Here is a 72,089-nt window from a genome sequence, read left to right on the forward strand (position 1 = left end):
ACGGAGCACGTGAGAGATAATAATTTTACGAGGGACATTACGAGGGACAATACTTTTGCGAGAGCAGCTGCAGCAGTGAGCGACAATAATCAGAGATCTCGTTACACTAAAAGAAACTCAGCGCATTGAATCGCGAATTTTTAAAATCATTGGGATTCATCGTACGAAAAGATGATTGATATTTTGAATATTGGTGGTGAACCAGTCTTTGATGATCGTATCGTCAAGGTTGAGACACATACATACAATCCATATGCTAACACATCGCTTGGACATAGCGACGAGATACGGATACTTATACACCACCAGGATTTGTACACGTTGCCGTGCGAAAGCTTTTTGTATGTCGAGGGAAAGTTGATGACATCTAAAATAGATGCAAATGAAACGATGATATTAACAAATAATTGTGTTGCGTTCATGTTTGATGAAATTCGATATGAACTCAATGGTGTGGAGATTGATCGCAACAGAAACGTTGGAATAACTTCAACGATGAAAAATTATGTTTCTTTAACAACCGAGAGAAGTAAAATCTTGATGAATGCTGGATGGGATATGACACATAATGGGTCATGTAACGAAATTTGTATGTTCAACTTTTGCGTGCCGCTCAACATGCTATTGGGATTTTGCGAAGATTACAAGCGTGTTGTGATTAATGCTCGCCACGAATTAATTTTGATACGTTCGCGCAACGACAACAATTGTCTGTATGGACCTGCTGAAGCTGCTATTGAATTACTCAAGATACAATGGCGTATGCCTCATGTACTATTGAATGAGGTCAATAAACTGTCCTTGCTACGAGCATTGGAAAGCGGGCAATTCTTAAACATGAGTTTTCGCGCTTGGGATCTATACGAATTTCCTCTGCTACATAGTACAACCAAGCATTCATGGACTGTGAAAACTGCTTCTCAGCTGGAAAAGCCGCGATATGTGATCTTTGCACTGCAGACTGGTAGAAAAAATATTATGACAAAAGATGTTACTGTATTCGATCATTGTAAATTAGCCAATGTAAAGCTCTATCTAAACTCGGAATCTTATCCCTACGATGATTTAAATTTAGATTTTGAAAAAAATAGATTCGCCCTCTTGTTTGATATGTACTCTCGTTTTCGCAAATCTTATTACGGGTGTGATATTGAGAATGTACTAACTATCGCGAAATTTCTACATTGCGGCCCTCTCGCAATTATTGATTGTTCGCGACAAAATGATTCTGTCAAAAATTCTACCGTGGACGTGAGAATAGAGTTTGAATGTAAGGAAGATGTACCGGCAAATACTACAGCCTATTGTCTCATCTTGCATGATCGTGTTGTCGAATATTGTCCGTTGTCCAACGTAGTTCGTAAAATTACATAATCAGCAATTATCCCCTCCTCCGATGTAATATAAATGATTGAGATTTTTAACAATCGACATCAGTCGTCCAACATTCTTGCAACAAAATGGTTGTACCGACGTTTGTGGATCTGCAAGGATTTATTCTCAATAAACGATTTATCATGAAGGAAGCGGCGATTCTGAGAAGAGGATTCATTGTTTCACATTATTTTTTCGCATGCCCCGTACCATGGGGTGTGCTCATAAAATCGGAGAGACGTCAAGCCTCATGGTTGACTCGAAATCATCATGGATTGCAATGGGAAGATGGAAACGTTCCATACTGCATGGCTCAGCGTTTGATTACAACAGCTATCGCTGGTATGATACAAGAAGAAGAAGAGACATCCTCTCTTGTGTACGTAAAAGGTCATGAAAAGCGAGAATGGTTGACCGATATAATGGACGATGCGAGAAACGGTTTCATTATTGAGACCTTGGATGCAAACTATGAAGATATTCCTGCATTAAACAACTTAGATACTATCTATAGCCTACGTTGCGATAAACATGTAAAAAATTGTGCTTTAGAAAATGTATTTAAAATCTTTAATTGGTGGTCAAGTCATCGCAATGATTCGCCATACCCTTTTTTTGAATAAATTAATATTGAAATAATATTATCTTTGTTCGCTCATTTTCCTCATACGCATACAAGTATTATATGTCCACACGTGCTCGTATTAATTTCAGCATGTGACAGCATTCTTATGTTATAATTTTTTAAATGTAGTCGATTGAGGTTTGAATGTGGTTGATTGATGTTCGATCGAGGTACGAACATGGTTCGAAAGTGGTTCGAAGGTGGTTGATCGATATATGTACGTGATTCGATTGATGTTCGATCGAGGTTGATTGATGTTTGATCGAGGTTCGAAGGTGGTTCGAAGGTGGTTGATTGAGGTTCGATCGAGGTTTGATTGTGGTTCGAATGTGGTTCTATTGACGTTCGAAAGTGGTTTGAAGATGGTTTCAATTTTAAATATTATTCATATGCTTATTCTCATCATGGAATCTTTGTCTCGGACCATCTGTTTTCTTATCTCATGTACTGAGTAAGCGTTCGAGCTAATTCTTATGTCATACATCCCCTACTCTTTTTAACGTCAGCGGGTCTGTCTCCGCGATGTTCATCATAAAGTTTTTAGCGTTTGACGTGTTAGCATCTTAAACAGTTTAAAATGGAATTTATTGGAGAGAGAGTGCGCCATGACGATCGACCCAGGTGGGTCGATATGATATTCCGTGACGATCGACCCATGTATCATGACTTGTGGTACGAGTCGGAGCGTGAGGTGGTGGCTGCGAGGTGGGTGCGGATAGGTCGGGAGTATGACCGATACTATAATGACCTGCTGTGGGGCGACATAGAGGAAGAGGTCCCTGACGGCGAATGGGATGATGTGTGCTGCCTTCGCCAGTTGTTCGGGGAGGAACCTTATCCTCCCGAACATGTTCTGGAGCCATTATGGGCCTAGTAAGTATTTCTTTTCAATTATAAATTATTAAAATAATAAATTGATTAATAAAATAAATAATAATATATTTAATAAAAATTTCTGTCATGTAGGAGTTCCGCCCAGCCGCCTCGCAGCCACCGCCCCACCACCACCTCGCAGCCACCCCTCGCAGCCTCCGCCTCGTACCACAAGTGGTGATACATGGGTCGATCGTCACGGAATATCATATCGATCCATGTGGTTCGATCATCATGACGCAGCCATCAATATATTTTATATGTATATAATATTTTAAATTTTAAATTCACACACACACACATTTTGTAAATACACACACACATACTCATTTTATAAATAAACATTATTTTAAATATTAAAAAAAAATGTATTTATTTTAGAATAAGTCCTCTCCCCTTCCTCCTATTAAAAATATTAATTAAAAATTACTATAAATATTATTAAAAAAAAGTCTCTCTTACGAACGCCTCTCTCTTTGCGTTCTCGTTCGCTGCATCAGCTCTCGCGCTCTCCATCGCCTCATCATCTCGCGACCGCTATCTCTCTCGCTCTTGCGATATCTCTCTCGCGTGCGCCTCGTGCTCTCCTTCGCGTCATCTCGCTACCTAACCATCTCGCGACCGCTATCTCTCTCGCTCTTGCGATATCTCTCTCGCGTGCGCCTCGCGCTCTCCTTCGCGTCATCTCGCTACCTAACCATCTCGCACTATCTCTCTCGCTCTTGCATATACGTCTCGCTTGCGTCATCTCTCTCACGTGTGCCTCGCGCTCTCCTTCGCGTTCCTCTCTCCCCGCGGACCCCTCACCCATAAAGCTTCACGCGGTCTTTCGCGGTTCCTCTCTCCCCGCGGACCCCTCGCAGACCCTAAAATCGCGGACGCTCCCCCTCCCCGCGGACCCCTCGCGGACCCGGCTCCAAAATCGCGGACGCTCCCCCCTCCCCGCGGACCCCTCGCAGACCCGGCTCCAAAATTGCGGACGCTTCCCCCTCCCCGCGGACCCCTCGCGGATCCGGTACCAAAATCGCGGACGCTTCCCCCTCCCCGCGACCCCCTCGCGTTACATCGCGGTACATCGCGGACGCCTCCCGCGTGACGTCATTCCCCCTCCCCGCGTGACGTCATTCCCCTCCCGCGTGACGTCATTCCCCCGCGCCCTGGGTTCCCCTTGCCCCTCACCCCCCTCATTGCCCCGTAGTTAGAACTCTCCTAGTATCACTACTCTGCAGACTGCGTTGCAGATTAAGAGTGTGAGTGTCCTGTAATAATATATTGAGTGTTTATTTTATCGTTAATGGTATCTCTTTAGTTCGCAACTTTTATCAGGTGAGAAAGGTGTTAGTTTCATGTGTGACTCTTGAGTCCTGGGATGTTTCTGCATCTCCTCGTTTAGTCTTACGACAACTTTTGTGCCGGTTGGATATATATATATAAAAAAATTCTTTTCGATAAAAAAAAAATGTTCAGTAGCGGCATGTTTTCTTATTGTTTGGGGTGTGATGAGGTCACGCCCTGGTGGGAGCCTACGTGCTCCGTATGTGTACGTGCACGTGCCGTGCGTCGTTCGCCTGTGGTGGGGCCGGAACTACTGGCCACCCGTTTGGGGCGGGCCCATGCGGCTATCCGCCGGGCTGCGGGCACCCCGTTTTCTTTGCGGGTGTCCGTGGACATTTCCACGGGGGTACGTACTGTACAGGAGGTAGTGCCTGTGCCTCCGGAGGAGGCATTCCTGATTCCGGTATACCGGATCTTGGAGGCCCAACGACAAGGGCGGCCCTATCCGTACGGTCCTGACCGTCGTGATGCTTGCGAGGCGGATGATGATTGAGTAAGTATTAGTTTTCTATAAATAGCTTTAGTCTATTCGTATGCATGCTCACTGCTTTTCTTCCCTTTTTAATTGTGTGGTTTACGTCGGAATTCTTTTCGGTTATTACGTACGGTCCTGCCCATAGTGCATCTAATTTTTTCGATCGTCCCCGTCGGAGCGTTTCGTCGTATACTAGTACTTTGTCGCCTATCTTAAATTTTGTTTCTTTCGCGGATTTATCGTAGTACCCTTTGGCTTTTATTTTTTCTTCTTTAATATTTTCTTTCGCGAGTTGGTTTGACGCCCGTATTCTTTCTTTTAATTCTTGTGAGTAGTCGTCGTAACTATACGTTAGTTTAGGCGGTCTCGCTAGGGCTGTCGGTAGGTCCGCTTGATGTCCGTATACTAATTCGAAAGGTGTATGCCCCGTAGCCGTGTGTGGGGTCGTGTTATACGTAAACATTGCGTAGGGAATCCACTCGTCCCAGTCTGTTTGGTCGGCATTTATATAGTGTCTTAAATTCAGCTAACGTACGGTGTGAATGCTCTAATGCTCCGTTGCTTTCGGGGTGATAAGCTGTTGTCTGAATTTTATCGATTTTAAGTAATTTGCACGTATTCTTAAATATTTCACTTACAAAATTTGTTCCTTGGTCGGTTAGAATTTTTTCGGGAATCCCGTATTCGAAAATTATTTTCGTGGCGAATTCTTTCGCGATCGTGTTAGCTTCTTGGTTTGCGATCGGTATCGCTTTGCTAAATTTGGTTAAATTATCTTGGAAAGTTAGTAAATATTTATTTCCGTTATTAGTAATTGTTAACGGTCCGACTATATCTAGCGCGCATTTTTCGAATGGTTTACTCGGCGTGTCCGTAATAATGAGGGGTGCTTTTACTCGTCGCGATAATTTATTTTTCTGGCAGGATTCGGATTTCGAGATATATTTTTCGACGTCTCTTGTTAATCCTGGCCAGTTATGTTTTAATCGAATTCTTTTTATTGTACGTTCGATTCCCTGATGTCCTCCTGTGGGTGCATCATGATATTCGTAGAGTATTTGTTGTTTCTCCTCTTCGGTATATACTCTAGCGTCATCGGCGAGTTTTTCTTCTCTCTATTCTTCCCCTTCTTCTACTTTGAAGATTTCTCTCTTTCTTCTCTCGCTTGCATCTCGAGTTACGTGTCGACTTAGCGCGTCGGCGTTCGCGTTCGCTCGTCCGGCCTTGTGTATGATTTCATAATCATATTCTTCTAGTTTCAACCTCCAGCGGATTAATCTTGATCCGGGATCGTTTACGTTGAAAAGCCATACCAGGGGTTTGTGATCCGTAATAATTTTAAATTTTGTTCCATAGACATATGGTCTAAAATGTTTCACGGCCCATACGATCGCTAGTAATCCTTTTTCTGTTGTGTTGTAATTTTGCTCCGCGCAAGATAATACTCTGCTTGCGTAAGCGATGGGTCGGTCGTTGCCTATCGGTCCCTGTGACAGCACAGCTCCCATTGCATAGTCGGAAGCATCTGTGGTCACATTAAATTCTTTATTGAAATCTGGATATTGTAATACTGGTGCTGCCATTAGTTTTTCTTTTAATATATCGAATGCTATTTGTTTTTCGTTATTCCACGCGAATGTTTCACTTTTCTTTGTTAATTTTGTTAGAGGTTTCGCGGTTCTTGAAAAGTCTTGTATAAACTTGCGATAATATCCGGCTAGTCCAATAAATGACTGGATGTCCTTTACTTTTCTCGGTGTCGGAAAGTCTTTTATCGCTGTTAATTTTGATGGATCCGGTAATATTCCATTTTCGGAGATAATGTGTCCCAGATATATTACCTCCTTGCGCAGAAATTCACATTTATCCGGTTGTAGCTTCAGGTTGTGTCTTCGTAGTCTTTGCAGGACTTCTACGAGTCTTCGGTTATGATTCTCCAGGCTAGATCCGTAGATAACGATGTCATCTAAGTAGACTAGACATCTGAGCCCTTTTATTCCAGTAAGTACTGAATTCATCAAGCGTTGGAAAGTTGCTGGCGCATTCTTCAGTCCAAACGGCATTCGGTTAAATTCGTAATGTCCGTAGGGGGTTGAGAAGGCTGTCTTGCTTTTATCCTGTTCCGCCATTTGTATCTGGTGATATCCTGATGCCAGATCCAAGGTGGTAAAATATTTGGCGTTTCCCAGCTGATCTAATATATCTGTGATATTTGGCAGCGGGAATGAGTCGCCTATTGTTAAATTATTTAACCGCCTGAAGTCTACGACTATCCTTAATTTCGGTTTTCCGGATGTATCTGCTTTTTTCGGTACTACTAATAATGACGCGTTCCATTGATTAACGCTTGTCCGAATAATACCGGTCTCTAACATTTCTTGCACTTGTTTGTTTACTTCCGCCTTGTGTTTCTCCGGCAGACGATACGGTCGTACATTGACCGATGATGTGTCAGCGCGCGTGGCTATCTCGTGTTTCACTGTCGCGGTGCAGCTCAGTGACTCTCCGCTCAAAAGAAATAAATCGCTATATTCTTCGCATATCCCTTGTATTGCCTGTCGTTCTTCTGAGTTGAGGTGCTTTGTCCTTAGTAATTGTCATATTTTTTTGTTTCTTTCGGACGAATACTTCGGAGTTTCTGTTCCTATACCATTTATTTCGTGCGTTGATGTTATGTTTATGTCGTCTATTGTTACCAATGGTGTTCTGATTTCGACGATCTCGTCGGTGGTATTAATGACGCTAATCGGACATTCAAAATTTTTTGGTTCGACTAAGCATCGCCCTATATAGACTCTAGGTGTGATTTCCTCGGCTCTTACGATTCCTATGCTATTTAGGTTTGTAGCGGCCCGTACTATCGTTTCGCTGCGCGGTTGTAACCGGATCTTATCGTACGGTTGTAGGTTTAACACGGCGTTTCCTATGGTGAGTTCCCGTTTCTTAAAATCGTAGGTGGCTCCCTGTTTCCGCAAAAAATCCATCCCGAGAATTCCTTCATATTCCATGGGGAAGTCATCTTTGACGACATAAATTGTATGTTTTATTTTCCTCTTGTTTAGATTGATTGTTGCATGTATTTTTCCTATTGTCTGTGCTTTATGTCCTGTTATGCTAATGAGTGTAATTTTTTCTCTATATACTAGTGTATCGTCTTTTAAATGTTTAACTTTCATTAATGATATTGTGGCCCCTGAGTCGAACAGCATTTTAACTATGCCATTCCGGGCTTCGCGCATCGGCAGTGTAATTAGATCTAACCCCGCGCTCTCTTGTTGTGTTCGTCGTACGTGCGATACTCTAAATTCGATCGCGCGCGCCGGAGTCTCCTCTCCCGTGTCTTCCTCGTTGCTACTGCTCTCGGTGTCGGATGTATCTTGTCGCGGCCTACTTTTCTTTCGGTCGTCCTTCTCCGACTCTATCTGGGCTATCTTCGCGTTTGTTTTCTTTGCTTTTTCCGCGGTATTTCTTTTCGGTCGCCCGTTTAAAGACCAGCATTCTTCACGATTGTGTCCGGGTTTTTTGCAATGGTCACAGAATTTTTCAATGGCGGTTACGCGGGAAGATATCTCGGGTTTCGGTAGGGCGTATTTGCTGCTATGACAATCGCGCCCGTAATGACCTAATTTGCCGCATTTGTAGCATTGCGTGCTCGTTCGTTGACTTTGTCACGGTTGTTGCCCGTTTTTATTTTGCGAGACATTTGTTGTTCGCGACGTGTTAGGCCCCATTAGTTTTTCTTCCGCGGTTGCGCCTGTTATTGCTTCTTGGAGGATTGCATATCGTTGTGACCGCACGAGTATTTTCAATTCGTCGCGTAACCCGAATTGGAAATTCAGTAACGCTTGGCTTTGTATGGTCTCTAATATAGCACGCTTATACGTGCTCGAACGGTTTTCTCCCTCAGTCATCGAACCATATAGTTTCCTAGCGAGTTTATCGACGCGCTGTTCGAAACTTTGCGCTGATTCGTTAAATTTTTGTTTGAGTGAGTTGAACTCGATTTGCAAATGCGCTGTACTTCGCTTACTTTGATAAGAATTTTCTAGTTGGTCTTTCAATTCTTCGAACGTTTGAATGTCTCGCGTCTCGAAGTCTTGCATGGCTTTTCCCCGTAATTTCATAAATAAGATTCCCTGAATTAACGCTTCCTCGTCATCTGGATGAATATTTTTAATCGCGTAAGTACAGGAATTTAAAAATTCTTGTAATCGAGTTCGCGTTGTACCGTCGAATTCCGGTATCATTATTCGCTCTTCTTTTAATGACATGTAGCGTTGTGCGGCATTCCGCCGGTTTCGTATGTCACGTTCGGTTCGTCCGTAAGTCATACGAGGCTCGTGTTCTTCGGCCGAATCTCGATCACCATCGCGTTCGCGGGATCTTCTCTGCCTATTGCAGCGCCTATCTGCTCCTTGTTCGCGTGTGTGTCCGCGTAAATTCCGTCGATCTCCTGCGTCTCGATCGCGAGGGTGGTTGCGGTGATCCCGTTGATTATTTCTGTGTCTGTCCACGTCTCGCTCGGGAGTGAGTTCGCGTAAATCTTGCCGACTGTCATATCTCTCTTCCGCATCTTGATTACGGGTGTGTTCACGGAGATTTCGTCGATTATCGCGATGCCTATTTGTATCCCGATTTCGCGTGCGTTCGCGGGAGCTGCGACGACTGTCGTCTGATGTCTCCCCGCGTGACCTCGAATCGCATATTTTGTTTATTTCTGTCCGCATTTCAATTCGTAAGTCTCGTAGGCCTTGTAATACGTCGCGCATCAAAGGGTTTTCCTCTTTCGCGTTGTTTTCGACGGGTGTCCTATGTTCGGCGGGTGTCCTGTGTACGTCGACTTCTACGCGATGTACGTTTCCGCGCTCTAAAGTTTCGCGTAAGCGACCAATTTCGCGGTCTACAGCACCCACGGATACGTCCGCTGCACCATTTGGTGGAGTGTGCATTACCGACATGTCTTCGTTAGAGTCAAAATCGCTACTATCGTACGTAGTTGACCATCCGCTTTTCTGCGACGCGTTGCTAGGGGTTTTGCTTGCGCGTATTTTAATTTCTTTTATATTTTCGTTATTACCGTCTGTTCGCGTCTTTAATATACTTTCGTCAAAACTATCGAAGGGGAACTCGCGTTTAACAATGACGTTCGGGTAATTCGGCTTCGCTTTCGCTTGAATATTCGTTCTCTAATTTTCTACGAACTCGCTCGAGTCTTTCTACAGTTAATGGTAACGCTTGAATCGCTTGCTTGGCTGAGTCGCTATGTAGCCAAGATTTGTTCGCTATCGGTTTTGGGGGTGTTTTGTTCCCTTCCGACATTCACGCAGAAATATTATAAGAATCGGACTTACAGTATTACGGTTCGCATCGTTACGCTCTTTATCGCTCGGTACGGCTTGGCTGCTGCTACTGCAACTCGATCGCTCGTGGGCTGATAGCGGCTGGCGGCTCGGTGCTCGTGCTTGACACGGCAGGTCGTCGCTCCGTGATGACGCGTTGTCCGTGAGATGGTCGCAGGTCGGCGTTGTCCTGGGACGTTGGCGATCCTACTCGATTCTCAGCTGCTTGCTTATCGCTCTTCGTATTGCTTGCGTTGTCCGTCCTTCACTTTCATTGCACTGTGACTTCTGCTTATTTCCGTCAGCTGTTTTTCTAACTGACGTGCCTGCTTCCACACGTTGTGTATGTGTGTATTGCGGGTCTTAATTTTTAGTATGCTGCTTTCTGTGTTGTCAGTCGATTATTTCGACGTGCCTGATTTTTCTAATACTTTTGTATTGTTTTCAGGTCTTCAGGTTCCTGCTGGTCCTGGCGGTCCGTCGGCGCGATCCCACCGCTGCCACCAAATTGTTGTGTGCCTCCAGCAAGGCACTGGGATTGCGCCGAATTAAGGATGAGGATCCTCGGGTCATGCAGGACTTTGTAGGAAGTTAGGAGTGTTGTACTTTTTTCTTTCTCTTAAAATACACTTTTATTTCTGATTAAATTTGGTTTCACTTTATTTCTCGTCCTTTCTTTAAATATATATATATATATATTCGCGTAACATTCGATGTTTGGCTAACGAGCGTTTATTAGTAATTCTTCTTAATGATTCAGATTTTTATTAGTGAGTCTCGTCCTGATGTTCCGGATTCTTATTAGCGACCACGTCTTGATGTTTAGGAATTGTATTCGAGACTGCCTTCGCGGGCGGGCTCTCCGTCTTATATCTTCTTTTGTTCTTTGATTTTCAACGGGCGAGGCCCTTGGAAACAAGTCCCCGATTGGTTAGTAATATTCACGCGTTTTTGGTCTAAATGCAAGCGAAGCAGGTCGAAGTCCCTTGCCTTCGCTTGCAGCTCGCGATTTCCGTGCTTCGTGCGTGTTTCGCTGCGTTAGCGTTTTCGTTCGACGAGCGCTTGGCTAGAGCGCTCGTTTATAAGTAAAAATGTTTTATAATATTCTTATTCTTAATAATTACTGGTTATAGTTCGGGCTATAACAGTCTTGCAAATAATTTTGTTCGGTCCGTAATATTTGAGTATTTTCTTTCACTTGTTTCCGGCTCTCAATTTTGTTTACTCTACATATTCTACATACATTTTGTGCATTAAAGCTTGTTGTGAAGCCGCAAATATCATTCAAACCTAGGTTGTCATCAATGATCGTTAATAACGAAAAATAAATTGTTCGTTGCTGGCCACTCACATTTACAGTTAATCCATGTTTTTCAAGATCTATTATTTGATCGATAATATTACGAAATATTTTCATATTGCCAGCAATCTTGTGCTCTTTTGTGTAGTGGAGTTGAGCAAGAAATATATTTTCCAACATACTACTAAATTCATATGGGATACATCCTAATGAAAAATAAGTGGCACCGAGCTTTCGTATATTAGCGTGTGAACCAAGAGGGTTATTGATCTCAACATCGTCAAAGTACAATATCAACGGAAATACGGTTTTTCCTGCAAATTGAGATTCAATGCTTTGTCATAATTCACCTTGAACGTTTGAAATTATTGATTCACTAGATTTGCAGTTTTTAATATGTTCTAATATTGAAGACAAAACGTCTGGTAGTTCTAAAAATTTTTAAAACCATTTTTATCGATACTACTTGAATTTCTACGTTTGAGATAACGGCTTTGCGTTTTCCTCTGATAAAACAAGAACTTATCCATGCATGAATTTTGAGTGATTGTGGTTTTATCAAAGTATTTATATTTTCAAAATATTTTAAATTGAGATGATTGGATTTGAAATTATCAAAACCGCGTTGCAATATTTTTAACATCTTAGTGAGATCTGAAAGGGCCCGTTTATAATCTTCAGAATTACACTTTTGCTTTAAAATCGGTATAAGAGTCAAATCATACAAATTCTTCAATTTATCAATCAAAGTGAAAACAAACGATCGTGTAAGATTCAAATCCGAGTAAAGTTCTGAAACGAACAATAAGATTTCTTTTTGTACTATAGATTCGAAAGATTTGATATTGAAAACTGCAAGTTCGTGAGATAAACATTCCGATTGTAAGGATTGAGTAATTATATTTGAAGACATAATATTAGGACCACTCAAACTTTGTGATTCTGCAAGATCAGAAAAATAATTTTCAGGATTTCTATTCTGACTGATTCGTACTTTGCCAAACGAATCAAAATGTCTTGACAAATAGTGTCTTTTATATGCATAAAAACTGTTAAAAATTCGTCTACATTCTCCATGGCGACAGTAGCACGTTGACAATATTAAAGTCTTATGGCGCAATTTGACGTGTTTAGTAAAAGTTTCGGAATATAATTTTGTTTCACAAAATGGGCACGGAATCATTTCCATGGTACTCTTTTTTTGAACAAAAAAGTTGTAACAAAATAAAAAAAAACTTTTTGCACAAAGGTTTAATTTTATAGTATCTTTTCAAAAGATTAAAAATTGCATCAAAATCACAAAATCAAATTATTTTTTCAAAGAAGGATTATTTTATCAATCCTATTGAAATTTAAGCAGTAAAAAATAAAAACTTTTTCACAAATTTATCCAAGCATTATTATAAAATTAACTTAAAATTTAATATTATAAACTTAAACTTAATATTTAATTTACAAACGAAATGATGAAAAACTTAATTTAATATTTAACTCAATATTTAATAGTTTACTATGTAATATTATTTAACTTAATATTTAAGTTAAAAATAAAATATGAGAGAAACAATTTCTGTCCCACAGAAGGTTTTTAAATATTATTCTCTTCAAAAAATAAAACTTAAAATAAAACAATATACAAAAACTTATCTTGACTAAAAAATAAAATATGGAAAAAATTTTTATGGAAAGAATCTAACTGTCTCTAAGTATTTTTATCTTTAAATGCCATTATATCGCTTATTGCTTCCATTATATTCGGAGTCATTTTATCAAAACTACTTGTATAACCATACAAAAGTCTTTGAAATAACAACCATATATGAGCGCTTTCGATCGGATATTCAATATCAAAAACTTGAAAAATTTTGAAACATAAGTCTATAGCCTTTAAAGTTGACGGTACTTTGTACAAAGTGTCATCAACTGATATAAAAATATCAGAAATATCCGCATTGGATGAGCCGACAGCGATGATAAAAGGCTGCAATGTAATTCCTAGATTCGCAGCTGTTTTTCTCTTATCCTCTTGTACTTTTGTAATGTCTGCTATTAACTGTAAAAAATTATATAATTATACTATAGATTTATAGATATCAGTAACCTTACATCGACGAATATGAATTATAATAATACTTACAGTAGTTGAAATAATTATGCTATCTTTACATTCAGGTATTGATGGTTTCCAGTGACTTTTTTTTAGACGGACGCTTCTGCTTTTAGGTGGAAGTAAGTGTGGGAGAAGTTTCAATTGCAGAACAATTCTTGTATCTGTTTGATTAAATAATATAAATTATTCAAAGTGAAAACAATGTATATTTATTTAGAAGCAAATACACTTACTCTCGGACAATTCGTCGGATTGAATCAATTCTACATAAGCTTGTGCATTGTCATCGTCTTTCTTTGGTGGCCTAACAGCTAAAATTTTTACAAAAAAAGTTTTCCAACTTTCCAATGTTAATTCTCGCGTTGATAATTTTAGAAAAGAGTAATCTTCCTCGATTAATGTATACGCATTTGGATTTTTGAGAATGGGCCAGCTTTCAAAAATTGTACACAATTTCAAATCGCGGTTTGATTTTATACTTTTTTGACGATATTCAGTTGTCAACTTCCAATTTCTAACAACAATTTCCCAAGGCATTGAATGATTTTGCAGCCATACTTTAGCTTCTAAGATAGGTTCTACAAGAGAGTGAAGAAATTAGGATGTAAATATTCGATTAATATAATAAATAGAAAATAATTTTAAGTTAGTACATATGTGTATTTAAAAAAAAGAACTGCAGACTACCTTCATCAGAGGAGTCCGAATTTTCTGTTCTCTGATTGTCATCATCTGTTGATTTCCACTCATGAATAAGTTTCAAGGCGCGTATTTTGTTCCTATATTTATCCACTAATTTTCCACGTGAAATTATAGATTTTCCAATTCGTGATAATTTTTTTGAAATTGGTGGAATACGTAGTTGTAGCTTCAGTGGGAAAAAGTTTTACTATTTCCTCTGCTATATATAAGAAATCATCATTTTTCAAACTAAAAACATAAAATAAATGAAAATAAAAATACCGACATGTATACGTATATATAAAAATACTTCTAACAAATTATAAAAAATATATAAATATAATAAGACAAAAATATGTAAAAAACATAATAAATATACTATATATATAAAATAAAATTACACAGTGCTTTCATTCAGTAATTCTGTCAGAATGATGTCGACAATTTGCATTCGAGATTATCGTGTCAAACACTTGGATTTTTTATAGAATTTTATAATTGCCTCTCCTTGGACGTTCGATTGTAGAATTTCTTTGATATTAATTGTTTTTGTTCTTAAGGCATACGTCAATTCCCTTAAAAACATTCTGCCTTTTTAAAGAGTAACCCTCCTCAGATGAACTTTGTGATGAAACATTTTCTGACGTTTCATATCTCTATATTCGAATCCGTGACCTAGTCAGTATAGTAAAAAATAAATATTGCTCTTATAAGAATAAAAGTAATTCCTCAAAATCGGAAGAATTTGATTCTCAATACAAATGTATATTAGGATGTGCCAAAAAAATTTCTTTCTTTTTATATTGATCATGGAAAAAGTTAGTTTTAAGCATAAAAATATCTTCAAATTTCACCTCTCTATCTCGATTTTTCAATTAGTATATTCAGGGCATCTATTTTTCATTTAATTAACATGAGGAAAACAATTTTTATGCGTGAAGATTATGCACATTACTTGATATAATTGATAACATTTTATAAATAGATTTGTGTATGTGTGTGTACATATATACAAAAAAATTCACTTTAAACACCTGTAATTTTGTGATAATTTAATTAATTTAGCTCTATTAGAGAATTTTATTATATATTATATATAAAATATTTAATAAAACAATTTTACAGAAAATTCTCTCGAGCTATTTTAATTAAATTATTCCAAAATTACAGGTGTTTAAAGTAAATTTTTTAAAAAGAAAAACACAATGTTTTACAAACTCTTAAAAAATTTAACTCAATCTTTTGTTGTATTAAGTAAAGGATTTGTTTGCCCATATCCACACAAAAATTTAATTGATTCAATAAAATCACTCTCATAAGAAAATTTTAAAAAATCATTTTTTTCTTGGCACATTATGTACATATATGCGTATACTAACTTCAGATATTTTTTCTGTCTTAAATGCCGCTGTCCATTTCTTCATGAATTCTATTCTTAATCCAATTTTAGGCATCATTTCTTTAATGGGTAAGATCAGGTAAATTTTCGTCGGTAATTGCATTTTCTAAAAATTGAAAACATGTAATTCCGTTGTCTCAAAGAAAGAAAATAAATGTAATAAACGAAATAAAAATTTAGTAGATAGAATCGAATATTTAGTTGATTACACAATACTTTTGTTTAAGTAAGTAAATTTTTTGTTATTGAGATAAAATATTTTGATTTACAATTTTTCACTTCAACAAATTGTCTAAAAACGCGCAGAGAGAATTATGATATCGAAAATATTTTACTTAAATGCTCGATCTTTACTACAATAGGAGACAAAAATAATTCATCCGTATTTTTTGAATTAAATAGTAAAACACGGTGCGTTTCTTTCTGTACAGAATCCGTTTCTTTCTATATGGTTTAAAAACATAAGATCAGAATCGCTAATATAAACAACTATCGCGAGATTTATACATGTCCGTATACCGACTTCAGTTTTTTCTGCCGCTATAGAAATTTGATACTTCGATTGGACAAGAAAGTGATGCCTACGTATACGCATGTACGATATATTTACATTTTCTAATATACATATAAGTATTTTATGCAAAGGAAGAAATAGTAATTGAAATATTAGAATCACAATGTGAATTCTGGCGAAAGCACAAGTATTTTAATGTTTTGCGTTAACATTATTTCTTATATTGTTGTTTGCCTCATGGTTCACAGAAATCGTTGTGTTCCCACACAGCACGGGGAGCTCCCAGGGAGTTCCTGAGGAGCTCATAAAATTTTTCATAAGCTTTATTTGAACTTCAAAAGAACTCGCACGGAGCTCCTCGGGAGCTCCTATGTCCGCTTTTGAGAGCTCCCAGGGAGTTCAGAAATTATGTTTTAATAGCTCCCTGCGAGCTTCAAAGTAGTTCCCGGGAAGCTTCTATATAAGCTCCCCGAGAACTCGTACGTCCACTATTGCGAGCTCCCTGGGAGCTTCATTGAAGCTCGCAGAGAGTTCAGAAATCATATTTTAATAGCTCCCTGCGAGGTTCAAAGTAGTTCCCGGGAAGCTTTTATATAAGCTCCCCGGGAGCTCGTACGTCCACTATTGCGAGCTGTCTGGAAGCAGCGACATAAGCATAAAGTTTCATTTGCGCTCACAGGAGCTCAGAAATCGTATTTTGAGAGCTTCTTGCAAACAAAAATAGTTCATGCGAAGCTCGCCGAGAGCTTCTCAATCCGATTTCGCGAGATTCTCATTTGTACTAATCACTATATATTTTATAATAATTATTAGAAACATTTTAATTATTATTTTATATCTTGAAATAAAAAGTATGCATTTTACGCATACAAAAATACATTAATAATAATAATTTGCAATAATAATTAGATTCAAACATGAATAACTTTGTTTTAATTAAGAACTTTTTTAATCTATCTTATGTTATAATCTCGCTAATCGGTCGTGTTCACGTTGTCTCGATTAACAGGCGACGTAAAAAAAATTAATTGAGCACATTATGTGGATTCATCGTCGTTTTCCTCTTGAGACGTTACAGCCATGGATCCCACACGGATGGCATGCTTTCTTTTCCAAAGGCGATCGTCCAGTTTCGTTGCTTGCGAAGCTCGCGTAATAAATCAACAGTTATTTAGTGAATATCATAAGTGTATTTTTCTTTGTCAAAGGTCAAAATAAAAAGTGATTAACTGTGGAAAGGAAAAGATCTGTTTCACCCAACTATCTCGCCGTAAACGGAGTTCAAGCAACCGCGCTCTCGCTACCCTTCTGTCACTCCGCTCTAATATCCCTTTCTCGCGTTTACTTTGCTCTCGTACATAAAAGCTGGTTACGCGAGCTTCGCAAGCAACGAAACTGGACGATCTCCTTTGCATTAACGAGAAATCGCGCGAACACTTTATGCGAGCAGCGGCGGTGTCGCGTTGACAACCTTTTGATAAGTGAGAGAGACTTCCGGGCGCGCGTCGCCTTTATCTTAGAGTGCCCTTCTAGAAGGATCCGGATTTATCTCGATCCTGCAGAACTTCCTGTTTATTGTTTTATTATTTGTTGGTTTTGAGGGCTATTGTTCGGATCCTCCTAGAAGGGCATCGGTCGTCATTTTGCGATGACTTGTAAATACCGCGGTTTGGCAGCCCGCGATTGGGAGCCAGCATGAACAGCTAATTACTACTTACTGGAAGGAACTGACAAACCACGAATACATGAAGAAGGATAAGTTTGCCGCTACGGAAGAAATTTACCTCATCCAGAAAGGTCGCTTTCTCGACACTCTTCGAACTCTAGCGAGCGAAGTCGCCAAGGAAACTTCAACCATCCAGAAGGCTCCGCGCACGACGCTGCCTCGCATCCAGCTTCCTCAGTTTTCGGGCCTCTACGAGGATTGGCCGTCCTTCCGCGACTTGTTCACCTCGCTCATCGGCCAGGACACGTCCACAGCCTCCGTCGAGAAGCTTCATTACCTCAAGACCTGCCTGAAAGGTGAAGCAGAATTGTTAGTGCGCCACTTGCCAACCACAGGGGAGAACTTCCAACGCGCTTGGGTCACGCTGACGGATTATTATGAAAACAAGAGGCTGCTGGTGCGCTCGTATCTCTCTCGATTCACTGCTTTCCAAAAACTTAAGGGTGAGTCTGCAAGTGATTTACGCAAACTCTTGCATGGGGTTATAAGCACCGTCGGTTCGCTCGCGAGTGTCGGTCAACCAATAACGAACGGAGAAGACTTATTCGTCCACTTGATTGTCGAACTTCTCGACCCACGGTCGCGGCGCGAATGGGAGAACTCGATAAGCGACTCTGCGGAGCCGCCGTCGTACATTGAGTTGCAACAGTTCCTGGAACGTAGGATGCACACCCTCGAGTCTTTGCAGCCAGCCAAAGCGGAAGTCGCGAAGTCGAGCAACAGCTCAACTCGCCAAGCACGCGTCCTTCACACCCGCAAGTCCGAAACCAAACGCGGTCGATGTTCGGTCTGCCGCCAAGATCATTATGTCATGTTCTGTGACGGCTACAAGTCAAAGACGGCCGCTGAGAGAAAACAACACATCGAGTCGAACAGCTTGTGTAGTAACTGTCTTGGAAGGCACAAAGTGACTGAGTGCGCGTCGAAAAAGACATGCTCATCCTGCGGCGCCCGTCACCACACAACACTTCACGAAGCTTATCCGAGCAACGAAGTCGCTAAGTCCTCGCACGTCGCAAACCACTCGTTCAAGACGACCACCGCTGTTCTCCTCGCTACCGCGCGCGTTCGAGTCACTGATCGATTCGGTGTTCTTCACACCGCGCGCGCGTTGATTGATCAGGGCTCAGAGGCGTCGCTGATAGCGGAGTCGCTAGCTCAACGCCTGAGACTACCTCGGGTACCCACCTCCGTTTCCGTTTACGGCATTGGCGGCAAATTGACGAACATCGCAAAGGGCTCAGTAACGATCGTGGGCGCACTTAGACGGGCTGGAGCTTGCCGATCCAGAGTTCCTCGCCGCCGATCCGATAGATCTTCTTCTGGGTGCGGACGTCTTCGCGGATCTTCTGCAACCGGGCTTGTGGCGCGGCGGGCCTCAGGATCCTTTGGCGCAACAAACGAGATTAGGATGGATTCTATCCGGGACCATCGCATCAACGGACACGGCAAAAAGCGCGCGCACCCACCAATGTCACGGCGACATGTATCTTCAGGATCTCGTTCAGGGATTCTGGCGGCAGGAGGAAGTCAGTCCTCCGTCAGCCCCACTCTCTGCTGATGAACAGGAGGCCGAGGACCATTTCGTCCGGACCCATTCTCGCGGCAACGATGGCCGTTACGTAGTCCGACTACCTCTCATAACGCCTCTGCCGGATCTTGCAGAAACGAAGCGCTCCTTTGCTCGGCTGCTCAGACAGATGGAACACCGCTTCTCCCAAGATGCCTGCTTGCGTCAACTTTACGTCGACTTTATGAGAGACTACGAGGAACTAGGACACATGTCTCTCGCTAACCAGTCGCCCGACACGTCGAGCTCCGAGTGCTTTCTTCCTCACCATGGAGTAATGCGCGAAGCCAGCACGTCGACCAAACTCCGGGTCGTCTTTAACGGATCGTCGTCCGTCACATCCGGAGTCAGCTTGAACAAGCACTTCCGCATCGGCCCGAACTTGTTACCTGTTCTGGCTGACGTGCTGCTGCAATGGCGAGTTCACCGTTTCGTCCTTGCATCTGACATCGAGAAGATGTATCGCCAAATACTTGTCGACCCAGCGGATAGGTCCCTGCAAAAGATCCTGTAGCGTTACGACGATCGGACAACAGTGCAGGAGTACGAATTAAATACTGTCACTTACGGTATGGCATGTGCTCCCTTTCTAGCGATGCGCACTTTGAAGCAGCTTGCAGACGATGAGGAGAGCCGCTACCCAAAGGGATCCGCCATCTTGCGTAAGAACGTCTACATGGACGACATCCTCACCGGCGCGTCATCCTTGCGCGAAGCCAAGGAGATCCAAGCGCAGCTAGTCAAGCTCTGCTTGGCGGGCGGGTTCCCGCTCAGGAAATGGTCAGCTAACGATCCGGAACTTTTGGTCGACATCCCGCCGAAGCACAGAGCCCAGCGCAGCTCACTTCTGTGGCAGCCTCAAGAGAGTCACGCTACCCTAGGCCTTTGATGGCATCCGAGCTCAGACGACTTTTCGTTTTCCATCAAGAGCATCGTGGTTACGTCGTTCTCGAAACGATCCGTTCTGTCCTTGACGGCTCGTTTGTTCGACCCACTCGGATGGTTAGCCCCCGTCGTTATCCGAGCTAAAATCATGTTCCAATCAACCTGGTTGCAAGGAGTCGACTGGGACACTAAACTGGATGAAGTCAGCGAGCAACAATGGAGGAGCTTCCAAGCGGACTTACCTACACTTCAGGAGATTCGTGTTCCTCGACACGTGCGGATCGAGTCCACCGACGCCGACATCGAAGTGCACAGCTTTGCAGACGCATCCGAGCGTGCCTACGCTGCCGTGATTTACGTGCGAATAGCGACCTGCAACAACACCGAAGTAAAGTTAGTCGCAGCAAAAACCAAGGTGGCTCCCATAAAGCCAGTGACATTACCTCGACTAGAACTGTGCACGGCAGCATTACTAGTCCGGCTCGCATCTCATGTTCGCCTGATTCTTGGAGCCACGAAGCTCCCCGTGCATTTGTGGTCCGATTCCACCGTCGCGCTGGGCTGGATTCGAGGGCACCCGTCACGATGGAAGACGTACGCAAATCGAGTGGCCGAGATTCAGACGACCTTGCCGTACGCTCAATGGCACCATATCTCCGGATCGGAAAACCCAGCTGACTGCGCTTCGCGGGGAGTTTCTCCTCGCGAACTCGTCACTCACTCTCTTTGGTGTAGACGGTGGTTACTTCGAAGAACGGTGATCCAACCTCTGTCGGCAGCGACGACCGTGCCATCTCCCAGGCCCGCACTCTCGGCCGCGGAGTGGGAAGAAGCTCGCTTGATCTGGACTCGAGTCGTGCAAGCTGAAAATTTTAAGCGAGAATTAGAAATGCTCGCGCGAGGCATCTCCTTGCCGGCAAAAAATCCACTGACGAAACTTACTCCCTTCGTAGATTACCAAGGCATCCTCAGAGTCGGTGGGCGGATCAAGCACTCGTTGCTTGCCTTCGACGAGCGGCATCCTGCGATATTGCCCCGCACGTCGCATCTCACGCGACTCGTCATCGAGGCTTGTCACAAAAGGACACTTCACGGAGGGGTACAGCTCATGCTCGGGTCTCTCAGGCAACAATACTGGGTTCCTCAGGGACGTCGCCTGGTAAAGTCCACCATCCTGCGATGCGTGACCTGTGTGCGATGGCGGGCGGCGAATCAGCAGCAGATCATGGGCGATCTACCAAGGTCGCGAGTCATCCCAGCAAGGCCGTTCCTGAACACCGGGGTTGACTATGCCGGTCCCATCCAACTGAGGACAACAAAGGGGCGTGGGCATCGAGCCTACAAGGCATTCCTCGCGGTCTTCGTGTGTATGAGCACGAAGGCCGTCCACTTGGATGTAGTCTCGGATTATACGGCCGAGGCCTTTTTAGCAGCGTTACGGCGGTTCACATCGCGACGTGGTCTGTGCCGTAGTCTTCACAGCGACTGCGGCACTAATTTCGTCGGTGCCGACGCTCAGCTTCGAGCATTCTTCACGGCTAGCAGCCCGGAACAGCGCCTAATCGCCGACCAACTGGCCAGCGACAGGATCCACTGGCGCTTCAACCCGCCATCTGCACCGCATTTTGGAGGCTTATGGGAAGCAGCGGTGAAATCCCTAAAGCATCATCTCCGGCGAGTCATAGGAGAAGCGACGCTCACGTTCGAGGAAATGAGCACCCTCCTCGCTCAGATTGAGGCGGCATGAATTCGAGGCCACTGCAGGCCCTGTCTGACGACCCGGACGACCTGGCGGCCCTCACTCCGGGCCACTTTCTTGTTGGGTCAGAGCTCAATGCCGTTCCCGAGCCGAACTTTCTGGAGGCGCCCATCAACCGCCTTACGTGATGGCAACACCTCCAAAAGATGCGCGACCACTTTTGGGACCGGTGGTCACGGGAGTACCTTCACTCCCTTCAGCAGAGACCGAAGTGGTGGGCCGCTAAAGATCTAATCCGGGTCGGCCGTCTCTGCCTGATCCAGTGCGAGTCCACCCCACCTACGCGCTGGCCGCTCGCTCGGATTACAAAAGTGCATCCAGGAGAGGACGGCCGCATCAGAGCTGTCACCGTGCGCACCGCTGCCTCTCAATTCACGCGCCCGATCGTGAAGATAATTCTCTTGCCGACCTGCAGGAGGATTAGTCCGTCGTCCGCGAAGCGCTTCTGGAAAAAAAAAAAAAAACTTAGTCTGTTTAGTGTAAAGGACTCTTACATGTATTGCGGTAGCTCCCTAGAATTACATCATACTTTCATTATAGCTCTTATCGCGTTGCATCTAGGTTAATTATGTTCGTGCACGTTCAATACCGCATGCACTCCAGTTCGTTATCGATCAAGCAAAAAGGGGCAGAGAGTTCTTCAATCTAACGAGCAAGTTAAACATACGTTATTCTTGAGCGCATTATCTTAAACTTCGAGTCGTTCCCACGCTGACCATACGCATCCCGCCAAGTGCGCTTGCTCTCGGAATCCCTCGCGACGTCGTTGTAATTACCTCACAAAAAACACATTATCATGAACCAAGGACGAAAGCGGGTTATGTTTAGCGATTCCGAATCTTACCTGTCAAGCGATGTAATATGCATCACTAGTTATCTTCGAACTCTGTTCCGTCGCCGGTCATACTACCCTTCGCGCCAGACACTGGATCACTTCACTCACTCGCTCAACACCTGCACTAATTACGCGACTGTAATAACCCACGTGCTTGTCGCAGCACCGATCACCGTCAACCACGCACTAACCACGTGCGCCGATTTACTACGCGCGGGTAGTACATAGAGAGTCGACGCGCATTCTCAATCGAACCCAGTAGCGGACTAACAGGCGGGTCGATCGGCCCCACCGCAAAAAAAATAAAAATTTTCACCGAGTGCTCACGGCGAGGAGGGCAGGATGTTTGAGATCGCGATCGTAATTACCGCGCTATATTATCGCGCGGCGCGCCGACACAAGCGAATAGCAGGCCCGGGCCTACGAGCCTATCACATTCCACAATTATCCATGCTGGCGCCCAATCGCGGGCTGCTAAACCGCGGTATTTACAAGTCATCGCAAAATGACGACCGATGCCCTTCTAGGAGGATCCGAACAATAGCCCTCAAAACCAACAAATAATAAAACAATAAACAGGAAGTTCCGCAGGATCGAGATAAATCCGAATCCTTCTAGAAGGGCACTCTAAGATAAAGACGACGCGCGCCCGGAAGTCTCTCTCACTTATCAAAAGGTTGTCGACGCGACACCGCCGCTGCTCGCATAAAGTGTTCGCGCGATTTCTCGTTAATGCAAAGGAGATCGTCCAGTTTCGTTGCTTGCGAAGCTCGCGTAATAAATCAACAGTTATTTAGTGAATATCATAAGTGTATTTTTCTTTGTCAAAGGTCAAAATAAAAAGTGATTAACTGTGGAAAGGAAAAGATCTGTTTCACCCAACTATCTCGCCGTAAACGGAGTTCAAGCAACCGCGCTCTCGCTACCCTTCTGTCACTCCGCTCTAATATCCCTTTCTCGCGTTTACTTTGCTCTCGTACATAAAAGCTGCCTAGGATAGCGTGACTCTCTTGAGGCTGTCACAGAAGTGAGCTGCGCTGGGCTCTGTGCTTCGGCGGGATGTCGACCAAAAGTTCCGGATCGTTAGCTGACCATTTCCTGAGCGGGAACCCGCCCGCCAAGCAGAGCTTGACTAGCTGCGCTTGGATCTCCTTGGCTTCGCGCAAGGATGACGCGCCAGTGAGGATGTCGTCCATGTAGACGTCCTTACGCAAGATGGCGGACCCCTTTGGGTAGCGGCTCTCCTCATCGTCTGCAAGCTGCTTCAGAGTGCGCATCGCTAGAAAGGGAGCACATGCCATACCGTAAGTGACAGTATTTAATTCGTACTCCTGCGCTGTTGTCCGATCGTCGTAACGTCACAGGATCTTTTGCAGGGACCTATCCGCTGGGTCGACAAGTATTTGGCGATATATCTTCTCGATGTCAGATGCAAGGACGAAACGGTGAACTCGCCATTGCAGTAGCACGTCAGCCAGAACAGGTAACAAGTTCGGGCCGATGCGGACGTGCTTGTTCAACCTGACTCCGGATGTGACGGACGACGTTCCGTTAAAGACGACCCGGAGTTTGGTCGACGTGCTGGCTTCGCGCATTACTCCATGGTGAGGAAGAAAGCACTCGGAGCTCGACGTGTCGGGCGACTGGTTAGCGAGAGACATTACCTCGACTAGAGCTGTGCGCGGCAGCATTACTAATCCGGCTCGCATCTCATGTTCGCCTGATTCTTAGAGCCACGAAGCTCCCCGTGCAGTAACCACGATCATGATCCGATTGTGGTTACGACCGATATCGATCCACCGATCAATATCGGTTCCTCTCATCTGACCGCCGCGTTGCTCTATTCGAAATTAGAACGACGATTACAAAAAAGTCCGGTACTCGCGAAACAATACTCCGATTTTCTAAAGGAATATGAAGAAATGAATCATATGGAACTCGTCTCGGAGAACTCTCCGTCGCGATCTCTACCGGTCTATTTACCGCATCATCCGATTCTACGCGAGTCAAGCTCTACGACTAAGCTTCGGGTAGTTTTTAATGCGTCGTGCAAGACTAGCAACGGATCGACACTAAAGGATCATTTGATGACCGGTCCTAAATTACAGAAAGATTTACCTTCAGTTATACTTCGCTGGTGGCAGCATCGGTACGTGTACACAGCGGATCTCGAAAAAATGTTTCGTCAGATACGAATACATCCGGATGACGCAGATTACACGCGTATTTTATGGCGACCGCGTGAGGAACTTCCTGTTCAGTCTTATCGGCTCTCCACGGTCACTTATGGTACCGCCCCGGCTCCGTATCTAGCGATGCGAGTTCTACAACAATTAGCTTCGGACGACGGTTCCTCGTTTCCGCGCGCTCGAGAAGTCATCCGAGACTCTATTTATATCGACGACGTGGTTTGGTTCCGATCGCATACCATCCCTCCGCGAAATTCGAACTCAACTCACGCAGTTAATGTCGCGAGGCGGGTTCCATTTGAGAAAATGGGCCGCTAATTTGAGCGAACTATTAGACGACATCCCTTCGGGAGAGCACGAGCTAGCTCTCGACCATCCTTTTGATCGAGACGAGACCTTAATGTATTGGGTCTTACTTGGATACCGCGGGAGGATAATTTTCGATTTCAGACCGAAATTCCGATTACTATTCCGACAATGAAACATTCAATTCTGTCGCCCGGTTTTTTGACCCCTTAGGTTGGACTTCACCAGTTGTAATCACGGCAAAAATTTTAATCCAAGAACTGTGGATTCAGAAGTCAGACTGAGATACCCCTCTCGCCGCCGAGTTCCTGGAGCCGTGGGAAAAATATCACGCGGAATTTTCCGGACTGTCCCAAATTCGTATACCGCGATGGACTGGTATGCAGCCGGAAAACGCCGGAGTTGAATTGCACGGATTCGCCGACGCTTCCAATCGCGCATATGCCGCGGTGGTATATTTGAGAGTTCTTCGATCATTCGATGAGATTTCGGTGACTCTGTTAACTGCCAAATCAAAAGTGGCACCGATTAAAACGGTCAGCGTACCGCGACTTGAATTAAATGCTATCGTTTTACTAACCCGACTGCTTGAATCCGTACAATATTCACTCAATTTCAAACCGCCTCCGACGTACGGTTGGTCGGACTCTTCCGTCGCTTTAGCTTGGTTAAGCGGTCATCCGTCAAAATGGAATACTTATGTCGCTAACCGAGTTTCAGAGGTTCAAACGCGCCTTCCGTCAGTCAAATGGAATCACGGACCATCGCAAGAAAATCCCGCGGACTGCGCATCGCGTGGCCTCACCCCTGCAGAATTGCGTGATTTCAAGTTGTGGTGGTCGGGTCCCAGCTGGCTTAGTACCCCCTCCACCACCTGGCCGCTTCATAATCAAATACGAGATCGCCTCGAACCCGACCGAAATCGTATCAACTCCGAGTCTCGACGCGTAAACGTATGCCACGCGCAAACTGAGCCTGAATGGGAGTTACCGAACGAACTCTCGAGCTGGCCAAAATTAATAAGAATTACCGCGCTAGTTCAACGGTTTGCTTCGAAGCTCAAAGGTTTCTCAACCCCGTTCCCCCTGGGTAACCGCGGACGAAATTCAAGAAGCCACCCGGTTTTGGTTCAATTACGTACAGCAACGTCGATTCGCTTCCGAAATGCGAGCTTTAAACGCCAATCAGCCCATATCGAAATCTAGTGCGCTATTTTCTCTTCACCCCTTCCTCGGGAAAAACAAATTAATTCGCCTCGGCGGGCGGATTGAGAATTCGCATTTAAGCTATAATGAACGGCACCCTATAATTTTGCCGAAACACCGAATCGCGGACTTGTTAATCGACCAGGCGCATAAGATCGCCCTCCACGACGTTTTCCCACACGGGCGTCGATTACGCGGGACCGATGTCTATTATTCCAACAGTGGGGAGAGGTCAACGCTCTCGAAAATATTACGTAGCCGTCTTTATTTGTCTCTCGACGAAAGCTATTCATTTAGAATACGTCGAAGATTACTCCGCAGCTGAGTTCCTCGCCGCTTTTCAGAGATTCGTGAGTCGCCGCGGTCTTCCCTCCGATCTATACAGTGACAACGGCACCAATTTTCAAGGAGCCGACAAAGAACTGTCCTCCGCTTACAAGCGTTTTGTCGCCGATCCGCAATTTCAGAGTTTTATGGCCAAGGATCAAATCAAATGGCACTTTATTCCACCCTCCGCTCCGCATTTCGGCGGACTCTAGGAGGCTGGAGTAAAAGCCTTAAAATATCATCTTAAAAGAGTAATAGGTTCACGCAAGTTATCACAACTCGAATTCGCTACGCTACTGTGTCGGATTGAGGCGTGTCTGAACTCGCGCCCGATTTCCGCGCTGCACGACGATCCGAACGACTTCAGCGCGTTAACGCCAGGTCATTTTCTAGTCGGTCGTCCGCTCGTCAGTCCACTGGAAGAATCGGTTCTCGAAATAAATTCAAATCGACTTTCTCGTTGGCAACAGATGCATGCGTTGTTAGAACAGATTTGGCGAGCGTGGTCCTCCGATTATTTGCATACGTTGCAACAAAAGCGAAAGTGGCAAGAGAATCAACCAGAGCTGAAAACCAACGAATTGGTTCTCTTGAAAAACAATTTGTCACCGCCTTCCAAATGGGAACTCGCACGCGTCGTCGAAGTTCACCCGGGTACCGACAATCACGTACGCGTGATTACCGTTCGAACAGCAAAAACGATTTTAAAAAGACCGATTACACGAATCTGCCGATTACTGATCTCCAGTAACCCCGATTCTTAAGTGCAACCACCTCCATCACCTTCTCGAAATAACCAGTTTAAGCGATAAAGCGAGATAAGGAACATACCATTGTCTGCGTAGTCAAAATTATAACGTTACCTAAACAATGTAATCGAATAACTTTGGACCGTCCAATTTAAATGCGATTGCCGTATCCGTTCGACTTTCAGGTAAGCGATCGTTTCGTACACCGTTGGTATACGAAGCGGGCGGAATGTTCCGGAAAATTTTAAATGTATGCGGTAGTTTCGTTCATCGTATTTGTAATTATCAGAATCTTCTAAAGCCAACACGTTCGGTGTACGACAAAGGTCGATTCTCTCGATTTGTTTTTCTGACCTCTCGGTGTGCGAAAATAATACCTTCGAGTCAGACCACGGTGACCGAGCAAATAAAGCCATCGAACGATTTATGTTCTTATTTGGATATGAGACTCTCGCCCGATCATTCTCTCGTGTTTTTCGAGAGCTCTCTCTTCGAGTAGAAGTCACCGAGAACAGACGTATCGGATTTTGTCATTCCGAGACTTGTATTGCTAACCCTTATATCGCGAATAATAAACTAAGTCGAACGGCCCAATAGGCAGCCAATTCAATAAAGTTATACTGATTGTTTCTGAAGTGGATTTTCTATTCTTTAAAGTGTCTCGTATCAGCCTTGTGTTTTGTTTCGATTAATGTGACGTGACTCTCGAGGACGCGTCAACATTAAATGGAAAAGGAAACCATACCAACTTTTTTTTCTATCTCACTCCGGTTTGTGTTGGGGTGTTCTTTTAAAACCGTCTCTGTAAAATTATAATATATCATTCATTAATTAAATATATGCACAATAATGAGAATATACACATAACATATAAGTACGGATAAATTATATACCAATGAGAGTTTTAGCCATTTTCATCCCTTGAAAGGCAAATGTTTTTTTCCGCCCTGTCCATGAATAATCACGCGCCAACGCATCCGAAAATATAGTACTCAAAATGTTGCTCACGTGTTTGGTTGCAGTTTTGCCACCAATTCGAACCATAAAGTGTTTCTATCACATAATAAGATATAAATATATATTAATAAGATCATTAATATAATTTGTGAGGCATTTATTTTGTAGAATGACTCGATTAGAGTTGCAGTTTACACAGGCATACAAATGTAAGGGTCGGAAAAAGTATTAATTTCCATTTACATAAGCAACATTTTTACGTCTTATTATTAGAACTTTACTTTTTTAATACCAGTATGCGCGTAAAATTCCTTCTTCTTCTTCTTGGCTTCTTCTCGGAATCCTATATTTTGTGTGTGTGTGTGTGTGTATGTGTGTGTGTGTGTGTGTGGGCGCGCGCGCGCATGTGCGTGCTTCGGTTTTTAGCTGACTATGGTATATCGACTGAAATATTTAAGATATACTCACAAATTGTGTGCAAACAGCATTAGATGATAATTGGCTTTCGAATGCATCTACTGCATTTTTCGATTGAAGATGGAAGTCCGGCAATGCATCTATTTCAATCTGCCTATTTTGTGACAGGTTGCGATTTTCATCTCCCGACCGAGCCACTTGAATAAGGTAGTTAATTTTCTTTTCCAGCTTCAAGAAGCGTTCCTGATGCTCCTGTCGACAATGTTCTGTAACATCAAAATAGCGTGTATAATTATATGCGTATAATATGTATAAGAACGCTGTAAAAGATTGAAGGAAAAGCAGATATTCTTATTACCACAGCAGGAACATTTGGCTATTTTCTTGATATTTTGCAGAGACAAATTGTTGAAGGACACTGAAAGGGGAAAAATAGTAAGCTTTAAAAGTACTATATACAGGGTGTAACTAAACAAATGTATACGAAGCACACCATCAGGTGCAGGACAACAAACTAAATCGAAAAGTCCTGAGCCATTTTTTTATCTGAGCTTTATTTTTTACGCTATAAATTGTTAAAGTTTGCCAATCAGCGCGTGGCTACAACGGAAGGCACCGTAGGCGCCGCCTACTGGGTGGGGAGCGCGGGATCGGAGAGTAGCAAGACAAAGTGGGGCGAAGCGAATGTAGCATGTCTCTGCTCTTTTTTGTACGTTTTGCATAGATCTTAAAATTTGATTATTCTCGATACTCTCGGCAGTGTGGAATATTTAATTTTTCCATCTCGTTAGCTGTCTCCATATTTGTGTTTAGAAATACTTTTTCTTTGACGAGAGAGAAAGGTCACATGAGTTGTAGTCCGGAGATCGAGCAGGCCACGGACTACTGAATCCTACCCATCCTTGAGGAAAATTTTTATCGAAGTAATGTCGGATGATACTTTTGAATAAGATTCATTGAAATTAATATTAAAAGTGGTTCCGATAATTGGACTTAAATATTAAATTTATTTTAAGCGCAAAGTATGATTTTATTTTTAACATATTTAACAAAAAAAAACTTTCTTGATGTATGAAAACATTATAATACATATGTATGTAGTAATGACTACTTTTATTAAGATTTTTAGTCTTGATGTGTGAACATGATATAAAAATTAAGCCCTGAGAGTAAAATACAGTATTGAAACTGAGATAGCGATCTTCACAATTTCGATAGATTCTATTAAACTACGCAATAAAATAATAATTATAAACATTTTTATAATAATAAAATAAAAATAAATAATAATATAAATTATAATAAAATTAAACATATTTATAATAATAAAATAAAAAGTAAATAATAATATAAATATAATAATAAAATAAAAATAAAGATTTGAAAATAAATATTTAATTTATAATAAATATAAATTTATAATAAAAAATAAATTTATAATAAAAATAAATATTTTCATAATAAAAATAATTTTTATGTGTTAACAAAATAATTATTTAACTAAAATTAAAGAAATTGTTCGAAATGAGTTCCTCCCACTTCGATACATATTTCTGCTCTTTTTTGTACGTCTTGCGTAGCTTTTTGTATATGATGATTTTCAATTCTTTGAACAGTGTGGAACACCAATTCTTCCATTTCGTCTGCGGTTTCGATGTTGTTATTTAAAAACACTTTTTCTTTAATCGCTCCCCAAAGATAAAAATCACATGGGTTGAAGTCCGGAGATCGAGCAGGCCACGGAGTTATTGAACCTTTTCCAAACCATCCTTGTGGAAAATTTTCATTAAGATAACGGCGAATGATATCTTTGAATAAGATTCATTGATATTAATACTAAAAGTGATTATATCAATAGATAATTAGACTTAAATAACTTCTAAGTACAAAGTGTATGTTTTTACTTTTAACATATTTAATAAAATTTTCTTTATGAAAACAAATTATACACAATACACATGTATGTAATAAAACTGTTATTAAAATTTTTAGTGTTGATGAAGCACGATATAAAAATTAACCTTTAAGGATAGACTATAATATTGAATCTGAGATAGCAATCCTAACTAATTTTGATAGATTCTTCTAAACTGTATGCAATAAACATTTTTATAGTAAAAATGTCTTACGTGCAGAATGGGCAGGTGCGCCATCATGCATGAATATCATAGCTCGTCTATTTAATGCTACATCTTCCAAATTATTCTCTGCCGGCATTAATAAATCTGGCAGATCATTTCGCAAGAAATTGAGATATTCTTGAGCATTTAAACGTTCTGGTAGTATAAAAGGTCCAATCTAAGCTCAATTAATAAAGTTATATTAATAATAGGAACAATATTAGTAACAAAACAGTAGTATAATTAACGATTACAAATTAGAATTCTATAAAAAAAATGTTTATTGTATTGATTATAAATAAAAAAGATATGTCAAATCGAGAGAGACATTAAGGGCCAGTTTTTCAATAATAGTTTAAACTTATTGTTAGATCGAAGTTTAAACTTTGCGCAGAACACATGTGCACATAGTTTCAACTTCGATCTAATTTTGAACTATTATTGAATAACCGGCCTTAAGAGAGATATTAAAAAATAAGTTCCATTGAAAAAAAAAGATTAAAAAGGACTGAATAAAAATAATTTTAATTCGATTAATTTAAATTTTAATTAAATTATAATCTTAAAATACTTACGATTTGATCTCCCAGCAATCCACACCAAACATTTACGGAATATCGGTATTGAAAAGAACTTGACCTAGTGAGAAATGGATTTCCATGGCTCCAGTAATGATAATTGTGGGTATTAAACATTCCGTTTCTCGTAAATGTACATTCATCAGTATACAAAATCCGACTTCCGTAATTATGTCTCAAATTCATTTGATTTAAATAATATTCAGCAAAATTCACACAAAATGGATAATCTCGTGGAAGTAAATGTTGTACTTTTGTATAGTGATACGAGTGCTGCTCATTTTCTTTAAGCACTCTATAAACACTCATATGCGATACATCAAACTGACGAGCAACAGATCTTGTACTTAATGTGGGATCATTGCGAAAGACAGCCATAACAGCATCTTCCATCACAAGATTGCGTATTTGACGTGGACGACCTCCGTTTCTATTATTCGGTAAAACATTGCCAGTTTCTCGTAGTCGTCGAACAGCACCAGCTATTACATTTGGACTTGGATGATGTCGATTCGGGTATAAATTAGCATATTGCACTGCGGCAGGTGCAGCCTGTTCTCCGTTTATAAAATACAAACGAATCATTTCGTAATAATCTTGTGCGTAATAAACGGGCATGATGAGGATTATTAAATGGTCTGTCACTTATAAAAGATCGTTCACTTATAAAAGCATAACAATGAATAATTGAAATGATCAGAAGATTTTGTTTATAAGAACCTTCGCGCTTGTGCTGTTTTCATACATACAATACATAAAGATGAACATACACACATATGTATGAAAACAAAGCACTAGCGAAGATTCTTTATAAATAACAAATAAAAAATATTAAAGAAAGAAAAAATATAAATCTGATCTTTTTTTTTGAACATTTCAACTATTCGTTGTTACGCCTTTATAAGACTATTTAATAATCTCATGCTCGTTTATTATACATAAGATTATTGCGATATGATTCGTTTATATTTACAAGTAGAGAACAGGCTGCACCTGCGCTCTCTCTCTCTCTCTCTCTCTCTCTCTCTCTCTCTCTCTCTCTCTGCAGTAGAAAATGTTAATTTATATCCGAATTGACATCATCCAAATTTGAACATAATAGTTGATGCTGTTCGACGACTACGAGAAACTGGTAACGTTTTACCGAATAATAGAGATGGAGGTACACAATCTTGTGATGGAAGATGCTATTATAATTGTCTTCCGCAATAATCCCATATTAAATACAAGATCTATTGCTCGTCAGTTTGGTATATCGTATATGATTGTTTACTGAATGCTTAAAGAAAATGAGCTGCATTCGTATTATTATACAAAAGTACAACATTTAGTTCCACGATATTATCAGCCTCACGTGATTTTCGCTGAATATTATTTAAATCTAGTAAAAACCAAATTATAGAAGTCGGATTTTGTATGTCGATAAATGTACATTTACAAGAAACTTTTTAGGAATGTTTAATATCCACATTCTCTTATCATTATCATTACTGCAGCCATCTGGAAATCTATTTCTTACTCGAGAGAGATCTTTTCAACATCGAATTCCGTAAATATTTGGTATGGATTGCCGAGAAATCAAATCGTAAGTAGGTATTTTAAACTGAAATAAAATTAAAATTTAATTGTAATTTAAATTAATTAAATTGAAACTATTTTTATTGGTTCCTTTTTAATCATTTCTCTAATGTAACTTTTTTTATTATCTTTCGTCTGTCTATCGATTTGAATTATTTTTTTATTTAATCAATGCAATAAACATTTTCTTTCTAGAAAAATAATGTGTAATCGTTATATTACTGTTTACTTTTATTACTAGTATTGTTCCTATTGAATTATTTTTCCTATTGATATAAACTTATTGACAGGACTTAGATCGAACTTTTTATATTATCACGCTTGAACTCTCAAAAGTAGTCTCGATTTCTTACAAAATGATCTGCCAGATTTGTTAGTTCCGGCAGAGAATAATTTAGAAGAGGTAACATTAAATAGATGAGCTACGATATTCATACACGATGACGCACTTGCCCATATATCCTAATATATCTTTACTCTTATTTTATTATTATTATATTTATATTATTTTTTTTATTATTATAAAAATGTTTATAATTATTATTTTATTGCGTAGTTTAATAGAATCTATCGAAATTGTGAAGATCGCTATCTCAGTTTCAATACTGTATTTTACTCTCAGGGCTTAATTTTTATATCATGTTCACACATCAAGACTAAAAATCTTAATAAAAGTAGTCATTACTACATACATATGTATTATAATGTTTTCATACATCAAGAAAGTTTTTTTTTGTTAAATATGTTAAAAATAAAATCATACTTTGCGCTTAAAATAAATTTAATATTTAAGTCCAATTATCGGAACCACTTTTAATATTAATTTCAATGAATCTTATTCAAAAGTATTATCCGACATTACTTCGATAAAAATTTTCCTTAAGGATGGGTAGGATTCAGTAGTCCGTGGCCTGCTCGATCTCCGGACTACAACTCATGTGACCTTTCTCTCTCTTCAAAGAAAAAGTATTTCTAAACACAAATATGGAGACAGTTAACGAGATGGAAAAATTAAATATTCCACACTGCCGAGAGTATCGAGAATAATCAAATTTTAAGATCTATGCAAAACGTACAAAAAAGAGCAGAGACATGCTACATTCGCTTCGCCCCACTTTGTCTCGCTACTCTCCCGCGCTCCCCACCCAGTAGGCGGCGCCTACGCTGCCTTCCGTTGTAGCCACGCGCTGATTGGCAAACTTTAACAATTTATAGCGTAAAAAATAAAGCTCAGATAAAAAAATGGCTCAGGACTTTTCGATTTAGTTTGTTGTCCTGCACCTGATGGTGTGCTTCGTATACGTTTGTTTAGTTACACCCTGTATATTCAAAATGTTATTAATAACAGTTTATCCGGGGCTGAATTAAGGGGCCTGAGTCACCACACAGAGAGAAAAAAAAACCTTAACTATATGCTAATAGTGGAAAAAGGGAACTATATAGGTTATTATTAGATTAGTAATTATAGTTAAAATTACAATCTGGAATTACAGTTCTATTAATAATGGAATTACTGATGGTAATTTGAAATTATATTATAGCAATTATCAGGTACCTACTTACAGTAATCGTAAGTTTTTTTCATATTCAATTGTCAATGATACTATTATTAGTTTTAGATAGTACTTCTCTAACTATAATTTCATATATATGTAGTCCCCTAATGGTAAATTTAACTTTTTTTCTCTCTGTGTATCGATTTTTTATTTTCTCTCTGTAATTATATATAATATATATAATATATATATAATATATATAATATATATAATATATATATATAATATATATTATATGCATAAGTTCCGACAGTTCCGACAAAGTTTTAGCTGTTTCGACTGTTATAGCCCGAACTATAACCAGTAGTTATTAGAAATTAGAATTTACTGAATATCTTTATAGAATACTGTAAAACATTTTTGCTTATAAAAGAGCGTTCTCGACAAACGCTCGTCGCGTGAAAACGCTAACGCAGCGAGACACGCGCGAAGCACCGGAAACCGCGAGATGCAAGCGAAGACCTGCGACTTCAACCTGCTTCGCTTGCAGTTAGAACAAAAACGCGTGAATATTACTAACCAATCAGAGACCTGTTTCCAAGGACCTTTCCCGAAAGAAATCCAAGAAACAAAGAGGATATAGGACGGAGAGCCCGCCCGCGAAGGCAGTCTCGAATACAATTCCTAAACATCAAGATGTGGTCGCTAATAAGAATCCGGAACATCAGGACGAGACTCACTAATAAAAAATCTGAATCATTAAGAGAATTACTAATAAACGCTCGTTAGCCAAACATCGAATGTTACGCGACTATATATATATATATATTTAAAGAAAGGTCGAGAAATAAAGTGAAACCAAATTTAATCAGAAATAAGAGTCGATTTAATCAAAAGAAGAGAGTATAGTTTTCCCAACACCCTACGACGTCCCGGTCGACCCGAGGATCCTCATCCTTAATTCGGCGCAACCCCAGTGCCTTGTTCGAGGCACACAACACGACGATTGGCGCATCCTGCAGGTCCTACAGGTCTGACAGTTTTGATGTATGACAGCTCATTCTCTTCGTAAAAAGAGAAGTTGTATGGAACATCGAGCCGTTTTTTTGAAAAAAATTTTTCTTTAAAAGTTACAATTTATAATTAAAATTTTTCATTTTATTAAAAAATATTTACATAATTATAGTTATAACTTTTAAACAAAATTTAAAAAAAATGGCTGGATATTCCATAGATTTACAAAGAGAATAAACTATTACACATCACAATTGATCTTATGGTTAGACCCGTATATACGCCAACCGTCGAAACAGCTAAAATTGTATAACAGTTTATACTTACACATCACAAACGTTTACACAAGAAAAGTATATTCTTAAGAATATTTTTGATGTAGTACTGATAGCAAAAAAATGTATACATATTTCAGAGGAAATTAAAAAAAAATAAATTAAAATGATGGTGACCCAGCCCCCTTAAGCTGCAAAGTATCAAAACTATACATTTCTCAATTGACTGCAATTTCAACAATTTGCCAAACAGAACATAAATAGCTACACCAAATAGCCACATTATCGTAATATTTTATAGTAACACACCTTTGTTTTTGCTCAGGCTTGCCCGTACTTGAACCGGTCCGCGATCCTTGAATGATGTATTTTCATCTAAAATGAGAGTGAGAATTATGTATATATACTGGTTGCAAATAACGTTTTGAAATTATTGTCAATAATGTTATTTGCAATACGTTAACTAAATATAGAAAAAATACCGCATGTTTTCTCGAAGAGTTCATTTTTTTCCAGATCTTCATCTGTATCGGTTGCACATTCTTCAGTTGTCACTATTAAAACAATATTTTCATTATTTATATTGTTGCGCCCCCTCGGATCTGCATCCTCATCCTCGGGATCACTCCGTATACGTTTCCGGAGGATCGTCGTCAAGGGGGTTGTTGATAAACAACCTTCGACTTTCGTTTGTTTTTCCGGCTCCATCTTGAGTCTTGGTCTAGCTGTCAAACCGATTTGACGTGTTACGAGACCTCAGACTATTTTCCCGATTTATTGTATTTCTTCTTCTGCATCTCAAAGTCGTCACTTCATTAAATAACATTCTGTGCTTAACCGTGTCTTGATTTATTTCGCGCGCGAGTGAGAGTGCTTGTGCGAGTGAGATATCTCTTGAGATATCGCAAGAGGCGTCTGGGGAACGCAACATTTTGGGGGCTCGTCCGGGATCAACCGAAAGGATCGCCCGAAAGAAATTCCAACGATGGCACAGAATTCTCCGAAAGCGACGCGATCTCGAATGGCTGCGAAAGACGTCGAGACGGATCCTCTACAAGCTGCGCTTCAAGAGCTCAGAGAGATGCGCGAAGAGCGAGATCGACAGCAGGCTCGTTTCGAGACTCTCCTGAGAGAGAAGGACGACCAGCTACGTCGACTAGAGCAGAGGATTCAAAGAGTTTCTTCACATCAAACACCCAATCAGCTAAGTCCTTCCAATAATAGAGATAGGGCTTGCGGCGATACGCAAAATGATTTTGGGGCTTGCGCGAGTACTGCGAAATCCGCGACAAACGCGAGTGCCGCGATATATGCGATAAACGCGAGTGAAGTGACCGCCGACTTTCGCACGAAAACGGGTTTGAAATTAAAGCCCGACACGTACGACGGGAAAGTTCCGCTGCGGGAGTTCCTCTCCCAATTCCTCCTAATCGCGGTCGCGAATAAATGGGACGACCAAACAAAGACAATCTCTCTCGCCGCGAACCTTAGGGGAAAAGCGCGTACCGTTCTAGAAAACGTCGAGAATTTTGAGGAATTAACTTTTACAGAATTGAAATCAAAACTAGAATTACTTTTTGGAGACGGAAATTTGACTCAAAACTATTACTCACTCTTTACCAATAGGAAACAAAAATACGGGGAAGATTTCGCTTCATTCGGGACCGAATTGGAAAGACTTTCGCGGCTTGCTTACCCCGAATGTCCTTACGAAGTCCGTGATAAGATTGCATGCGCGCAATTCATTTCCGCGTTATCCGACAATTTTGTAAAAAGAACCCTCCAATTAGAAGGAGTGACTTCACTAAATTTGGCTATTGAGAGAGGAAAAGCTATTAAAATAATTCGGGACGAGAATTTTGACAAAAAGAGAGATTACGGAAATAACAGGAATAACGGGAATAAAAGAGATTTTTACGGAAATAAGAAAGAATTCGCGAATAACGGGAATAAGAAAGATTACGGGAATAATAATGGGAATAGTGAAAATAATGCGGGATTTCACAAAAACTATGAAAGACAAAATTATCAAAAAGGAGAGAGGAACCACGCGCGAACGAACCCCGATGAAAAGAAGGAATTTGACTCGAAAAGGAAAGCGCAAGCAAACAATTCTTCTTCAAAAGAATGTTGGTCTTGCGGAAAGACCGGACATTTACGATTCCAGTGCTCTGACGCGAAGGGAAACTGAAATTGGTTGAACTTTTCGGGGAAGGTTCGACTTTTTCGGATGATTCCCCGATTTCAGATTTTGTTGAATGTAGGGTTAGAAGGATCCAAAAGAAAGAATATTTTTCATATTTTGGAAAATTAAACAAAAAAAGTTGTCTCTTTAAAATAGATACAGGCTCTGACGTCTCTTTATTAAATAGTAAACTTGTGGGAGAAGATCTTGAAAAGATTCCAGTAAAAAATATTAATTTAAAGTGTCCAAATGGAGGAAAAATTTTAATTGATTTTTTAGTGAAAATAAAAATTGAAATTGGAAATTATTCAATTGAAATTCCCTTATTTATTGCTGACATCAATGATCAATGCATTCTTGGAGTTGACTTCCTTAAAATACTTAATTTGAATAATGTATTTAATAAAGTTTTTGATGAATTCACGAATAATGAAGAACTAAAGAATTATCAATGTTCAAGAATTAAAGATTTTTCTAAAAAAATTCCATCTATCTTAAATGATCTTTTTGAAAAGAGTTCAATTGAGTTACAAGAATCCCAAAAAGAAATTTTTATTAATTTTCTAAATAAGTTTCAAGATCTATTCTCCTGCGATATTGTTGCCGGGAATTGCGATGTTTTCGAACATTTTATAAATGTGAAAGACTCTCTCCCCATAAAACAGGCACCCCGTAGGATTCCTTTACAGATTTGCCCGACTCATACTCCAAGGAGAGGATCTGGAAGTATGGCAAAAGGATCAAGAGGAAGATCCTAATATTGCCATTATCATTCAAGGAAAAAGAGAAGGAAGACGTCCGCCTCGTTCTGAATTGGTGACTCACGATATTTCCGCTCAAATTTACTGGACATATTGGGACGCATTAGTTCTTCAAAATGAAATCCTTTACAAGAAGTGGGAAGCCCCGAATTTGAAGTCTAGTTTTCTTCAGTTAATTGTTCCTTGGAAACGAGTGAAAGAGATTCTCGAAGAAGTACATGACTCTCCATCCGGAGGTCATTTCGGAATGAACAAAACCTTAGAAAAGGTTCGAAAACGTTTTTATTGGGCAACTTATAAGCAAGACATAGAAAATTGGTGCAAGTCTTGCAAAGTTTGCGTTTCAAAAAAGACCCCACAGGAAAAGGAAAATCTCCCATGCAGATATATAATGTCGGAAATCCATTCGAGAGGATTCAGATGGATATTTTAGGCCCACTTCCTATCACTTCTTCAGGAAATAAATATGTGATTGTCATCATTGATTGCTTCACCAAATGGGTAGAAGCTTTTCCCCTGAAGAATATTAGAGCAAAAACGGTTGCAGAAATCTTCGTCAATGAATTTATTTCAAGACATGGAGTACCTTTAGAGGTACATACCGACCAAGGGAAGAATTTTGAATCCAAACTTTTTGCCGAATTAATGGAACTTCTTGGAATTAGGAAAACACGGACTACCCCGTTACATCCTCAGTCTGATGGTCAAGTCGAACGACAACATCAAACTATAATAAACTATTTAGCGAAGTATATTTCACAGAATCAAAAGGATTGGGATCGGTGGATCCCCATGTTTCTTCTGGCCTATAGATCTTCGAAGCACGAAACTACTAGAATGACTCCTGCGGAATTATATTTCGCTCGAGATTTAAGACTTCCAGTGGATTTGTTACGAGGGAACCTTCCTAGGACAGAGGAGGGAGAATCTTCTTCTTCAATTGAGAATTTCGCCAGTATTCTTAGAGAAAAATTAGATGAAATTCATTCCGAAGTTAAAGGAAAGATGGATACAAAATCTTCTCGAGTAAAGAGTTGGTATGATAGGGGAGTTAGGAAGATTCTATTTCAGGAGGGAGAGAGAGTCTGGTTTTACAACCCCCGAAAAATTAAAGGAAAAGCTCCCAAATTGCAGAGCAATTGGGAGGGACCTTTCTTTATAGTGAAGAAATTCAACGATGTGGTGTATTGTATTCAGAAGACACCCAGACATCGGAAAAAAGTGGTTCACGCGGATAGAATAGCTCCATTTATAGATAGAAATGTTGTTAATTGTTAGTTAGGTCAGAGCCTGAATAAAATTGTTAGGGAGTAGGGAGATGTGTGTGTATGAGTTTGTGTGTGTGTGTGTGTGAGTGTATGTATATTTTCATTTTAGAATTCTTACTGCGAAAAATGTTTTTCTTTTCTAGTTGAAGATCTTCAAGATCTTCAAGGTTTGTCTGAGTCTTCGGTACGGGAGGATTCTCCAAGGAAGTTCCTGTGGCTGAGACTCATCGGAAACAGCTGACATCTTTCAAAAGGAGACTTCCCATTCGTTTTGTTCTAAGGGTCGTTTGAATCTTCAATTAAGAAGACCGTCTCATCTTCAGCTGGATAGTCATTTGATTCTTCAATTAAGAAGACTGTCTTGCCCACGGTTTTTTTGATCCGTGGTTTCTCCCGTGGGACGTAGGGCAAATGCCGAGGCAGGGACTTGGGGAGTCCTCGAGGGACGATGGGTCCACGGATGTTACCTCCCCCCCCTTGTCTGAAGATTCAACGTTCTTCGATTTTCTCCGGAAGACGCTTAAGCGAGAACAACAGAACAACAGCGAAGAGGGCAGAAATTTTCACCTCAGCGGGTGTGAAGAAGAGTCTGGCCAACTTTTCTTCGAAGACATCGTTCGAGTATGGAGAGGAAGAGGGCGAAGCCCGGTAACCTGTAGCAGCAGCTCAGGGAGGGCAGGATTCGTCCGGACGAAGAAGACGCAAGATTGGGACCAGACGTTTCGCTCGACCACCCACAGCAGCAGCTTGGGAAGAGCAGGAGAATCGTCGGTGCCCTGGAATCAGCGTCAGTCCTGGGTCTTTAGTAGTCTCCATGTTGGATTGTCGTCCCGACATGAAGGAGGGGGGTAGTGTTGCGCCCCCTCGGATCTGCATCCTCATCCTCGGGATCACCCCGTATACGTTTCCGGAGGATCGTCGTCAAGGGGGTTGTTGATAAACAACCTCCGACTTTCGTTTGTTTTTCCGGCTCCATTTTGAGTCTTGGTCTAGCTGTCAAACCGATTTGACGTGTTACGAGACCTCAGACTATTTTCCCGATTTATTGTATTTCTTCTTCTGCATCTCAAAGTCGTCACTTCATTAAATAACATTCTGTGCTTAACCGTGTCTTGATTTATTTCGCGTGCGAGTGAGAGTGCTTGTGCGAGTGAGATATCTCTTGAGATATCGCAAGAGGCGTCTGGGGAACGCAACAATATACATATAACATATCTTACACAAATAAATATATCGCTCCTGATGGCCATAAAAAATTGATGAACTTGAAAAATAAATAACGTTCCCGTTAAAATAAAAAGTAAAATTACCAGATTCGTTGGCGGAGTAATCCTTGTCGCTGGACTCATTATTTGAATCTGTGAAAAAAGATTTTTCACTATACTACACCTATAATCACATTGAGACATTGACACGCATATGCAAGCATGCATGCATGTGTGTTAATAGTGGTCAAAAGATGTGCATTATTTACAAACGTCGGTACATAAATCAATTTGTTTCTGCAATTTTAATTAGTTATTTGTTTTTTTAAACCATGTTTATATTGAGAAAAATTTATATTTAATTTTTATTTTAAAACTTCAGCATGACTCTTAAAATTATTTTCATTTAAATTTTAAAATTATAGAATCGTGAATTATATAAAAATAATAAAAGTACAGATGATAAGTAGTTACAAAAATATAAGATTACAAAATAACAACAAAATAATACAAGGAGAGTGAAACGGTAATATGGATTTCAATTGGAATAAACAAAAGATTCAGAAAGCACATCAATTGAAATAATATGAATGTAATAATATGAATGTAAAATATAATGAAATAATATTAAAAGATTATCAGTACGAGAGTACTATTCAAAAGTTAATAAAAACAAATATAGGAATGTTGTTGAAATGTCAAAATTTAGATATAATGATGGAATTTAAATATATTATAATATGTAATAATTGTAATATTAAAATAGTGGTTGAAAACATTTTGTTGTATGATATATACTTATGCAATATGTATGCACGTGAAAACTTTTACATAAAGGCAAAGTGGAGAATAAATTAGTATTTTACCTAATTGTTTAGACGTTTTCTTCTTGTTTGTATCATTTATATAGCCTGACGAAGGCAGAGTCTTCAGTTTTTGCTTCTTGCGTTTATCTGAAAAAAATATAAATACTTCATAGTCAACCAATATTTGAACAAGAATATGTTCACTTTATTAACTAATTACGTAATTACCAATTACGATATTAATATTTTATATAAAAGAATTATAACAAGTATTTCTATATATAACAATTTGATCGATGTCGCGAACGCACAGGTATACATATGCACTAAAAAAAGAGTTTGATTTATATTAAAAAACGTGTATTTGAATAAGACAAAAGAAATATTACGACAATTATGGCTTATTTATAGTTCCAAATTGGGAATTGCATATTATTATATGCTATGAAATTATATAATAATTGCTAGAACAAAATATATTTATTTGTAGCTAATAAATATTTTTCTTGTCATATTTCAAGTACACATTTCTTAATTTTTAATTTTTTTCTGAGCGTTTCATAGTTCAGGAATATAAGGACTAAGAATTATGTATGTAAGGAACTGGATAAAAATAAGGATATATAGAAGGATACCTGAGCCACTACTTTCATTATCGCTACTTTCATTTGAAAGAACTTTGCGAGATTTCGTGATTACTCTTTTTCCTACGAGTTTTGGTGTCGTACTAATAATAACGTTCTCATCTGCCGTCGACCACTCTACGGAATCCTTCTCTGCTTGTTTCGCAATAGTATATGTCTCTACATAATTATATAACAAAGTATAAAATGTTTACAACAATATAAATGTACGAGAAGTGTATATATGTTCATTCCACATGGTTCATCAATTTTTTAATCTCTGTCTTACGAATAATGGTAATCGATTTATGTTATTAATTGTTGCCAATCGACAAATAAATCGATCGATAATACATAATAATGCAAACTTCTTGACCCTCATCGATGAAATAAAACATTGAAGTTAAATTTCTCGGCGGAGACGGTCTATAGTTACACTATTATTGCCCATATAGATATCATTGGCAATTAAAATTTATTGACCGTAATACACATAACGTAATATATTTTATTTGTACTCCTAATAATGCGCGATATGCATTAATTAATTTTAACCCAAATGGTTGTCGTAAAAATCCAATTTTCTTTCATATTTCTCTACTGCTGTAAAAACCCTAATAAATTATTGAAAAATGACAATCGAACAAATTTAAGAAAAAATAATGGCAAAAAGGCATGTTCATCTGGATCGGGATTGAAACTCGGATCTTTTCAATATCGCGTCGAATGCTTAACATTTCTCAATGTGTGTCATTTTTCAATGATCATATCAGACTTGATTCAATGAAAATCGTTCATCGATGTATCGGGTTGGACCAGATTAGATCTATCGTGATCTTTTCTATTTTTACTCGGGAGTAAATGCTGTTGAAGAAATAGTTTTTTGTAACAATATATAGAAATCGATTTACCATATAGTCCCCACAATTTGTGAAAGGGATGCATGATCCAGTGGTCTTCGTACGGTGTACATTTAGCAATCGCTTTTGGTAAATTGATGGTTTTTGGTGGCCACCAACACATACGTTCTTTTTCTCGTACCCATGAAGCCGGCACCGCAGCGCAAGAATTCTCAAAAAAAAGTACTACATACATCTGAAACGTTATATGATAATTAGAACATGATTAGAACAATATGATCGTGCAAGTTTATGTTTTTAATGTAATATTATAACTAAAACAATTCCTTTTACCTTCATAAATGAACTGTTTTATTAATAACTAGCGTTTCGGACCGCGCTTCGCGCGGTCCTCAAAGCCTGCATCTTGCATCTTTATAAAAAATATTTATAATTTTTTATTCAATTTATTTAATATTTTTTTATTTATTATGTAACAGAGAAAATTAGGTGTTCTATCTTTTTGACCGCGAATTATTTCTACATTTATGGATTGTTTTTCGTGAAACAGGTACCAAAATGTTTCTAATGTTACGGGGATGGATTTTATGTGATTTTGTTTACATAAATGTTTCCATAAAAAATATGTGTATGTTTGTGTTTGTTTGAGGAAGCTGTTTTCGTTAAAAAAATTGTTTTCAGATTTCTATGCCAATGTGCGTATGTGTGTGTGTGGGTCTCAAAGCCTTAATATAACCCTTTTTTTAAATTTTTATAATTTTAATACGTACAAATATTATATAGATATATTAAACATAGCCTCCTCTATGATATAAGAAAAAAAAAATAAAAACTTTAAACAAACCACATACCAGCCATCCACGAAAAATTTGCTTAATTTTACTACCAATTTCTTGAAAATCTATCAATAAATTTGTTAGAGCGTGAGTGGATGCGTAGGTGGATGCGTGAGTGGGATGAAAATAAAAAAAAAACCATCTAGTAGTCATCTCCGAAAAATTTGCGAAATTTTGGTACCAATTTCGCGAAAATCGGTCCACAAATGCGGAAGGAGTTCGCGGTCAGACAGACAGACATACAGACGGACGGTGCTTATATATATAGATGACCTATATATTTATTTCATCATATGACTGTATAAACATTACGTTAGCTATATATAAGAACAGTAATTGTAAATAATTTCTCTGAACTAAATTTTAAATTTATATTATTTATATAAATAATATAATTCAATTTATAATATATTAAAACATTATTGATTGTGATTGCAATGGAGTAGAGGCATCACGACGAATTCGTCGCCAACAGGAATGCGAAATGCCTTGTCTTTGATATATTTAATGGGCCATACGCGCACGTCTGAAAGGTCTTTGACAAGATAAATGTTTAAATTTACAGATTCGCATGGGTAGTGTGTGAGTAAAGCCTTATGATGAAAACATTGACCTATGGCAACAGGTTCGTTATTTTTGTATGCAAAATGTTGCATTATGATAATACTTCCGTCTTCTAAGAAACCACAATTATCGCTGTTACGAAGGTTGAAAGTGAAGTTCGAAAATAATAGTTTAGAATGTGGTCTCGTACAAGAGAATTGTAATTCTTGTTCAGGAAGTAGATTTGCCATATACGGAAAGTGAACATTATTCTCTCGGGATGGATCTATATTCTCTTTATACTCGGAAATTCTACGATGAATTTGTTGCAATGGAGATTGAGATTTTCTTATCATTTTCTTCAGTTTTTGCATATAATTTTCAAACGGGAATGCACTAAATGTGTCCAGAGAACCATATGTCAGAACATCATTAGAAAGGTGAATTAAATTGTGAACATTGTAGATCAAATTTTCTTCCCCGTACAGCGTTTTGAATTCCCGAACAAAGTATTTTAAGAGATTTCGCGCGTATTGATTATTGCGAAAACAGTCTACAGGATGGCACAGAATTCTCATAGCGCAATTGAATGCATTAAAATGAATATAATGATCCAATGGCAAAATTGTTCTTAATGCTGCTGGTCCTATATACAACAAAAAAAGCCGGAATTCTGTTGCTTTCCAGTGCTCAAACTCTTTCAAACTCCTGGATTTCCTTTGAAATTCTTCTGGTATCCATGTTGACAAAGTCACTAAAAAGTTTGATAATTGTTCGATCTTCACTGCTGTTAGTCTGCAATCTCGTCGTCCACGCAACCACAATACGAGCAATTTTTTCATTACCCCTAAACAACATAAATGCATATAGTCTAGGGGAAATTGCGTCACCATTTTCAAATCAATTAATTCAAATGGAGAGTTTCCAACATGATGTTCTTCGTAAGTTCTCCGGCGGAAATTATCATCAGTCCGTTTTAAACTGTCCATATCCGTGAAAAGAACTCGATTGTGTAAATATTCGCCTTCTTGGATGCATAACCCACAACCAAAATGTGCATTATGACTTTTCACGCATTTTACATACGATCGAGCTGGGGTATCGCAGATTAATGCGTTTATTACAACCTTATAATGTTTTCCTACATATTGAAATCCTTCTTCAATTAGTTTTTTGCTTTCAGTAATAAAATCCTTCAAATATTCGCTAACTGAAGAAGGTTTCGCATTCCCGTGATAAACACCTATAACAATAATTATGCATGCGTACCGCATTCATTTCAATAGCTATAGTACATTAGGGTAAAGCAGTGAAAACCGCTAAATATCTCCGATCGATTAACAAGAATGCAAAAAAGCTGCCTATCGCAAACTTTATGTTTATGTATTTTACATACATATAAAAAATTATTATGAAATATGTTATGAATTTTTTTGTTAGAGGATCTACATATGCTTTCAAACAGTTTTTCAGAATATTATAACATAAAAATAAAGTTAATTGTTAATAAAAATTGATATTAACGAATGAAATATTAACAAACCTTCGAGAATAAATAATTCTTATAATTCTCATTGTCAGAATAAATAAGAAAATAATTAATTCTGAATTCTTAGAATTAATAAAAAAATAAAGTAAAATTTTCCAAATGTGTGTTTTTTTTATCAAAAGTATAAGTTAATGAAAGGGCGAAAGTCTAAAGAATACGAATACTTTTGAGACAATATCGTAAAATTTTTCTCTCCTATTTATCATGAAAAATTTTAAAATATTTTTTACTGTTACATTTTTGTCGAAAAAGTTCTCGCATTCAGTAAGCTACAAATTAGCATTCAGTAGCTACAAATTGTCTTCTTGGGTTCTTGGAGCTCATTTGAAGCGCAAAACAAACCCGCAAATCATATTACTGAGAGGGATCATTTTAGTCTCTCGGAGCACTGGAAAATGTTATTTTACAGAAAAATGCTTTCCTTAAATTATTGGGGTTCTTAATAGGAAACAACAAAATAACTATCTGCACTCTTGCTAAACAATCGAAAAACTTTCGTGTTTTTCGCTCCATCCTCCAATGCATTAAAAAATAAATAAGAAAATAAAAGAAAAAACCTATGACAAATGGATTCCATTTAATAACTGTATTGCTGATTTTCCCAAGAATAGGCCATAACTGACTTCTTGAACTTTTTGCTATAGGTAATCCATCAATTCCAATGTCTATATAAATTTTATCGAGAATTCCCGAATGATCCATATGGCTTCTCAATTCATCCGTAATGCCTTTTAATAAACCGTAATGAAAATAATTTCCCGGCGTAACCTTCCGTATTATAGTCTTTCGAGGAGTGCACAATAAAGTGCATGCATCCTTCGGTAATTGTTCCACGGGTAAATAAATTTTTAATATTATCAGCTGTAGGGCGGTGGATGGAAATCCTCCGAATAATTATATTTGTCAGGAAAGGTCGGGATTGTCAACGTATTAATTAAATATCTTTACGATATTAATATATGTTTATTGCGTGTTCGGTATAGAATATATGTAGATGCCTCGTTAACGGCAAAAGATGTGTCGCTTCCTTTATATCGCTGATTTCTTATCGTTGTATCTCTGCTGTATTCTCGGAGCTTGGAAAAAGAGAGCGTTCCCCGAAAATCAACGCGTTTTATACGTAAGGTCCTTAAACCTTCCCCACCCCGAACCGACGGACCAATTAGACTTATTTAATAGAATCGGGGTAGAGGTGGATATCTCGTCACTTCTCCTGAGGAAGACAATATCCTCAAGGAGATACAGTTCTCAAAATAAACGGACGCAAAAATAAATAATACGAGGACATACAGAGATACAAAGTCGAATAACATAATACTGCCGGTTAAAGACTCGATCTATCTCTCGCGAGAATTATATAAAATGCCTACAGCTCGGCCATTCTGACTTTTGACCGACCCGGTCAAATAAGCGCTTTCTTTACAGAGTTCCATGCTAGTCAAAATATAAGATTATAAATACAAATAATTATTAGACACGTATATACGGACGCATCTGATCCGGCGCGAATATTCCTGTGTAGGGCCGCTGAGTCAGCTGAAACCCGTCAACGTCGGTGACAACAAAATGATCATAGTCTAAGACTTTTTTAACAACATACGGGCCCTTATACTTTGGTATCAATTTTTTATTTATGCCGGCCGCGGTTTCTACATTGCGTATTTCCACATAATCGCCGACGCTGTATCTTCGAGCAGCTTTTCTTCTTAAATTATATCGCTCGGCGCCTTTTCGCTGCGCTTCGTCTATTTTTTCGCACGCTTTTTCTCGGAGCAGATCAAAATTTCGCTCCGCGTCGCTATCCTTCTCTATCATTTCTCGAAGAGAATCGTTCATATCACCCCGCTGCTCTCGACCGAATAACAAGCGGGCTGGAGTTTCGCCGGTCGTTCGACAAACAGTATTGTTTAAGGAAAACTCCACCCGTTCTAACACACGGTCCCATTTAAATGGCGTTTCACTTAACTTTGCCAGCATTGGGGTGATTACTCTATTATATCGCTCGACCTGTCCGTTCGCTCGCGGTGTACTAACGGCCGTCAACACATGTTCGATAGTTTCGTTTTTTAAATATTCCTCGAATACCTCGGACGTGAAGCAAGTCCCCCTGTCAGAGATCAAACGTTTCGGTTTACTATACGAACGAAAGTATCCGCCAAGGTGCCTCAATACTTCCTCCGTCTTCGTGGTTTTGCAAGGGTAAAGTTTTAAAAACTTAGTGAATGCATCCACTATCACGAATAAATATCGGTAGCCCTGTCCGGTCTTTTCTAACAGGCCCATATGATCGATATGCACGGTTGCAAATGGCAAATTTTCTTTCGGTAAACTATGTAAGTACCCTTCCGCCTTCCCACTAGACGGAGAGAATTCAATGCATTTTAGACAATTATCTATGTACTCTCGTACCTTTTCTCGCATTCGAGGAAACCAATAAACTTTCGCGACACTCTCGATTACTTTATCGATCCCTACATGACCGAGGTCATCGTGACACGTCCGAATTACGTTCGATTCCATAGTACGCGGCACATAAAAAAGCAATTTTTTATTTCGGTCTTTACGGTACACCAAACCGTCTCGCAACTCAAAGTATTTCACATCACCTTTCTCGAGTTTTTTTTTGTATCTCCCGGATCTCGGCATCGCGATCCTGGCAGACGGATAATGTTCTTTCAAACGTACTGCCCTCGAGCACAAGTACACTGTGGCAACGACTAAGCGCGTCAACGTGACTCATTCGCTTTCCCGGACGGTGAATGATCTCATAATTATAATTCTGCAGGAATAAAGCCCAGCGCGAGATCCGAGGATTTACGTCTTTTTATTAAGAGTCAATCGGAAACTGTCGCAATCCGTAATAATCCTAAATTTTCGTCCCGCAAGATATATGTGAAATCTTTTTAGAGCGTACACAGCCGCAAGACATTCCAGCTCGAAGCTGTGATATTTCGATTCGGCGGGTGTGGTTCGTTGGCTCCAAAACGAAATTGGACGCCATGAATTATCGCTTTGTTTCTGCAGTAAAATACCGCCGAATCCGCTCGCACTCGCATCGCAGTGCAGCTCGGTCTCCGCCTGCGGCGAATAAATCGCGAGAACCGGCCTACTGGATAGATGACGCTTGAGCGTCTCGAACGCCGCGTTTTCCAGAACCTCAAATTTAAATCTCGCGTCCTTTCTTATTAAATCATATAGAGGTTTCGCTAACAAAGAGAAATTAGGGATAAACCGACGAAAATAACTAGCCAACCCAACAAACCTGTGTACGTCTTTGGCGTTACGCGGCACCGGATACTCAATAACGGAAGTAATGTTTTCGTCGCTCGGCCGAATACCGCACCGGCTCACGCAATAACCTAAATATTTGATTTCTGTTTGGGCAAAGTGACACTTATCGAGCTTGAACTTTAATTGATTCTTACTCGCCGCCTCAAAAACTCTCGACAATATTTCGATATGCTCGTCTGTATCTTTTGTCGCGATCAGTAGGTCGTCAAGATAAATCAATATTTTGTTTTCGCGGATCAGCGACTCGAAAACCGTATGCACGAAACGCTGAAAGATGCGCGGAGCGTTAGCCAAACCGAATGGCATCCGTAAATACTCGAACTGCCCAAGCGGTGTCACGAACGAAGTATACTTCACGGACGATTCGTGCATTTTCACGTGATGGAATCCGTCTTTTAGATCTAAAATTGAAAAGTACACCTTGCCCTGCAGGCGATCAATATTGTCGTCGATCAGCTCGGTCGGAAAATTATCGCGTACGGTGATCTTATTTAAGTCGCGATAATCCACGCACAACCGGCAACTACCGTCTTTTTTTCTTACAAGAACAATCGGACTCGCGTACGGGGAGCTACTCGGGCGAATTATCGATCTTTTCAGTAAATCGTCCAGAATCTCGCGCAATATTTCTTTGTCCGCAAAAGACAGTCTACGCGGTCGCGAGCTTATGGGTTGCTCATGCTTAAGCGCGATAATCATCTCAAACTCGGATGCATTTTCCTCTCTTTGCATCTTCTCTAGATAACGCGATTTGTATGCTTCGCGAATTCGCGCCGACACATCCCCGCCGACCGCCGGATTGATCTTTATTTCGTCGCGCGCACGAACAAAACCATCGCCGCAGTCGATATGCATTAGCGAGTCAATCGCACGCGTTTCCTCGGCGCCTGTTATTTTAATTGTTTCACCGAAGGTGACGTGCAGCTGCGGACAACTTAAAAAATCTCTCCCGAGGAGAACATCGAATGCCATCGTGTCGTTGGGTACTACATAAAATTTTAATTCGACCTGCACGCCGCCAATTTCTAATCGCCCGAAAAATACGCCACTGACCTTCAGCCGCGAGCCGTTGATCCCGCAAAACGGGCGCTCGTTTTTCTCGTCGCAATTTGACTCGCACGGAATCACGTCGCTGCGCACCAAACTAATAGGCGATCCCGAATCGATCATCGCGTCAACCACGTACACACAACTATCGCTCTCGGGTGTGATTCTTACGCGCACCATGTAAGGCTTAGGCAGATCAACCGGATTTACGATATGTGTCGTAGCGGCACGCGCAACGTTTTTATTAGGCGCTTCCGACGTCGAAACTTGGCTACGCTTGGAGCATTCCCTTGCTATATGCTCCATCGAACCGCACACGTAACACGCTCTTTTCGCTGTCGCCCGCTTGCACTGCGCCGCGATGTGCCCCGCCTCATGGCACCGGTAACACTTTTTCACCCCGCCGGCCGTCGGTGTCTCCGTCTTCCTGCCGCCGGCGTTCCTCGATCCGTCCTTCCTCGTCTTAGGCTCGCCCGCTCTCCCTCCTTCAGGCTGAATCTTCTCGAATGCCCTCAATAAATCGATCCCCGCTCGGCAATTTAACATGCGGGCTTGGTTTCGCAGTTGTTGATCCGTCACTCCCTCGATTATATAATCCAGGATCTCGTCCTCGGCAATAGGCACTCGGTTGGCCAGAATCATTTTATCGTGGTAATAGTCACAAAATGATTCGCCTCTTCTCCACAACCGGGACTCGAATTCCCGTCTCATGGCCAATTTGCCTGGCCGCAGATCAAACATTCGCTCCATTTCGCTGAGCAATTCTTCCACGCCCAGCACAAGGTACTCGGCCCTCGAGTAAAACCATGATAGCGCGCGTCCTTTTAATCGCGAGCTAACCAGTATCCGTGTTGAATTTTCATCCAAGCTGTATGTGTGCCGCAATAGCTGTAGTTGCTGCCTCCATCGCCAAAAGGTATTGTCGGCTCCGTCAAATTCTGGCAGTAGCTCTCGGATGTTTCTGACACCACCCGAAGCTAACGTAACGCTGCCCTCCGATGCTGCGCTTCTCGTCGCGGGAGAGTTCCTCAGGATCTCCAACTCTCGCCGCATTAACAGTTGCTCTCTCTCCCAGCACTCCTTCTCTCGTCTTAGCAGCTCCAATTCCTGCCTCATTCCGCCAAGGCGCTCCTCCATGACAGGGGCCGTCGATCTCCTTTCCCCCAGCACCCGTGCCTCACCGCTCGCCGCCGGCGCCTTGACCTCGCCGTCCTCCTCCGTCGGCTGACGCACGCCCCCGGGACCCGGGTCGGCTCCTTGCTGGGCACCCCTCCGCGCCGTCTCTAGCTCGCCCCATACGTTCGGATTATACTCGTCTAATCGTTTTATTAATTCGATTTTAGTTCCGCTCGTGGGTAGTCCCCGTTGGCGGAGAGCCTCCTTTAACTCGACCACGGTCATATCGTTTCCCGATTCCATTTTCGAGCGTCTATCCGAAACCGAAAATCAAACGACACACCGCCGCACCGACGCGCTCACGCAAAAACTAATGTTCGCACAAAATCTTTTGAAGCGCGGAAGTTCTCGATACCCGACGGGAATCAATATATATATATATCACGCACTCTGCGTTCCCGACGCCTCGCTCCGAAAAATAACGGCTTACCTTGCTAAGCCTCCCGATAATAGGAGCTGTGACCTTCGAATCCCACTTCTGATAACTGTAGGGCGGTGGATGGAAATCCTCCGAATAATTATATTTGTCAGGAAAGGTTGGGATTGTCAACGTATTAATTAAATATCTTTACGATATTAATATATGTTTATTGCGTGTTCGGTATAGAATATATGTAGATGCCTCGTTAACGGCAAAAGATGTGTCGCTTCCTTTATATCGCTGATTTCTTATCGTTGTATCTCTGCTGTATTCTCGGAGCTTGGAAAAAGAGAGCGTTCCCCGAAAATCAACGCGTTTTATACGTAAGGTCCTTAAATCTTCCCCACCCCGAACCGACGGACCAATTAGACTTATTTAATAGAATCGGGGTAGAGGTGGATATCTCGTCACTTCTCCTGAGGAAGACAATATCCTCAAGGAGATACAGCTCTCAAAATAAACGGACGCAAAAATAAATAATACAAGGACATACAGAGACACAAAGTCGAATAACATAATACTGCCGGTTAAAGACTCGATCTATCTCTCGCGAGAATTATATAAAATGCCTACACAGCAAAGCCGATAAAGCCACATGGCTTATTCCAAATACTAGTGCCCAATCGCACAGTTTTGCGGCTAAATTTTCTTTGTTACCAATATCAATAACATTTTCCTCATCTATATCCATATTGATATCGTTATCTTCTATCTCATTCATTTTTTCTTGTGAAGAAGTTGCAGATGTTTCTCCAATACTCTCATTCTCAGATTCTTCCGCGACTAATTCGTCTTCGACATTACTTTCAACATTAACGTCATGATTTGTTACGTCGACCTCAGATAAAGAAGCAGCATTGTCAACATGTGCTACGGCAGCGAGTCGTCTACGTTGCTGTCTCTTAGACAATTGCAAAAAAGGTTTACGCTCGTCCATTTCTTCTACAAAATGTTGCAATGAAACAAAATATATTACAGTACATCAATTAAAAATACGAATAATGAGAAACGATTATTTTGTATACTCTTATTCTTATCGACTTATATTATAAAGAGCAACTCTCGATCGTATGTGAAAATGCTGAAACTTTAAATGAATGATATTTATTGAATGACGACAAGAATGAAAATTGTTACAAAAGTACGTTCTCAATCATTATCATACATTACACATAAATATCAATATTTCATATCAATTAAAAAATTTTGTGCATAACTTTTTTCAATTATGATTTTTATTGTCCATGGAAACAGCAAATAATCGTCTGTTAAGAGTATTTTCTACGCCACATTTTTATCGACAACACAGTGCAAATGTGTAAAGCTCTCTAACCTTAAAAAAACTAACAATGATAAAAATATTACGTAGTTATAATATAATACTTACTTTTTGAAAACACCTGTCTGCTAAATTCTTGATGCACCGTCTTGTGGTCTCACACAGGTCAAATATATTTTATTAAACTAAATTAAGTAATCGACCGAATATCCATGCACCGTGATGTAAACAAAATGCTCTCGCGGTTCGCGGTATTGCGAAATGGCGGCGGCGGAATCGAAGATATATATATATATATATATATATATCTCATATATGTGTATATGGCAGGCGAATTATTAGGGCCTATCCAGACAAACTTGCATAATCGCATAAACATATATATATATATATATATATATATATATATATGCATAAGGAAGTTGATGATTAGTCTATTTCTTTATGCATTTAATTGCTTATGAACCAATCAATTTCCCTTATGCATATGTTTATGCAATTATCAAGTTAGTCTGGATAGGCCCTGAATAAAGTTATCAAACAACGTAATTTTTATTCTATAAAAATCTTACAGTCGAATTTGGTAAGCTCCCCGGGAGCTCAGCAAAATGAACTCCCTGGGAGCTTATTTTGTCGAATTTGGTAAGCTCCCCGAGAGTTCAGCAAAATGAACTCCCTGGGAGCTTGTTTTGTCGAATTTAGTAAGCTCCCCGGGAGTTCAGCAAAATGAACTCCCTGGGAGCTTAATCGGAGCTTTGTGCTGTGTGGGTTAACAATACGTAAATAAAGTGTGAAAAATTTTTGTTAGATAAATGAATGAAATAAAAGATCTACAACTACAATTTTCGAGAAGTACGTATAAACACAGTTTCGCATAAACAAAAGCATAATGTTTTGAAGAAACGTTACATATAAATATAGTGAATAATTAAAAAAAGTTATACATACCTTCCAATATTTTTCTGATATCTGATTCCACTGACTCTTTCATTCCCCACGAAGAAATGTTTGCCATAATCTATCACTTCACACAATTTAATATTAATAATTATAAAGAAACGACTCTTTCTTACGCAACTAATATTCTAAAGGATTAAAATCGTGGCTGTGGCCGTTCGTAGCGTCCGTTAACACGCAGTATAAAACGCTGCGTATTCACGTGAACGCTGAGAAGAGCTGGCAGACTGTCTTTTGTTCGCTGTTACCGAAACCGAGACCACAGTGATGCCAGATTGCTGCTGTGGCAGCGCAAGCGCGAACGCGGCAAGTGCTGCGAAGAGCGTACTATAAAAATGTTTTGTTGGATGAACTAAGCGCGATAAAAAATCAAATAAATTAATTGTTTGTTAAAATTTCTAGACTAAATAAAAACTCAGTTGTGATTAATGCATGATTTGGTTGAAAATAAGTATTTAATGACAAAAATTTAACAAAATTTAAACAGTTGAATTGTAGTTTTGTTTAGTTGAAAGAAACACATCAAGTAGTTAATTATGCTCTTTAATCGTTTATTTAAAAAAATAATCTTCATTTTCAACTAAATCATGTACAAATCAACTTTAGTTAGCCTAGAAATTTTAACAAAGTTAATTTATTTGATTTTGTTTCGTGCTTGGTTCATTCATCAAAAACTTCTGATGAATGAACCAAGCACGAAACAAAATCAAATAAATTATCTCTTTGTTAAAATTTCTAGACTAAGTAAAAAGTCAGTTGTGATTATTACATGATTTAGTTAAAAATAAGTATTTAGTAGTAAAAATTCAACAAAATTCAAATGGTTGAACAGTAGTTTTGTTTAGTTGAAGGAAACATATCAAGTAGTTGATATTATACAATAATGTGATATTCAACTAAGCTCTTTAGTCGTTTATTAACAAAAATAATCTTCATTTTCAACTAAATTATGTATAAATCAACTGAATTTTTAGTTAGCCTAGAAATTTTAACAAATAAATAATTTATTTTATTTTTGACTGCGCTTAGTTCATTCAAAAGATTTTTGAAGACATACAAAACTTGTTGTTAGTTTTAAGAATTGAAACTGGCAAAATCTGTTATTTGTCTCAACAAAAACTTTGTCGTATTTAACTCAACCGTTGGGAAAAATACACAATATTTATTAGTTTTCTCAGCATCGTTTAGTCAGTCCGATACTTGGAATTTAAACAAATATATTACTTGTGTAACTAAATGACAAGCAAAGACAAATAAATGCCACCGATATTTTCAACAAAACAATTTGGTTGAGTTGATTTGGTTAATTCATGGTTGATGGTTGATTTAAATGGACTATACCTTCTTTAATGCAACTAAATAATTTTTGAATCAACCATTACATCAACCAACTATACAAAATTTGTCCGTACAACCAAATTTTTTTTACAGTGTAGAGATATATACGTTTGCATTTATTATTCATAATTACAAAAAAAAAATTACAAAAGTAAACGATCCTGGCATACGCGGTATCTCTTTTTCATCACGGAATAAGCCGCGCGCACGCATATACACATGCGCGCATGAGGTGATCCATTGCGCGTATCAATACTCACTCTCGTGCGCTGTTTCGTACGAGTAACAACAGCGAAGAAAACCGTTATAACGCATTATCACGTGTAACGTGACAAGTGAAGTGAAGATATTTAGTTATTATATTATACATATTTTTGTATTGTGTCCACATAATGAAACGGAATTATAACAAGTATTTGCCTCTCTATCGGCCAAGACTTTCCTTGAAGAAAGGCTGGAGGAAAAGTTAGTATATTTCTAATTATATTCTATATATAGATATATACAAATTATGTGTGCACACACAGCACATATATAATAAGCAGAGACTAGGATAAGCAAAGAAAGAGAAAGAGAAAGTAAATGAGTGAGCGATCGAGTGAACAACCGAATGGTTGTATAAATGCCGTAAAACGATATACTGATTGATAATATGCATAGAACGTCACTGAATCTAAAGTATCAATAAAAATAAATGCAATCAAATGTATTGCCTTGTTTCACTCTTATATAGATCTTTTGTTACTCATTTATAATTTCTTTTTATCTTTGCTAATCGTTGTCTGTTTATACATCTGTTTGTTACTGTATATGTTGCATGTCCATCATATATAATCTGCATAATGTGTGTATGTATCTATATAGAAGTAATTTTATTTTATTTTTTTTGTATTTATACTTATATGTGTGTGTGTGTGTGTGTGTGTGTGTGAGTATTATATATACACATACACATGTATGTGCACACACACACACACACACACACACACACACACGCGCGCGCGCGCACACACATATATATATATATATAAATATTTAAAAAAAATAAAAAAAAATAAAATAAAATTACTTCTATATATACAGATACATACACACATGCAGATTATATATGATGGACATGCAACATATACAGTAACAAACAGATGTATAAACAGACAACGATTAGCAAAGATAAAAAGAAATTATAAATGAGTAACAAAAGATCTATAAGAGTGAAACAAGGCAATACATTTGATTGTATTTATTTTTATTGATACTTTAGATTCAGTGACGTTCTATGCATATTATCAATCAGTATATCGTTTTACATTTACACAGCCATTCGGTTGCTCGCTCAATCGCTTCCTCATTCACTCATTTATTCTCTCTTTTTATTCCTTTGCTTATCCTTAGTTTCTGTTTATTATGTATGTGCTGTATATGCATACATAATGTGTATGTGTATGTGTCTAATGTATGTATATATATATATATATATATATATATTATATATATATATATATTATATATATATATATAAAAGCATAAAAATAAAATAATATGTACATAAAAAATTAATAATTATCGCAATTTTAAATTTATAAAATATTTTTAAAAAATATTTCAAATTTATTTTATAAAAAAAATTAATAAACTTATTTTTATGACAAATATATATATATATATATATATATATATCAGTATAATTTTATATACAGGACAGGGTGTCCCAGAATGATTAGTATTAAATTCGTATGCAGGTAGAGCGGACGAAACTGACAATGAGTCGAAAAGTCCTCTACCATTTTGCAATTTTCACAATAGATGAGTTATCGCCGTATTAGCCCAGCTTACTGTCAAATGCAAACGCGTGGCAAGATGCGAACGATTGGGATTGCTAGGCTTCTAATTTCTAATAAATGTTGCCACTTGAAAAAAATAACTTCTCGCGCGCCTATCAACCTCGATTACTGGGCGGCCGCATCTTGTCGTGCGCTTGCATTTGACAGTAGGTCGGGCTAAGACCCATTTCTACCAACGTCGGTCGGTTAAACTATATCTTTGTCTCTTTTTAAGAACGTATCTGAAAAGAGACAAAGATATAGTTTAACCGCTAACCGACGTTGGTAGAAATGGGCCTAATACGGTGATTTTTAAAACTATTGCGAAAATTGCAAAATGGTAGAGGACTTTTCAACTCAGTTTGGTCCGCTCTACTTGCATACGAATTTGGTCCTAATCATTCTGGGACACCCTGTATACAAGGAAAGGTGGAGACCCCTGAATAACTCCGAAATATGCAAGATAGAAAAAAATCTTTTCAGACAAAAGTTGCAGGATTTCAAGTGACGCATTATATAGTTATACCAGTATGACCTTGAACAGCGTTGTCAAAGTGACGTAAAGATCACCTTGAAATTTTTAAATGAGGATTCTCCATTTTTTATCGCATATTCTTGTAGTTTATCTCGAGAGCTTTTCAAAACACTATTTTCGAATTCAAAAAGTACTGAATGAAAGAAATTTTATTATAGTGTTTCGAAAAACTCTCGAGATAAATTATAAGAATATGCAATAAAAAATGGGGGTTTCTATTTAAAAATTTCAAGATGATCTTTACGTGATAATGATCATAATGATATTATTATGTAATGCGTCACTTGAAATTCTGCAACTTTTATTTGGACCATTTTTTTCGATCTAGCATATTTTTAGAGTTATTCAGGAGTCTATCTTTTTTACACTCTGTATATGTAAATGTATGCATATTAGTATAATTTTTTAATTAAAAAATATTTTGATATTTTTTTATCAATAAATATATTTTTATATCCTATTATTATTATTGTAATGTTACTAATTTTATCTGTCTGAGAATATCTATATGAGAATGAAATGATTCATATTGTATCATTTTTTTTCTTTATAAATAGAAGCATAGTAATAATTTTTTTATTTCTCAACTAATAAACAAATTATTTTCAAGAAAGTTTTTATTGTGCTCTTTTATTTTGAATTACTTTCATATACTGTGCTTTGTAATTTCTCTTTTTATCTATCGAATTGTAATGAAAATAAATACACTTATAAAAATTTAAAAATATTTCCAATAAATACCCTAGAATTTCACTCTCATAATAATACTATATATTATTATTATTTATAGTTTTTATTTATTATCATTATCATTTGTTCTACAAAATCCATTTCTTTACAAAAAATTTGTGAACGAAAATTTGAACTTGCTTTTCTTTTAGGAATAAAATTTTCAATGATTTTAAATTCCACTAATTTCATATTTTTTATTGATGAAATTTTGGATTATTATTAGAATTATTTCTTACAATATTATTAGATTTCTTTATCTATACATTATTGTTATTACATTATTGTACACACACACACACACACACACACACACACACACACACACACACACACACACACACACACACACACACACACACACACACACACACACACACACACACACACACACACACACACACACACACACACACACACACACACACACACACACACACACACACACACACACACACACACACACACACACACACGTGTAATAATAATTATGTATAGATAAAGAAATCTAATAATATTGTAAGAAATAATTCTAATAATAATCCAAAATTTCATCAATAAAAAATATGAAATTAGTGGAATTTGAAATCATTGAAAATTTTATTCCTAAAAGAAAAGCAAGTTCAAATTTTCGTTTACAAATTTTTTGTAAAGAAATGGATTTTGTAGAACAAATGATAATAATGATAATAAATGAAAACTATAAATAATAATAATATATATAGTATTATTATGATAGTGAAATTCTAAGGTATTTATTGGAAATATTTTTTAATTTTTATAAGTGTATTTATTTTCATTACAATTCGATAGATAAAAAGAGAAATTACAAAGCACAGTATATGAAAGTAATTCAAAATAAAAGAGCACAATAAAAACTTTCTTGAAAATAATTTGTTTATTAGTTGAGAAATAAAAAAAATTATACCTATATAAGTATACCTCTATCTACCTCTATATACCTCTAATTATAATGAAAAATAATTTGTTTAGAGAATTTCGAGACGCGTGATTAAACGGATAGTAAGAGGAAGCGCGTGTTTGAATTAATGAGACTCGTTGAAACAAATCGTATTTTATTTTAAAGTAAACCACAGAAAGGAAGCGATACCAATTAGATCGCTCGCGATGAATAGAGAGAGTAATTATACTCGAGAAAGCGACAGGCGTGTAAGCTTGAACGGTCTGTAGCGAACTGACTTATTTTACCGAATATATGTGTGTCAAGGACTCGTCGCGAAACTGTTATTATAACAGCTGATTCGACAGCTTCGTGGCCTGGCGAGACGCGCGGTAAGACGCGCGAGGCGCGAAAAAAGGTAAACAGAGTTCGTCGAGAAACTGAGCCGATGCATGGCTTTCTCGAGAAATCGATAATCTCGAAAGACAGACAATAACAGAAACGCAGACAACAGAACAGACTAATCGGGTTTTACATCAAATTCATAGTTAAATGGAAAATGTTTTAACATAATTGAATAAAATAATTTGATTTTCATATAGATATTCTTAGACAGATTATACTTATAAGAATAAATTGATAAAATTACCAATAATTTCTGAAAGATAATGCAGTCTTTTGCTTCTTTTTATGTCTATCACTATTATGTACTTTTAGTAGTTAGTGCCAGAAGCGATCTACTCGTGTGCTGGTTGTTTGGAAAAATATTTTACACCAGAAGCACTTTGCAAGTGTGCTCTGGTCATATTTTATCCCAGAGGCGATTACTCGTGTGCTGGTTGTTTGGAAAAATATTTTACACCAGAAGCACTTTGCATGTGTGCTCTGGTCATATTTTATCCCAGAGGCGATTACTCGTGTGCTGGTTGTTTGGAAAAATATTTTACACCAGAAGCACTTTGCATGTGTGCTCTGGTCATATTTTATCCCAGAGGCGATTACTCGTGTGCTGGTTGTTTGGAAAAATATTTTACACCAGAAGCACTTTGCATGTGTGCTCTGGTCATATTTTATCCCAGAGGCGATTACTCGTGTGCTGGTTGTTTGGAAAAATATTTTACACCAGAAGCACTTTGCATGTGTGCTCTGGTTATTATAAAATATAGAAGCATTTATGTTGTCAAAACATTATCTATTGTAGTATGTAATAGTTGATTTTTTCTATTAGATACAGATTTATAAGCAAAAAACTGCAGTTATTTTTCAGAGATTATCTTTTTTTTCAACATTATAGGGGTAATGAAATAAATAACATCTTATTTTTATAATATACACAATATATAACAAAATACCATTCATTTTTTTGCAGGCGACAGTTGTTGAAACAGATGAAGGTGCAAGAGTCAAATGACTCCAGGAGCACAATTGTTACTGACAATGAATCCATCGATTTTCAGAAATTGGAGAATTACTTCCCGATGCGATGGATTCAAAAGTTAGTATTCAAACAGTGCAATCCCTGGAGTCAGTTTCAGAAACAGGTATGTGTAATCAAAATGTCGAACTTTGCGAAGATAACAATTCTTTTGTTATCGAGAATAGCCCTCTGGATATATCGTAAATCGTATCCAGGAAAGCATGCCTCAAGGGCGTCGCATTGTCGATATTTCTCATATGTGGAATGAACTTCAGAGGTCATTCAATAATCATATGAAAGGAATAGAGTGCCAATTTAAAGATTGGAAACTCATAAAGACTCAAACCAAAGGGTTCAAGACACATTTGTTTTTCAAGTGCCAAATGTGCAATACTGCAGCCGATTTTTGGTCAGAACCCCAAGAACCGGAAACATTAGGCATAGATATGGCTGCTGTAGCAGGAACTGTTACAGTAGGAACTGGCTATGCCCAGATGAAAGAGCAATGTGCAATCATGAATATTCCTTGCATGTCCGAGCACATAGAACATAGAACGTAGAGAAGAGTTAGTCGATGCTTTTCAAAAAAACAGCCATGGAAAGTATGAAAATGGCTGACGAAGTTGAAAGGCAACTCGCTCTTGAAAGAAACGAAGTTATAAACGGTATTCCGTATATAACAGTTGTAGCGGATGGTAGTTGGATGAAGAGATCGTATGGCAATGCATACAATTCTTCTTACGGTATTGAAGCCATAATTGGTTACCGTACAAAAAAGATTCTCTTCGTCGGTGTCCGCAATAAATATTGCGCAATATGTAATATGGCAGAGCGAAAAAGTGTTGAACCAAAAGCTCACAAATGCTACAAAAATTTTGATCGCAACGAAAGCTCCACAAGGATGGAGAGCGATGCCATCGCGGAAGGTTTCAAATGTAGCCTCGAAATGCATGGGCTGATTTTTAAAACAGTTATTACCGATGGTGACAGTAGCGTTTATCAGATCACTATTGATAATAGACCATATAGTGAACAGATGGTCACAGTAAAAAAAATAGAATGCACGAATCATTTACTTCGCAATTTATGTAAAAAGCTCAAAGCTGTGGCAGAAACGACTCAGCCAAAAACGCAAATGCAGCGTGGCTTTATAGAGTTGCGAAAAGTTGTGAAAACAACATAAAAGAAATCAGAAAAGAGGTAGAAACAGCAGCCGAGCTACGAAGGAAAGACCAACAAACACCTCAACATTGTAAGGCTATGGAATTGCAGAAAGATATATTGAACATTCCTAGCCATATTTTTGGCGAACATAAGCGATGCGAAGCACGCGGTTGTATATGCGAAGAGAATGATAATAAAACGAACAAAAATTATGTTCCATTTTTGAAAACACATGGTCTGTATCCAAAAATAGAAAGCGCTATCACATATCTAAGCAGTTATTCCGACAGTTTATTGCTGAAGTTAACCAATAATCCTGCAGAATCGTTTAATTCGATAATCTGCAAAGAAATTGGTGGAAAGCGTTCATTCATTTTGGTAAACGAGGCTCTTACAATGCCAGAGTTGCGGCAGCAGCTGTGCAATTTAATACGCAACAAGTCCTTACAGAATTGCATAAGAGCATGGATAAAACTGTTCCGCCTATTGTTGAGAATGTGGAAAAACAACGACAAATAAAAGTTGCGAAAACCAGAGAATCTCGACAAGTGAAAGGAAGGCAAAAAAAATTCAAACAAGAAACAGGAACAGATCGTTATTATGGTCAGCAGTCTGAAAAACCAGATCTTCCACCTGATGTATCTGAGCTACTTCGGCAAAATCATATAGAAAAATTGTCCGAAAATGCGAAGAACTGGAAAAAAATCGAATTTGATACGAGAAAACAAAGTGACTCGGAATTATGGTTATCATTGAGACGAGAAATGTTGACAGCATCCAATTTTGGAACTGTATGTCGCATGAGACCGACAACGTCTTGCGCAACAACAGTAAAAAACATTTTATATCCTTCGTTTATTGAAACCGCAGCCCAAAAATATGGTCGCGAGAACGAAGGAGTAGCAAGGAAAGAATTGGCTATAAAATTAGATAAAGAAATAAAACCTTGCGGATTATTTATCGATACAGAAAATCCATGCTTGGGTGCTTCTCCTGACGGAGTTATCGACGAAAATGGTCTAGTGGAAATAAAATGTCCTCTGACAGCTGAGCATTTGACAGCAGAAAAAGCTGTAGAGACATTGTCTTCTTTGAAAGGTATCTTTGATAAAAAAGATCCACAGAAAATGAATCGGAAACACCGATATTTTTATCAAGTTCAAGGTCAGTTGAACATAACACGGCGAGAATATTGTATTTTTGCTGTTTGGACTCCACAAAGCATGAAAATATTGCGTATTGATGCAGACAATATTTTTTGGAGAAATCAAATGCTGCCTTTCTTAACACGCTTCTATAATGAATGTATGCTTCCAGAAATCTTGGACAGTTGTCATAATAGGCATAAGCCAATCAGGGATCCAAGTTATATTATAGAAGCTAAAGAAGCTAAAGATGCTAAAGATGCTAAAGAAGCAGCAAAAAATATACAGACAATGAATCGAACAAAGAGACAAAATATAATAAAAAGAGAAAATGGTATAGAAGAGAGCAAACGATTCAAACCGAACGTTTCAGTGGAAGTAAAAATGTCTGATATTGCTACTATTGCTCTGAATAAAGAGCAAGATGATAATGACGATGATTGCATTATCATAAGTTATAACGAAAGGGATATATCTGAAGACGATATAGTAAGACATAAAAAATTTTTAGATGACTCGGTTGCTCCTCTTCATTTGGTAAAGGACAATGTCTTGCCTATAACGAGTCAATTATCGTCGACGGTTATTTAATAATAATCGTTGGATCTATTTTTGCGTATCGTAAGAGAAACTTCTCATTTCGAAACGCAAAGTGTGCTATATTTAGAATACCCTCACATGATTGTAGCTAGTCAAAGTCATAATAGCTTACAAATAATTGGAGGGAATTGTAGCAATCACTGGAGATGTATTTTCTTTGACGGCACCAAACTTCGTGTGTACGATAGTCTACCTGGCTGTACACACGGTAAATTGGTAGCTAAAGAGAAAAATTATATACATCTACGTTATCCCACAGTAAGCTCAAGTGACATCATTTTTGAGAAGGTTCAAACACAACCTGATGGCATAAGTTGTGGAATTTATGCTGCAGCTTTCGCAACAACTATAGCCTTAGGAGGCAATCCTTGCGAGGAAAAATATTCTAACAATGTAAAATATATGAGGACACATTTTTATAAAATTATAGAAAACAATAAACTGTTGCCTTTTCCTCAATAATTAGAAATTATACAATAAAAAAGCTCTTCTAATGAGAGTATCTATCTTCGCCAGAAAAATATGTCTCGATTGCTAATAATAATCGGAGAGACGAAAAACATATTGGTTGCGTTCTCACGGGAATGGACGTTGGAGGGGTCTATTCTATATTTTCAATACTCTGAATATTATAAATCGGAGAGACAAGAAACATATTGGTTGCGTTCTCACGGGAATGGACGTTGGAGGGGTCCATTCTATATTTTCAATATTCTGAATATTATAAATCGGAGAGACAAAAAACATATTGGTTGCGTTCTCACGGGAATGGACGTTGGAGGGGTCCATTCTATATTTTCAATATTCAGAATATTGTAAAAATATATATTTTGCAATCTCGAGACAAACAATATATGTATTGTAAATCTTTATCTTATTGCAATACATAAATATTGGTTGAATATATATAAATATATACGCACATTTATATATATTGTGTGTGTGTGTGTGTACATACTCATACTATATATTTATATAAATAATAATATTGTTATATAACCGTCGATTATATTGATTGAAAAAAAAGCTGCATAGATTGTAACTTTTAGAAAGTTATAATATATAGTACCCAGAATATATACATATATGAACACATTTGTATGTGTCTATATACATTTCTTATATTTATGTACATGTATGCATACATACACACACACACACACACACACACACACACACACACACACACACACACACACACACATATGTGATACAGTGGATTATCTTTTAAATAAATCATTTTCGGTATAAATGTTTCAGAAAAGTTGTAAGGCTTCAATGGAGACAATATTGTGATCATTGTTCTTGAATGGCATTCTTGAAGATATCTAGAAGTCAAGCTAGTTTTTATGGAATCATCATATTTTTATTCCATAAATCGAATTCTTGCAATATTCGACATAAAAAGTTATAAAGATACGATGGCTACAAAAAATGAAAGGTTTGAGATTTGATACAATTTTACATAAACTATGAAATATATCATAAAATATTCACTTTTATAATCTTACCTCAATCTTTTTATGCACAAAATGAGAGAAATCAATTAGTGTAAAGAAAACACAGTTTTGCTTTGAAGAAAAAACATGTAGCTGCTAGTTGCAATTTACATACTTTTCTTCAAAACAATTGTGTTTGTTTTACACCAATTGATTTCTTTCATTATTTTGTGCATAAAAGGATTGCGATAAGATAGTCAAAAAAATATTTTATGAAATATTTTATAGTTTATATCAAATTATATAATATAAAATATTCTCTCTCTCTCTCTCTCTCTCTCTCTCTCTCTCTCTCTCTCTCTCTCTCTCTCTCTCATAAACCTTTCATTTTTAGCAATCGTACTTTTATGTCGAATATTGCAAGAATTCGCTTTATAGAATAAAAATATGATGATTCCATAAAAACTAGCTTGACTTCTAGATATCTTCAAAAATGTCATTCAAGAACAACTTTTCTGAAACATTTATACCGAAAATGTTTTATTTTCAAGATAATCCACTGTATCGCATATATATATATATATTTGAAGATATCTAGAAGTCAAGCTAGTTTTTATGGAATCATCATATTTTTATTCTATAAAGCGAATTCTTGCAATATTCGACATAAAAGTACGATTGCTAAAAATGAAAGGTTTATGAGAGAGAGAGAGAGAGAGAGAGAGAGAGAGAGAGAGAGAGAGAGAGAGAGAGAGAGAGAGAGAGAGAGAGAGATATTGTGACGTGACGCCTTTTGAGCGCAGTCACAAGGGCAATAGCTCGACCGGGGGGGGGAGGGGAGAGCCGTCCTGGGATTGCTTCTCGCACCCTGAGAGATAGCGACCTTAAAGCGATAAGATTATATTTTATTTTTTATTTTTGTTTGTATAATATTTCCTGCGTTACCGTATTGAGCGAACGTGAGTTGAAATAACCGTGAAACGACTAACTGAGTGGAGGATCCCTCAACGAAATGTGCAGCAAGATTCCGGAGATCCAAGGAGGAAACTACCGTAAATGGATACCGTGCCAAAGGTCATGTATCGAGTTCCCGTCGCTACCGCCATCCCGAGATATTATCTAAACTATAAACTGTTCTAGAGATCTGCTGGAAGCGCTAAAGGATACCGAGAGGCCCCCTCATGCTGCAGAGTGAGGAGAGGGCCCTATATCAGCCCATAAACACCTGCGGGAAGGATTGGATGACGGCCCGGCCAGCCTGCCAATTCAAATCCCGGAAATCAAGAATTATGAGGTGATACCGCCACGATACCGGAAGGAGCGGGAAGCGAGTCACCGAAAATCACGGTTACACGTAAGGACGAGGGCGCCGAGGGATCGATGGGCGGATCCCGGCAGCCCCACGGCGACCGAATATCGATAGGATGCGCGGGAAATCGGCGCGGAACTCGAGGGACCTAAGGACTCTCTCTCTCGGAGAGTCACTTCTGTCTGGCGTACCGAACGAGTGAGAGGGACTCCAGGACGGCCGCCGATCAGCCCTGCGAAATAATTGTAAGCCGCCACTCGGGTAGTTCGTGAGTAATAATTGTTCCCGGTCCAGCTAGTGTCGTGTATTACCGTGCCGTGGGTTAAAGTCTGTCGAGTAAAACCGACAGCTTTATACCGAATTACCGTTTCCGTTTAGCGGAGCATAGTTGCTCAAGAAAATGGTTACCGCGATACTGGCTCATACCGGGTACCGCGAAAGTGTCTCTCTCAGGGAAGTTGCCGCCGACAGTCGTCATAAGTTAAGACTCGAGAATTATATTGTATTGTATCGTATCGTATCGTATCGTTGTTTTTGATGGAATTATAAGATCGCGTTAAATAACATCGGAATTTGTGCGTGGTCGCTCTCTGCGAGTTACCGTTACCGTATCTATTGCGAGGAACTCGGCGAGAGTCGTACATATAGCGCGAAATTACCGTTTGTTCCATTTCGTAAAGATTCCGTAAATATCGTCTCGTCTCGTCCGTTCGAGTGACCTTCGTGGCAAATAACGTTATATATAATCGTGGTGAGCCCTTGGGGACTCCTCGTTAATACCGTAATTACCGTTCATTAATATTCCGACATTTCGAGATATCGATTGTGAAGACTGTAGTCTCGCGCGCGTGAGGAATGCTGCGACCACATTCCGGAGTTTTGTATACCGCGCTTACCTTCTCGCACCTATTGTTCGCTACCGGAGCTAGTTTCGATTCGAATACGTTTATATACCGCGTGTACCGATTACATCGCACGTGGATTCCCACCGTAAGGTAATCGTTTCCTGTAATTTCGAGATTATTACTGTATCAATTGTATATGTCCTTCTAATGTTATGTGTTAAATATATTTGTTAATTAATTATTGAATATTGAGTGTCAAATAATTTCCCCCCTCTCCTACAGAATCTCTCTCTAGCGTTACCAAAGAATCGCGCCCCTCTGCCATACACTGGGCTAGGCGCAGCCGGACCTTTATATCCAATTTCTTAAGATTTTCTCGTTACCGTGGCGCGAGAAATCGCGTCTGGCGCCCATTTATTAGCATAGAGTTTATATTGTAAAGTACCGCCTTACCGTTGACTACCTATCTCGTTACCGTATCGCCTACCTACTTTTCGATAGATATCGCTCCCGATTTACATTGCACGTCGCTTTCTCGAGAGCGGCGTTCTCGAGAGAGGCAAAGGCGTCGCAATATATATTGTTACGTCCGTATTGCGATACGTCCCTGTATCCGTCTAAGATCATCGAGTCTTCCGTGAGATCGAGGAACATCGCGTTGTCAAGGCGTCGCTATGGGTTGTTTGTCAGCAGCTGTCTTCTGCTGAGTCCGAGTTCCGCGGCTGTCACGAGCGGACGTATTCGGTTCTCTCGGTCTAATATTTCCCAATTCCCATTTATTATATTTCTTCATATCGTTTCTATAATAAAGGTCTTTCCTTTATAAACGAGAGCACGTTTATTTCACGGTGTACGAGTGAACGGCGGTTGCGTGTCGCGGTCGATAGCGATCTTTCGCGGATTCGGTCCCGCGGACGTAACAATATATATATATATATATATATATATATATATATATATTGTGACGTGGTCGTCCCGACTCACGTGCACTCCCTATCGCGGGGCGAAAGTCGAGCGGCCGCGCCAAGAGAGCGAGCGAAAAACGAGCGAGAATGAGAACCCCGAGAGACTTAGCGCCGCGAAAAGTAATAGCTTATTAACGAGTTTTTGTTTCTTTTATTTTTATATTTTTGGGAGCCTGACCGGGAGAGAATATTGTCGCGGGAGAAAGAGAGAGAGAGGTGTTGTCGTCGCAGGCGAGAGACAGTCGCGGTTGAAGAGATTAGCGAGACAAACATACCGCCGAGAACCATAAGAACTGCCCTTCCTAACAGCAAAGAAGGAAGCAAATACAGAGCGTCACGTAGGAATTCGGCCTTGACGATCCACTGACAGGAGGTCCAGTGAGGCGCCCGACTACAGGCGCCGGAAGGGCCCCAGACCGGGAGGATAACTTTCCTCCCGCGGGTTACCGCTCCGTCGGAGACTGGACACAAGGCCACCGCGGGGAGGCCCGCGGCGCGAGGTCGCGAAGGCCTCCAAACCCCGCGCAAATACCGCGCGAATAAAAATATTTTATCACCATCACGAGGGGTGCTGTGAACCCCGTACGGCCTTGCTAATCTCGCGCGGCGACGGTAGACGGCACGGCGCCGTAATTGGTTATCGCGTACGCACCCCGCGTGCGCAGCATTGATCCAGCTGTCGATTTCGGGCCGATAGATCCGGCAGATTGGCGCGACCGCTCGACCCGGCTACACGTGTCTGGCAGAGGTTAAGAGAGTCTGACTTAGAGAACCAAGGAAAAGATATCGAGACTGCCACGTACTCAGGAGGGATTGTCCGGTGAGGCTACCCTTGCTCTTCTTGCGGTAAAGTAACTAAAACGTCCATCGTGTAATTCCTAGCCTCCGTCGTTCTGGCCCGGTCGTGCAAGTATTTAGTGTAATTAATTAATTTGCGTACGGGCGTTGCCCGCTTCTTCGAGAATATTATTTATTTTGCGATTTCGTGAGAGCGATCGGGGTCATGCGACGAGGATTGTCGCGATAATACGCGTCGTAAATAGTTCTTTCGCGAAACTTCGTCTCTCCGGGGCTATCTTGTCGTCGCATCCTTCTCATATTTGTCGCGCATTATTCGGGTAATTGTAAAGTGTAATTGAGTGTGCCGTATGGATAATTCGAGTGTGAAATAGTAGTGGCGTAATAGGGAATATTGTTGGTCGTGCGATTACGTGGCGCGGAGATACGCAGGAAGTAAGAATTTACGCGAACACGTACGAGAGCGTGAATCCGAGAGAGAGACAGAGAGTGCGCGCGCGCGAGGGCGAGCGAGACGGCGATAGGCGAGGAGCGCGGTGTCTCTCTCTGCTCTCTTCTCACCGTAACGGAAACCTCTCGCGTATATTGTGAACGGCCGATCGCGTGGAAATTCGCATAAAATATTCCGAACCGCGAAATATACCGAATGGTATCTTTATCAACTTGATTGTCGCGTCTAAACCGTAACTCTTGTATTAGTTATATTTCGCACTATCTTGTCCATCGCTTTCTGTTCTTCTATGTATAGCGTACGTCGATTGCTGTAAAGATATTATTTACTTTTTATATCCTGTTGTTAAGGTCAGATTTATCGGATCTTTCTTTATGACATTATTTAATTTCCTTTAAGAGCACTGTTTACTCGGAATATTATTCGATTTTATTTATATTTGCTAACCTCTCTCACAGTTGTTCTATTATAATAAATCTGATCACCTTTGTTTTGCTATTAATTACGCGCGTTCTGTTATTTCTGTGTTCCTTTTTTTTTGTGATGTCGTATCTCGCTTCACGTTCAATCGAGTCATCAGTCTCGCGAAAATTTATTCTATCAAGAGTTGGATCGTTCGAGCAATTAGTCTTTTCTCGCGGCAACCACACCCTGCCCCTCTACCGTTAGGCGAGCAGCCGGCCCGTCGCGGAACTTCCGGCCGAATTTTCGCGTTCGTATAATTATCGTGAATTGACACGTGAAAGACCGTGTCTGGCGCCCAATCCGAGTATAATTTCTCATATTCGTCGGCTGGCGTTCTGCTGCGACACGCGCCGAACGACCAAGACCCCTGGTTCCCGCGGAAATAATTTATTAAAGGACAATATTTCCGTTCTTTGTTTTTTTTTGTCGACGGCCAATTCCTCCCGTCCTCGTGCTCTGCGGACGGAGAGTGAAAAGCGTCACAAAATTGGCGCCCAACGTGGGGCCACGTTGCAAAACTAATTGGAGGAGCATTTCTGATTATTATCGCGAATCTATTTTAGCACACAGCAATATGTAGTCGTGACTGATTCATTAAATATTCAGTAGTATTAAAATCCGCTATTCGTGAAGATGTTTTAAAAGTAATATTTTTTTTCCTTGCTATCTTTCTTTGTTGACGAAGAATAAAATTTAATCATAATTTTTTTTGTTCTCTCCCACAAAGCTTAAATTTTCAGATAGCAGAATTCTGCTGAGAGGCGGAAAATTTTTTTTCCTCCCTTTTGTGATCGTAACTCTGATTGATTCGATTCTTTTTGCTCGCAGAGATAAAATTCGAAAAATTAGTGAGAAAATTCTTTTTTTTTGTGTGATTAAGAATTGCTCGTGCGGGAGTGCGAACCGATTCGCTTCCACTCGCGAAGACTAGCGGAACATTATTATTGAAATTCGTGCTCATTAATATTAGCTCTTGTTTATCCGATGGATTATAAGTATTATTGATTATTGATTTTGTTGATAATAAGTATTATTGATTATTGATTTTATTGATCATTGATATTATTGGTTGTTTATATGACTGGGTATTGTCGATATTGAATTATTTCTGTGTAATTGAAAATTTTTTTTATATAATATATTGGAAAAGGAAGGTCCCTGTTGCGAAATAGTTTTTCGTTGCCTTGATTATCGCGGATAAACGCCTATTTACACCGTATAAATTTTTTTGTGAATAAGGATTAATAGAATCTCTTTTCATTAGTAATTTATTAATGATTATTATATTCGGGTGAATCGTGGAGCGAAAAGAGGATTATTATAATTTTTTTGGATAATATTAATAAACGC

General features: G+C 39.2%; 2 protein-coding genes and 3 pseudogenes across 2 annotated transcripts; 3 read left to right on the top strand and 2 right to left on the bottom strand.

The window, feature by feature from the left end:
• LOC145946276 (uncharacterized) overlaps nucleotides 1–2,873 on the top strand; it is an 11,044-nt pseudogene extending 8,171 nt beyond the window's left edge.
• Nucleotides 2,874–17,770: 14,897 nt separating this feature from the next.
• Nucleotides 17,771–19,835, top strand: LOC145946278 (uncharacterized). The gene is made up of 2 exons (XM_083055815.1): nucleotides 17,771–18,965; nucleotides 19,018–19,835. The coding sequence occupies exons 1-2, from the start codon at nucleotides 17,771–17,773 to the stop codon at nucleotides 19,833–19,835; spliced, it is 2,013 nt and encodes a 670-aa protein (XP_082911941.1).
• A 519-nt stretch (nucleotides 19,836–20,354) lies between these two features.
• On the top strand, nucleotides 20,355–21,953 carry LOC145946279 (uncharacterized). Its single transcript, XM_083055816.1, has one exon. The coding sequence runs from the start codon at nucleotides 20,355–20,357 to the stop codon at nucleotides 21,951–21,953; it is 1,599 nt and encodes a 532-aa protein (XP_082911942.1).
• Nucleotides 21,954–28,298: 6,345 nt separating this feature from the next.
• Nucleotides 28,299–54,033, bottom strand: LOC145946280 (uncharacterized; annotated as a pseudogene).
• On the bottom strand, nucleotides 44,975–47,224 carry LOC145946174 (uncharacterized; annotated as a pseudogene).
• Nucleotides 54,034–72,089: the final 18,056 nt, after the last annotated feature.

The sequence above is a fragment of the Prenolepis imparis genome, unplaced genomic scaffold (genome assembly GCF_030444845.1).
Source record: "Prenolepis imparis isolate NDT839.2.m4 unplaced genomic scaffold, iyPreImpa1.0 SCAF_15, whole genome shotgun sequence".
In the NCBI taxonomy this organism is placed as follows: domain Eukaryota; kingdom Metazoa; phylum Arthropoda; class Insecta; order Hymenoptera; family Formicidae; genus Prenolepis; species Prenolepis imparis.

Coding starts and splice junctions, on each gene's coding strand:
- LOC145946278 (XM_083055815.1), top strand. CDS start 17,771: ATGAAGAAGGATAAGTTTGCCGCTACGGAAGAAATTTACCTCATCCAG. Junction 18,966..19,017: donor TTCCGTTTACGGCATTGGCG/GCAAATTGACGA, acceptor GGGCGCACTTAG/ACGGGCTGGAGCTTGCCGAT.
- LOC145946279 (XM_083055816.1), top strand. CDS start 20,355: ATGTTCCAATCAACCTGGTTGCAAGGAGTCGACTGGGACACTAAACTG.